The sequence below is a fragment of the Petromyzon marinus genome, unplaced genomic scaffold (assembly GCF_048934315.1).
Source record: "Petromyzon marinus isolate PM22_M1 ecotype Great Lakes invasive population unplaced genomic scaffold, UKy_Petmar_22M1.pri1.0 PM_G_Scaffold_86, whole genome shotgun sequence".
Classification (NCBI taxonomy): domain Eukaryota; kingdom Metazoa; phylum Chordata; class Hyperoartia; order Petromyzontiformes; family Petromyzontidae; genus Petromyzon; species Petromyzon marinus.
Window position 1 is genome coordinate 338,994 of NW_027423042.1, and position 72,089 is coordinate 411,082.

General features: G+C 37.3%; 2 protein-coding genes across 2 annotated transcripts in view; both read right to left on the bottom strand.

The window, feature by feature from the left end:
- Nucleotides 1-347: 347 nt before the first annotated feature.
- On the bottom strand, nucleotides 348-39,436 carry LOC142921711 (putative ATP-dependent DNA helicase HFM1). The gene is made up of 35 exons (XM_076063021.1): nucleotides 39,242-39,436; nucleotides 37,421-37,548; nucleotides 36,825-36,875; nucleotides 35,465-35,535; nucleotides 34,490-34,622; nucleotides 34,212-34,363; nucleotides 33,517-33,594; nucleotides 31,991-32,167; nucleotides 31,115-31,315; nucleotides 29,566-29,654; nucleotides 28,711-28,754; nucleotides 28,509-28,610; nucleotides 27,186-27,334; nucleotides 25,499-25,593; nucleotides 23,602-23,735; nucleotides 22,006-22,056; nucleotides 20,650-20,727; nucleotides 19,951-20,042; nucleotides 18,694-18,797; nucleotides 17,920-17,967; nucleotides 16,854-16,951; nucleotides 16,610-16,747; nucleotides 16,408-16,493; nucleotides 15,859-15,942; nucleotides 14,388-14,545; nucleotides 13,370-13,473; nucleotides 11,752-11,913; nucleotides 10,757-10,837; nucleotides 9,780-9,910; nucleotides 6,716-6,801; nucleotides 6,187-6,230; nucleotides 4,699-4,837; nucleotides 3,747-3,897; nucleotides 2,787-2,854; nucleotides 348-694 (listed from the first exon to the last, which is right to left on the bottom strand). The coding sequence occupies exons 1-35, from the start codon at nucleotides 39,271-39,273 to the stop codon at nucleotides 625-627; spliced, it is 3,609 nt and encodes a 1,202-aa protein (XP_075919136.1). The 5' UTR covers nucleotides 39,274-39,436; the 3' UTR covers nucleotides 348-624.
- A 21,696-nt stretch (nucleotides 39,437-61,132) lies between these two features.
- The window catches only part of LOC142921712 (adhesion G protein-coupled receptor L3-like), a 38,770-nt gene continuing 27,813 nt past the window's right edge, over nucleotides 61,133-72,089 (bottom strand). The window contains exons 8-14 of the mRNA XM_076063022.1: nucleotides 71,546-71,755; nucleotides 70,954-71,174; nucleotides 70,550-70,616; nucleotides 69,234-69,310; nucleotides 67,186-67,354; nucleotides 66,323-66,439; nucleotides 61,133-64,026 (exon numbers count right to left, since the gene is read on the bottom strand). Coding sequence (XP_075919137.1) covers nucleotides 63,931-64,026; nucleotides 66,323-66,439; nucleotides 67,186-67,354; nucleotides 69,234-69,310; nucleotides 70,550-70,616; nucleotides 70,954-71,174; nucleotides 71,546-71,755 — 957 coding nt within the window. The 3' untranslated portion in view covers nucleotides 61,133-63,930. The remainder of the gene's footprint in view (nucleotides 64,027-66,322; nucleotides 66,440-67,185; nucleotides 67,355-69,233; nucleotides 69,311-70,549; nucleotides 70,617-70,953; nucleotides 71,175-71,545; nucleotides 71,756-72,089) is intronic.

The following is a 72,089-nucleotide window of genomic DNA, read 5'->3' on the forward strand; positions in this document are numbered from 1 at the left end:
GCATCTGCCAGTCATCTCGGTGAGTCAACTAATGTCACCTGCTGGGTTTGTCCCGTGACCTCCTGCACCTAGCCTGGCACAGGTTCCAACGCGTTCTACCCTCCCGTCAATCCCCGCAGCTGCTACCGCTGCTGCTGCACAACAGCGACCTCTCTCAGATCTGCGTCACAGTCTCCCACCATGTGGCCTCGTCTCCTCTTCCCCTAGGTCGCTGGAGAAACTCTCCATCCCATACAGGAGCTGTGTCCACAGTCCCCCCTCCCCGCCGCCTCCGCTATCACAGAAGGATTTTCTTTGTCCTTCCGCTGGCTAAAAACCTTTCAGAGGCGTCGTTCGGCGCTCAAAAGTATTTTGAAACTTTGACTTTATTTTCACAACTGTGGAACATTACATCTCTTGACCATTTACTGAAACTGGTAATACGATCAGAGGATTAGATATGCAACACCAACCGTGAAATGTTTTTATTAGATAAACTACATTATAAAAAAAAAACATTAACTTATACAAGTTGTGTTGCAGGCAAGGAAATTGCTGTTATGATGAAGACCATCCGTAAAGAATATAAGTGACGCAATTTTGCTAGAACACCTCGGTCAGACGTTTCAAAATCAATTTACCAACTCAGAAAATCCCTCTAAATATTTTCAGAAAGTTCTTCATAGCATCCTCAGCGTCCTCCGTTTGTTGTACGCTAAAATGTCGAACAACAACGACCAGCATTACAATTAGTGCGTCAATTTTAACAAACCCTCACAGTAGTCCATATTATTCACCATATAGACTATAGTCACTATACTTATTAACCCAGGAAAACATCGGTCAAAAAATACATCACTCCAATAGGGGGCGCCAATTGCTATGAATACAGTAGAAAGGTTTTTGTTTGGGTTAGATCGCATAAATGTGTCGTTATCCCACCACCACCCAACACAGCCAATTAGTAAGGTTTGTCACGTAAACAAGACGTGCCAATTAGTTCATACTTAAGCCCACCGGTGTGTTGCAGAGTAAATGCACAGATCTGGCCGTCCGCCTGATGATGCTGGTTGTAATCACTGGCGAAACGTCGTGCTCAGATTAAAAATGTTGTGGATTTGCTCTCCGTTACATCAACGTGCTGTACTAGTAAGGTTTTTTTGGAGGGGGGGTTATATCGCGCAAATATAAATGTGTGGTTAAACCCGCCACCACCCGACATAGCTGTGGCTCTAGGGTTTGGTGTTACATGTTATTTATGTATTTTATTGTTAAAAATTCGGTCACAGTTCCTATGATCACTGTTACATTGCATTTATGGCTTTATTTTGGTGATTTCTAAAAGTTTTTGGGTTTGGTAATGTTTTTGTTTATTGTCGTACGGAGTTAGACTGATGCCCTAATCTAAGTTTTCTTGTTTTTGTTTGACTTGCATCCCACTGGGATTTTTGCACACAGCGTTGGTGTGCAGTGCTATTTCAGGAATATTTTTATGTTTTTTCCTGGATTTTCTGTTTGCACATGCACAAAATCACTTCAAGATGTTTTCTTGTTCATGTTTTTTGTTTGTTGCGGTTGCACCCGATTCAAGAGCCGAATGGCTCACAGGGCTATACCAAATAATGAAATTATGAAACTATGAAAACTATGACATCTGAACAGAACATGCCAACTCGTTACCTGCACAGCACACCGGGTGTGTTGTGGAGTAAACCCACAACATTTACAAACTGAGTACAACGTTTCGCCAGTAATTACAAACAGCATCATCAGGCGATAGCCAGATTTGTGGAGACAGGAGGACAGAACAAATCTGGCTGTCGCCTGATGATGCTGGTCGCGAACACTGGCGAAACGTCGTACTCAGATTGTTAATGTTGTGGATTTGCTCTGCAACACAACGGCGTGCTGTACTAGTAACGAATTGGCACGTTCTGTTTACATGACAAACCTTACTAGTTGGCTGTGTCGGGTGGTGGCGGGTTTAACGACACATTTACATTTTTGCGATCTAACCCAAGAAACCCATACCATTGATAAATGCACAACATTTACAAATTGCGTACTGTGACGCTTCGCTGGTAATTACACCCAGCTTCATGACTGGACTTGTGAGGGTTGCTCATGTTTAATATGGGAGGGTGGGTTGTTCTGATTCATTTTCTCTCACGTGCAATTCCCTCAATATTTTTTTTATAGGGCACCAACGCGGACGGATTCTTTAAACATGCTTCACGACGACAGACAGAAGGACGGTAACCCGATCTAGAATACAATAAATCCTAACATTTGGAATGTATAAACTATGCCTTGATTCCCTTCCTCACTATTGACACATTGCACAAGGTCACGAACCGACTGTGGCGGATGGCAATTTCTTGACAACCGAGTACAATCACTGTCTGAAGATTCAATGAACTCCCTGTTACACACTCGTAACAACAGCACCGTCACTAAGCGTTTCACTTCTTACCCCCACGGGAAATTCAACCTTTCAATATACGGCGTACAATAGTGCAGGACTGTCATTTGCAAATTTGACTCCGGCACGCAATGGCCAACTCATCTTAAAACAATGCCACGGGCTCTTCTAGCATCCTCTTCGAAGCAGACGGCGTGTCGTACTTAGCAGTTCATTGCCTGGCAGTAATATCCAGGACAGTCTGCTAGATTCTAACCCCGGGACCTTTACAACAAGCGGGGGAAAAAACCCACTACCGCTGGGGCAGGCACTGTATAAGAACGTTAAATACGATAATACTGCACCGGTGTTTGGGCCCGTTGTTTAAAGCACTGGTTTGTCTCACCTAGTGGAACTTGGAGAAAAAAACATGCGACTTTTGGAATCACCGTAGGATTTCACACCGCATGCCACCTGAGATGTCAAAAAAGAGTAAGCACTTAAACATCGCCCTCCAATCACAATCGTGTCAAAACACAAGATGTCATCGTGGCGACAGCCGTTGATACCACGAGACTTCTACAAGCGAGGGAAGAAGAAAGAAGCAAAGAGGGAGTTGTTGTGGTTAGCGCATGCAGAGCGTGGATGAGATGAAACAGTCCGGTAAACCGAGCGCTCAACATGTGTGTAGAGCATCTACATCCTTAGACCTCCTTTGCCAGTACCAAAATATAATAATAGGGTTTTTCCTCTTTTTTCTGGCAACAAAACTGAAACCTTTTTACGAGGATTCATGTCTGCATTAACCACAATACCTGCAGTCAAAATGCAAACAAAACACATACTATGATAATATATGCATTGTCCTTGAAACTGATTGGTCCACACCAAGGGACGGCTTTCTTTTGAGCCTTTTGATGTCATCTGGTCGAGCACCAATTGGGTAGAGGCTCAAAAGAAAGCCGTCCCCTGGTGTGGACCAATCAGTTTCAAGGACAATGCATCATATTATCATAGTATGTGTTTTGTTTGCATTTTGACTGCAAGTATTGTGGTTAATGCAGTAGACATGAATCCTTGTAAAAAGGTTTCAGTTTTGTTGCCAGAAAAAAGGGGGAAAACCCTATTATTATTATATGTGTAGAGTTCAATGGGTGAGGTTCAAGCGAAGAGTAGTCACAGCAGATACAGAACAGTGATAAGGAGGTAACTGTTGTTAAATTCTATGAATAATCATAATTGCATTGCTTTCTTTGGAACTAAACCTTAAACCGCGCGTGCGATCGTGGTTTATCATATTCTTACCAAACGTGCATATTAAATGTAGTATTTACATTTTCACGTTAAGTCTGTGATGCAATTTTACCTGCTCAGGATGTGCTGGCAAGGGTTGGTTGGCTTGTGTGACACACGGGGGAACAGCTGGATCACGCTGCTCCTGGTGACTCCACTGCCCATCCAGTCCTGAGCATCTGTCATAAGGTCTCTTCCTATGGTTGCCATGCCTCTTGTCGACTCTGCACAACCAGAATGTGGCCTATTTAGCAGTATTGGCAATCTACCTTTGTACTATTAACTATCACCAATTAATTTGTTTATATAACACGAATGATGTTATATAAATATCCAAATGGCCCTTGGCAGATAAAAAGGTTCCCCACCCCTGCCGTAGACCATGAAACCAGCTGGCCAGTAATGCCATTGAAATGTACTCCATAGGCATCGGCATCGCTGTGATCGTCAAGGAGGCTAAAATTCAACATTTCATTTGCGATTCCACCAGGCCGGCCACACCCAATGGGCCCTCCCATCTTGCCTGAATGCCACACTGTAATCAGGATGAAGTCAGGCTAATTATGTGAACTGTTTAAATAGGTATTCTAGTCCATACCTGTCATCTGGTATCGACTTGATACTAGTAAACCAGTATCAACCAGAATATTCTGATTGGCTGTTGCTTATTTCGACCCATAACTTGCATTACTCTCTTAAAGATCAAGCTATTTAATTTTCCAGGAAAACCTCACTGACTACTAAGACTGTGCTTCCAGAAGATCTTGGTTTGGGATGTTTGGCCATTTCCATTCATGAGAAAGTTAGCATGTTGTAGAAAACTGGAAAACTCGGAGACAACCCAGATCATAGTCCAAGCTATCAACATCTGGCATGTCCCGATGACCACCCATTGAATGCTTAATCAGACTTAAACCTGATTAGCTTTGGACTGGTAAGACCTGGTGGTGCATTTTGGATGATTTCGCTGAATAACGTTTGCATGTTGAATGTGTGTTGTGTGAAAGGTGATCTGGGAGACAGACCCACTGTCGTCTTGATTTCGAAATGCTGGAGCTGGAACATCAGTGACGCTCACGGGAGATCGGAGTTTGGCCACTCCACTTGGTAACTCTGTTGACCCCGACGTGCGATGATCCACAATCTTGTCACCAGCAAACACAGCTGCACACACCACGTTTCATAGAGAGCGGTATTACAAAGCTTCTTGATGTATATTGTTGCATGTTAAATGTTTGTCCCTATCCAGAGTGCATAAATATACAGTAGCAGCCCAAAAGTAAGGGCACAAAGAGTTATTATACTTATTTTTTACAAACCACATCGGGTTATTTGATTTATTTTAACAAACGTTCAAACTGACTCCCATTGACATTAATGGATGCTTGAATTCTCTTTTGAAATTCATTAAGGACTCTTTTGACTGCAGGTGTAATCTTTGAACATTCATCAATTATTTTGTCTCAATTCAATTCGGGTTCTTTGTCGAGGTGACCCCAGGGGCAGAAGAAAATAGGTATTAATAATAATAGATAAAATATTACCTTAAAGAATAAACACATTTTTTTAATGCCAGTGTTACATTAAATGAAATTACTCTAACTTTTGGGATACCCTGTATGTCGGAAACAGCTTTATATGCTTGGCCTTGTACTTTTGACATTTTTTAATCTGGAAAAGAAATCAAGGAATTACATTTTAATTGATTTTATCATCTATTATAATACATTCCCAAGCGAATTATGTTGAGCTCTTTTTAGAGTCTATGGCCGCATTTTAAAGCTATCCGACGTTGTGGCTCAGCACGAGATCGAATGCTTGCAAATTGGAAGATTACAAATTTAAATCCTCATTTGGGATTGACTCTGCCCATCAACCCTGCGTGGTCTGTAAGTACCAGTGTGTGTGAGAACAATTAATCTGTGGTTGTCCTATGCATAGGGTCTGCCCCTGCCGTCGGAAAGGTGAAATCCCACCGCTGGATCAGGGCTATAAACAGCAGTGTGCAACAATGCTCATTTGAGCAAGACAATTATTCTGACTTTTTTGACGACGGTATTTTAAGCCTCCATCTTTTCTTATCTCCTTTAATTTGCTTCCAGGTTTGCACAATTAAAATGTAGGGTTATAAACATATAAATACAACAGTGCCTTATTATTGTTCTGTATCGCAAGGTGAAAAAAGATGCATGATTACAAGAAAATCAGGGTGGCCTTTGATACTCCAAGATTTTACACTTTGGAAGCGGAAGGGACAGAGAGATAGATAAGACATGAAGGGCATGATGAAGCATGTCTCGTGGGACAGACACTCGACCAAAGGGCCCAGAGAGAGATAGGCAAAGAGACACATAGTCTCTCCTGCATCGCTTATTTTAAAATCAAACGTTGCAGTTAATTGTAGTCATTGCATTAGGAGGTTAAGAGCTCAGACGACACAGAGTTATCAAAATGACAAGTGTAGCATTTTAAGTTGAGCATATAGCTATTATCTACAGACATAACCACATTACCCAACTGGCCTTGTGGGGACAGGAGCTCAGAAGGGCCACTGCATCTGCAATAAGACAAACACGTTTAAAATATCAAGCTTTGCCATGGCTATACAAGTACAACACACCTTAACACGGTATGACTCAGCATAATTAATGTATTAATCACCATATTCTTGGTTCTTTCGGTAAAGTCACCACGTAGAAGGGGAACAATTAAAAAATAAAAATATAAAACAATAACATTCTCACGACGTTTTGACTGCAACACAAGCAATCATCATCAGGTGTGAAAACCACAAATCTGTGGTTTTCACACCTGATGATGATTGCTGTGGTTTTCACACCTGATGATGATTGCTTGTGTTGCAGTCGAAACGTCGTGAAACAATAGGAGAGCAATAAAATAATAAAAATATTAAACAATCAAATGACTTTACCTAAATAACCAAAAATATGAATCCCTGCAGTCACGAAAGCTTTAAATCAAAAGTATTCATCACTGTTGCATTTTTAATTTTCAGCACACTTAATTTACCGTCAAACGTACCTATCATCATGCAGTCCACACTGAGGCTTAGGGACGTGAGCAAACTTGGATAAATTCACTGCGATTCCCCCCTTTACAGAGCAAACCTATGATGAATGTACTCAACACAAGACACGACAGGATGCTCACAACATGCTTAAGGTATATCAAGGGTTGACAATTATCGTGCTGAACGCAAATACAATCTGAAATGTTTTGTTTCGTATAACATGACAATTATTATAACAATGGCCTGTTACTAATGAAATCAAGTCAATAATGCCACATTTAATCCTGATGCACTTTTAAATCTAAATTGAAAACTAATTATTTTTTTTACTGATTTTCGTGTTTAGATTGTTGTCCTTCCCCCGCACCTCCGATATGGCACGGTTGGCTACGTACAGTGAGGGGAAAAAGTATTTGATCCCCTGCTGATTTTGTACGTTTGCCCACTAACAAAGAAATGATCAGTCGATAATTTTAATGGTAGGTTTGCTTGAACAGTGAGAGAAAGAATAACAAGAAAATCCAGAAAAACGCATGTCAAAAATGTTATAAATTGATTTGCATTTTAATGAGGGAAATAAGTATTTGACCCCCTCTCAGTCAGAAAGATTTCTGGCTCCCAGGTGTCTTTAATACAGGTAACGAGCTGAGATTAGGAGCACACTCTTAAAGGGAGTGCTCCTAATCTCAGCTTGTTACCTGTATAAAAGACACCTGTCCACAGAAGCAATCAATCAATCAGATTCCAAACTCTCCACCATGGCCAAGACCAAAGAGCTCTCCAAGGATGTCAGGGACAAGATTGTAGACCTACACAAGGCTGGAATGGGCTACAAGACCATTGCCAAGCAGTTTGGTGAGAAGGTGACAACAGTTGGTGCGATTATTCGCAAATGGAAGAAACACAAAAGAACTGTCAATCTCCCTCGGCCTGGGGCTCCATGCAAGATCTCACCTCGTGGAGTTGCAATGATCATGAGAACGGGAGGGGTCAGCCCAGAACTACACGGGAGGATCTTGTCAATGATCTCAAGGCAGCTGGGACCATAGTCACCAAAAAAACACTTGGTAACACACTACGCCGTGAAGGACTGAAATCCTGCAGCGCCCGCAAGGTCCCCCTGCTCAAGAAAGCACATATACATGCCCGTCTGAAGTTTGCCAATGAACATCTGAATGATTCAGAGGACAACTGGGTGAAAGTGTTGTGGTCAGATGAGACCAAAATGGAGCTCTTTGGCATCAACTCAACTCGCCGTGTTTGGAGGTGGAATGCTGCCTATGACCCCAAGAACACCATCCCCACCGTCAAACATGGAGGTGGAAACATTATTCTTTGGGGGTGTTTTTCTGATAAGGGGACCGGACAACTTCACCGCATCAAAGGGACGATGGACGGGGCCATGTACCGTCAAATCTTGGGTGAGAACCTCCTTCCCTCAGCCAGGGCATTGAAAATGGGTCGTTGATGGGTATTCCAGCATGACAATGACCCAAAACACACGGCCAAGGCAACAAAGGAGTGGCTCAAGAAGAAGCACATTAAGGTCCTGGAGTGGCCTAGCCAGTCTCCAGACCTTAATCCCATAGAAAATCTGTGGAGGGAGCTGAAGGTTCGAGTTGACAAACGTCAGCCTCGAAACCTTAATGACTTGGAGAAGATCTGCCAAGAGGAGTGGGACAAAATCCCTCCTGAGATGTGGCAAACCTGGTGGCCAACTACAAGAAACGTCTGACCTCTGTGATTGCCAACAAGGGTTTTGCCACCAAGTACTAAGTCGTGTTTTGCAGAGGGGTCAAATACTTATTTCCCTCATTAAAATGCAAATCAATTTATAAAAATTTTGACATGCGTTTTTCTGGATTTTGTTGTTGTTATTCTATCTCTCACTGTTCAAATAAACCTACCATTAAAATTATAGACTGATCATTTCTTTGTCAGTGGGCAAACGTACAAAATCAGCAGGGGATCAAATACTTTTTTTTCCCTCGCTGTACGGTGTGAAAGAACCTCAACATACATACATACAAATGCATCTCAGAATATTTCACAAAGCATGGGTGCTTATTGATACATGGGTGCTTATATTTTTAAAATGTAGCAAAGGCTACAAAGAAACGCATTCAGACAAGGGCTGTGGTAATCCGTCACCATCCCTAGAGAGAAAACCGCAATGGGCACACTTCAGTTTCAGTTTCATTTATTAGGATTGACCCTGTGAGCCAATCGGCTATTGGTTTGGGTGCAACCGCCGCAACAAACAATAAAATTACAAGCTACACCTAAAATTTATTGTACACATATCTAAACATCACCACGTACATAATCAATAAAATCCTACAGAAAAAGCACCGCCCCGTTCATGCTGCGTACAAAAAGTGCAAAAAAAATCCGTTTCGATGTTTGATCCCAATAACAATCATAATACAATACAGATAAAACAAATTTAAGTATAAATCGATACTAAATAAAAAAAATCGGGCCAAACCAAGCCCCTCTAAAACTTACTGAAACAATGCTACCTAAACAACGTAACAGTTCTCCCAACAAATGTGATTAAAAGGTTACAATAGCGACACACACACACACAACACGCATCACTAAACCTAGCGTCCTTCGCTAGCTGCATAAGTCATAACAGCCGGATGAACAATAGCAGTAGCAGCGCACTATAATCAACATACAAAATAAGTTCATACGTCGGTCATCTAAAGCTAAATTTTTAAATTCAGGCCACAGGGGAGCAGTGGCAGCTTTGGTTGTGCGACTCCCCTAGAGCACTCTCGCTCCCAGAGCCACTTCAACATGAGACAATGCACAACTCTTACAGCATCTCGAGTGCAGTCCACATAGTGGAGCGGTGTGCACCACTGCATTGTGTATTCATTTGTACGTTGACAGGGTGCGGTACTCATTGTACAACACTCTGTCCGTTCTAAATGTTTGCATGCGTGTTTGCTACGCGCGTGCCAATTTACACAAAACAAAACGAGGTACAGTATGAACACAGGTGCGGTGACAGATATGAGGGCTGTCAAAATGTGCGATGTTTAACCGTGACATTTTCACTCATACCTTGAGCCTTTTGTGACTCGGAAAGCCTGTTACACTTACGGTCTTGCTTTTTAGTTCACTCAGGAAGCTACGCACGTCAGCGCTCGGGGTGCTGGGTGTTAGCGGCATTGACCTGGCCATATTCCCTTTGCCTACAAGTTAAAACAACAACGCAGGCGCTTAGACCTGCATTCATCAGGTGCTTTCGCCTTGCGGGTTCAGATCCTAGTGGGGGGGTTGGCTCAGCCTACATTCTCCAGGGTCAGTAAAATTTGTATCTTATTGTGGGGAAGACAACAGAATCAAACTCCTGTGATTCACTCACCCCACCACAGGAATGCAGAATTAGCACCACTGGACTATGGCTGTCATCAGGAAATGAGTATCGCCAAATGCTCATTTGAGCGGCAAAACAAAGACTATACGAGTTATTTATTTAGCAGGCCTATGATGCGTGCAACCAATTGTGCATGAGAATGATCGATGACTGATGAAAATTATATGCAAATGTATCATTTTGGCTAACGTTCAAAATGAGACCGCACAAGACAGAATCTACGAGGCAGACCATACGAATGAGACAGAAGAAGCTTGATAACAAAAAATAATGCAGTCTTGAATGGAATCGTGTCAAATCACATTATTTTACACATTCCATTACCAGCCTGCAAACAAAATAAATACGCGCACAGCACGCATTCCACGTCTGTCCCTCCACATGAACATTAAAGTAATTGTATACATCCCATCTGTCAAACCTCCATTCTGGGAGTGCATAATTGCAGCAAAATGTGTTTAATACAATAAAACGCTGCACCAGTTTTGGAATTCAGTGTCTCATCAGCAATGTCAGATTTGCTTGGATCAACGCTGGTGAATGGCCAGAAGTGTATCGGTCTTCGTTTGATGAAATACAATATGATACCCAACCCAAAATAATCACAATTGCTCGTAGTAATAACTTTGTAAATACGTTGAATCACGATGAAGGTACTCACAGCACTCGTGTCCACACATTTGTTTATTTTTACAGTTGTGAAGACAGCTTCTCTTGGAATCTTCCAAGCCAGCAGAGTAACCTTCAGAAACAAACGAGAGCTCTGTGGAGAAGTCTTTTTCACTGTAAACGTGTTTTATAATGACACATTACACATCACGTGACAAATACAATCAAACGCTGAATGTTTATGAACATTACTTTCAGCATATTGTAGGTCGAGCGAAGAGTCGAGATGTGTAAGCCACTCTAGTGTGCAGAAGCATGTCTTAAAACGTTCCAAGGAGGGTGGGGGAGACAGTCCTGAAGATTTAATTAGATCCCTAAAGTCGTGATTTAAAGATTTCGTGACTGCAGTGATTCGTATTCTTGGTTCTTTCGGTAAAGTCACGTTGAAGGGAAACAATAAAATAATAAAAAATATATAAAACAATACAATTCTTATGACGTTTCGACTGCAACACAAGCAGCCATCATCAGGTGTGATGACTGCTTTGTGTTGCAGTCGAAACGTCGTGAGAATTTTATTGTTTTATATATATTTTTTATTTTATTGTTTCCCTTCAACGTGACTTTACCGAAAGAACCAAGAATATATATCCCTAAAGTCGTATAAAATATATACAGTTCATGTATTTTCTCTGAGAATAAAATATTAATTTTCGGGGTCTCAAGGAAGAGGGGAGGGAGGGGTCCATCACCGCTGTGTCAGTTTGGAACTCTTGAGCACAAGAGAGATGATCTTTGCAGTAAAGTTGTATATGTACAGGTCAACTTCACAACAAAATATAATGCACCACACCTAACGTCCCCTATGTATATTGCCACATACTTGTCACAGCATGAGTTGGTGGGAACAATTGCACAATTTAAGGATTATATGAGTGTTGTAGATATGAAGATGCTGCATTCTAAATTGCTTCCATGGGATCAAATGCATAGAGTCTAAATAAACCAATTGATATAAAATGCATGTAGAAATGAGGCGACACAAACCATTGCCGGCTGCTTGTGCCGCTGCTGAGGCAAACGCCTTTGGTTTCTCACAGGTAGTAGCATGCAGGGATTGGGCCTGCTGATGTCTCCCATTCCCGTAGAGCCCAGAGGTGCGAGGGCTAGAGTAGAATGGTATGAAGTTCTTATGGATGTCCATACCAACTGGGAAATGCATTAGAACCACATTTTTACCACGATAGCTTTAATCATCTTCACCACATTTTTTGTTCTGCCACATACACAGAGAGTGTGAGAAACCTTTCAGTTGTAATTGATCCTGAGCACGAGTTATCTCTCTACTGTCAACTCTGGAGAACCTCATACCTCCACCTGCACATTTTCCACGTCCACCATTTCCTTACCCCAGCTGCCATCCACACTTTCACATCTCCTCACATCCTCAAACTCCAGATGATGCAAGATGCCCCTGACATGCTTCTCGTCCACATCCGTAAACAAAACATCACCATAATACTGAGATCCCTCCACTGGCTCTCAATGTAATCCCAGATCAATTTAAAAATAGCACTCACCGTCCTAAAGATACTCCATTGACTCGCCCATGCCTAAATCTCTCCTCTCATCTCACTCTACTCCCCTCCACATATTCTTCACTCCAGCAACCAAGGTTTTCTGTCAAATTCCCCCTGTAAACCTCGGTTCACTGGGAAGTTGCTAACTCTCATTTGCTGCCCCCATAATCTGGACCTCCCTCCTCCCAGTCATAAGTTCTGTCGACGCCTTTCTCCTTGTATAAATGCAGCATCAAGAGCTTCCTTTTTCCTCTGCCTATGGCCGACTGCCTCTCTAAAAATAATTTTTTGAAAATATGCCTTCTGATTTAAAGCTTTCGTGACTGCAGGGATTCATATTCTTGGTTCTATTCGGTAAAGTCACGTAGAAGGGAAACAATAAATTAATAAAAATATAAAACAATAAAATTCTCACGACGTTTCGACTGCAACACAAGCAATCATCATCTTGCTGTGGTTTTCACACCTGATGATGATTGCTTGTGTTGCAGTCGAAACGTCGTGATAATTTTATAGTTTTATATTTTTATTATTTTATTGTTTCCCTTCTACGTGACTTTACCGAAAGAACCAAGAATATAATATGCCTTCTGTTTGTGTACGGTGTCTTGAGATGCTGTCGCATTTAGATGTCATACGAATCCACATTGTATTGCAACCTTTGATAAATAACAAGTAAAATTGGACGAGAGGCTACATGAATGAAATAAAGTTTGTGTGTAACGTGTGCAAGATTGGCACTTGTTCGGGAATTGACATCTGTGCTCGGGTACCAGTAATTTATTTTTTACCTAGACCTGGTACCAGTATTGAGTTGAAATTTATTCCAGGACACTGCACAGTTTCGTTAGACCTTGCCCAGGGGTTGGCAACCAAAATAACAATAAGAGCCTTTTTTTCGAATTCGGTACAAAACTTGATATTTCAACAGCTGCCATACTTGTGAATACTGTACGTACATACATTACGTCATGAAGCAGTCTGTATGAAGCTGAACGCGGCTCCGAAGCTGACTCCTGACCAAGGCTGACTGAGAAATATGTCCTGATGTAGTCTGTGGACAAGGTGGCAACCCTGAGACTTACCATATGTAGAGCTGAGGAGGTAAACGTTGAGCTCGTCACTCTTTTCCGGCCGAACAACTTCAATCTTCTTCATGAAACTCCCTGTTTTCAGCAGCATGTAATCTCTGTGAAGGTCATATCGGTTGTATATGTAGTTTCCGCAACTTACTATTACTGCAGGTGTCTTAATAATTAAATATGTGCGCTATGTTGCACTGACGTTAAAGATTTTTGACATTCAAAACGAGTAGACCAGTTCGACTCGTTGACAAATACGAATACAGAAATACGTAAAAAATTACTAAATTGGAATTACACACAGCAACCATCGCCCCCTACTGGCAACCTTATGCCCAATTGCAGGCCAGGTGCTAAATCTCCTTGTGTCCACAGGGACAGTTGTCACTGGGGGTGCCCATTTAAATGTTTCTGAGACGTGGTGTAAGTCGCTTATTGCGCGTCAAGCGCTCATAGACACCCCAGAGTAAAAGGCCCTATCAAAAACAGGTGATTATTATAAAAAAAAATTCCAGTAACAAGTGCATTTAAAATGTTGTTACATTTGTTTTTAGGAACAATGTTGTTTACATATAGGAAGGAGGCGTAATGCCTGCCTATTTATTTTGTTACATTTACTTCTATATGATGCTAATTATCATGCTCTATTCCTTTATATTGCTGTATGTTCAGGGGCTGAATGCCAATGTCGAGATCTGATAAACCACGAGAGCTTCAGGAGCGAGTTTGTGTCGTTTTTATACTGCTCGGTTGAAGGAGAGCAGAGACCACAGTGGTTTACTGTCTGGTCCATAGTTTGGGTTGCATGGCCACTGATCGCACTGCAGGAGACGTGCGCGTTGGCCTGTTTGATGTTGTGATGTGGTCGATGGTTCACCGGTGTCTTTGAGGTATGTCAAAGCAAGGAGGTGCGATGTCTGGGTCTCTAATTATCAGGCAAAACGATTATTTTGTTCGATTCAACATAGAAAAAAAACACGTGGCCTTGTCACAATTGCTGCGATGTGTAATTTAAGCGCACGTGATGATTTGCCGATGGACGAGGTTGTTGTCGGCGTTGCCCAGTAGTAGCGTGCAGCAGTGGTTGTTTGGAGCTGTGCGGTGAGACTGTAGGTCCGCACAGTTCTTTAGTATCACTGTAATTATCACCTCAGCCACACCTTTGTAGTACCGGTTACCCTGGAAAAAAAGCAACCAGTGTCATTCTGAATTGATGATATGCAAAGCTTACCAAGCCATTAATTTAAATTGAATATTACTAAGGTGAAGATAAACGTTAAATAGTCGATTCCTTCATTTAAAACCTAGTGAAAAAACATTTAACAAATGACAGCAACGGCCACTTGCCCCACTGTTGTCATCACGTCTATACCAAGATACTGGGTGGCATTACAAGTACTCTTTCTTTCTCAAATGAGCATTGAGGTGGTGACCATCTCTCATTTACAACCCCTGAGACAGTGGTGGAAACAATGCGTCTCTATATAACCCATCAAACAATCGCTGTTGACTTCCCCACAAATCGGTGCCTATTTTATCTACCACGGAGGGATGATGGAGTGAGTCAACTCCCAGCTACGACTTGAACTCGCAAACATTCCGATGGCGGGTCGCTCACTCCACTGCTGAGCCACATGGATAGTTTCACAGGTGCAGTATTATCAAAACACTAATTAATGTTTGTCTTCAGACTCATGCTGTTTCGAGTTCCGTATTTTCCCGCATATAACCCGCGGGTTATACCACTTTTTACAAAACAAAACAAGACCCCGTGGGGTATATGCAGATGCGGGCTGTCCCTAAAATATTTTACACGTGTGACATGTCATAACTCGTTTAATTTTTTCACTGCGCAACACTTCCAGTACCTTTGACTAAAGCACTGCTGAATAAACCACTCGCACTAAAATTGCACGCGTTAACATGTTTGAAATGATTCGAATTGCTTGCACAATGAAACGACAATGTTTCAAGTGGGCGCACTTTGTTTAACCGGGGTACATGCGTCTGCGGGTTATATGCGTATGCGGGCTATAGGCGGGGAAATTGAGCCACATAGATGGATGGTTTCACAGGTATTTGGCAAAGTCCTGATTGACGTTTGCCTTTGAAAGCCTGCTGCTTTGAGTACGTTGAAAGTAGCAACGCACTTAAAGGGAAATTGATTTTCACCCGAGCCATGTGACTGTGCATTAGTTTCTAGATTTGAAGCTTTCGTGACTGCAAGGATCCATACTTTTTGGTTCTATTCGGTGAAGTCACGTAGGTAAAAAAATAAAACAGCAAAAATCACAACGTTTCAACCACAACACAAGCGGCCTTCATCAGGTGAAGAAAAAAAAGGCCGCTTGTATTGTTGCCGAAACGTCGTGATTTTTGTTGTTTTATTTTTTACCTTCGTGACTTTACCGAATAGAACCAAAAAGTATGTGCATTAGTTGTTTTTAGCAATGTGAAATCTTTGATTGGAGTCGGGGTTCCGTCTCATGCACCTGCTCCACTCTGACTTGGTACTTGGGCAGATGCTGCACGGCTTCTTTGATCTGGTTCCCAAACGGAGGGTGTCTGTTCACTATCTGCACAACGGAGGAATGCACCGCCAGCAAAACGTCATTCGGTTTTGTTGCAATGTTGTTTACAAACAAGAAATACGCTCATCATTGGCGGGTGTTCCTATTATTAAGGAAGGGTGACGATTGTAATGTGTTTCCCAATTGAGCAATTTGCAAGTTACTTTTTACATTTTGCTAATTTGGACAATCACGCCGGTACACAACGGTCTTCTTGGCATGCCATCATGGGGGTCTGTGACGTCCATTTTGAAGAAGATGGCGTCGAGCATTTTACGGTGAATAAATCCGCAGTATAATTAACCAGAGCGGTCTGCCAGATTCGAACTGCGAGCTTCTGGAACAAGCGCTGCCACTGGGCCAATGTCATTTACGGTGTAGCTACCGTATAATTGTACTGGGAAGTGCGCTAAACACCGGCACAAACATAGGTACATGTTGTGGAGATTAACACTACACCCATTATCTCACCAACTCAATTTCCCGTCCATGAGTGTTTGCAATTTTCTCAAAAGATGTCAATCCAGCGTTGACCAGTGCGCTGGACATTGAGAAGCCTACAGCAGAAACACTGAGGTTAAGTAATGTTTAATTGAAGGGTCTTCTGAAAAGAATGCGTGGTTGTAAATAATTTGTATGTGTTGCTCTTATACCTGAAAGAGATTATAATTACCGATTTTTTCAAGTTGTTTCAAAACGGAAGGTGAATTTTCCCAAAGCTTTGCATGAAAACATTTAGCGAGGTGGACAGCATTCAGCACGGCCTGGAAATTATTCTGCTTATCCTTTTGCTGCAAAAATTCGGCAAGACCTACAACCACAAAACGGAGATATAACGGATGTAAATACTGTCATGCATTTAAACGTTAACTTCAGAAACAATGTACATTCGTTTAAATAGTGCAGTTTAAACTTACATTTTGTAAGACGGATTCCAGTCCTGAAGATTTTGGCAGTGTCCTGCATCAATGCAAAATCTTGCACCAGTACACATCCCAGCTGAGCTTGAATGAGACTACAAACAACGCGTCATTTCAATTATATTCTTAGCTCTTTTGGTAAAGTCACGTTGAAGGGAAACAATAAAATAATAATAATATATATAAATCAATGTTTTATATTCTTAGCTCTTTCGGTAAAGTCACGTTGAAGGGGAACAATAAAATAATAATATATATAAAACAATGTTTTATATTCTTAGCTCTTTCGGTAAAGTCACGTTGAAGGGGAACAATAAAATAATAATATATATAAAACAATGTTTTATAATCTTAGCTCTTTCGGTAAAGTCACGTTGAAGGGGAACAATTAAATAATAATAATAATAATAATATATAAAGCATTGTTTTATATTCTTAGCTCTTTCGGTAAAGTCACGTTGAAGGGGAACAATAAAATAATATATATAAAACAATGTTTTATATTCTTAGCTCTTTCGGTAAAGTCACGTTGAAGGGAAACAATAAAACAATAAAATACATATAAAACAATAAACATTCTCACGACGTTTCGACCATAACACAAACGGTCGTCATTAGGTGTGTCGGTTTGTAAATGAGTGTCAATACAAACCTACACACCTGATGACGACCGTTTGTGTTATGGTCGAAACGTCGTGAGAATTTGTATTGTTTATATATATTTTATATTTTATTGTTTCCCTTCAACGTGACTTTACCGAAAGAGCTAAAAATATGAATTACTGCAGTCACGAAAGCTTTAAATCAAAATCATTTCAATTGTGTAGCAAAAGCTTAATTATCCACTTGAACAAACTGTTTTTGCAATATAGATGCAGTTTCGAGTGTTAAAATGAGTGTCATCTGTATGGTGATATCAAATGGATAATAATCTGCAAATGTGTAGAATATTAAAACCCTAAACACGAAGTTGCGTTGCTAACTATAAAGAAAGTTCATAACCAACTCCAAATGTACATATGTGTCATCTTAACAGGAGCATTGAAATCATAGCTGTACTTACCAGTTTATTTTCATTTCACTGGTTTTTATTTTACCGGATATTGGAAATCTGAAATGACAGAAGCATTCAGATTCACTCATAATGGTTTGTCCAAATAACTAATACACACTGAATATACAATATACACTTAAAATGTGCTAATACAGACTTAAACCCCATTCGTTTATCCATACAATATTTTTAAATACGTAATACATTCACAACTACTATTGTCTCAAATATGTAAATGTTTTCACACTTGATGTTTCACTATCCGAGAAACCTTTTAAATTAGATAATTAGAATCAAAATTTTAGACCGATAAAAAATTTGATATGAAACTTTCAAGATTATTCCAGTGTAGGTTCTGGATTTTTATTCCAAAAAATGTAATGACATTAACACAGGATCTTAAAAAAAATACCTAACATTCTTCAAACTGGCCAAATATACCATGTAAAATTGCAATTAATTGTAATGTAACTTTACCAATACACAGTATGCATAATTGTATATTTACATATGGCAATTCACCTACATTGGTTTAAACAAAAGTGACTGCTGATGAGACACGGAATGTCAAAACCAGTCCAGAGTTTGGTTGTGTGATACCAAGTCTGCTGAAATGATGCACTCCCATAATTCCACGTGGTTGATAGGATGTGTAAAATATATAGATTATTTTATGTGGATGGACAGATATGTGAAGGAGGCATATTGTACGCTTATTTTTTTTTTCTTCCATTCTTTACGACGATGCTAATGGTTATTTGGTGACGTGTCACTGATTGTTACCGTATCGTGTGCTTTTTGGCCAAGTTCAATGTGTTCAGGGTTTTCTTCTCATTAACGCGGAGCGTGATGTCTTTATACTCTCGACAGCTTGAGATAAGAGTCACCTGTAAAAAAGGTCAAAGATCAAGATGTCATCATCATGGCCAAAATCATTGATGCTACTACTACACAGAATTAAAAAGAATTCCACCCTCCGTCAGAATCCCGCAGCTGCTGCACAATAGACACACGGTGAGCTCCCAAATCTGCCCTGACACTAAACCCACATCCATTACGGAAACAAATCGGTATTTAACGGCAATTACAAACCTCCAAAACGTTTACAATACAAGGTGTCCTAAACCGAAAATGTGTTCAAAGAGATCAGGAGCAAAATGTATCAATTCAGCTAATTGCTAATCGCAAAAATACTCTCTTGTAAAATACACGCGGGAGTTATAACCTGGTGGCTCAACTAGTGTAAGTGAGTGGCTCACAGACGGCAGGCTCCAAGTTCAAATACTGCTGGTGAGTTGACTCAACCCACCTTCCCTCCGAGTTTGATAACATGAGCAGCACTCTGTTAGTAAGTCAACGGTGGTTGCGCTGCAGAGAGACCCCTGTCATAGGATTGTGGATTCTCCACGATAGTCTCAGGGCTGTCAACGGTAGATGGATAACCTCAGTGCTTATTTGGGCAGGAAATCACTTTGACTTGGTTCTGAATGCCGCTGTACAATGCATTGATTATGTCTTAAAACGTAGGTGTTAGTTGAACCTTGTGCCAGATGCACACCGATTGATAGAATTGTCAGCAACGATGTATGCAGTAATAAACTAAAAGTCTGTCTTTGTAAGTAAAACTAAAATGAGACGGTATCCTTACTCCAATAAGGTGCACTGTATAGATACAAACGATGATGATCGCCAAACATGGCTAAAAACTGCTCAATTATCTGCACAATTGTAAGTCCGCTTATTAATTTGTTTCTTACAAAATAATTCACGGCCTATTGTCAAACATCCAAAATGATAATTTACAGCCGCTTGTCAAATCCGCTGCTGTGAGTCGTTGTGGTTGTTTGCTATGTGTCACATAAACACACATATCCTTGTCTGTTAACATCATTACAGTCACCACCTGTAATGCGTTGTCACGAACCCTTTCAGGGGTCTCGACCGTCTGCTAAGTAAGGGGACATTGCCGCAGCAAGCCTTGTTAACGTAAGTTGATGGTGATGTGGAACAATGAGAAACCAACCCTGTGACCTCACTTACCAGGTCTTGCACGGCTTCCGAGCCCTGTATTGTGCCAAACAGCTTGATGGTATCAAATGCCACGTAGTAGTAAGCCATCAATCTACCAACATCTGGACAATATCAAACCATTTTTTGTTAAAATAGCAAAACACATGAAAGCAAAGGCAAAGGAGGTCCCATGATATGTTAAAATAAACTGTAATTAAATGCCAGGGTGCTGGTGGCGGCTATACATCGTGCCTGTAATGCAGGGTTGTTGGATCAAACACAAATTGGTAAAACTCCCTTCCCAAGGTTGCCAAGATCGCCATATTCTCGGCTTGCCAGGGGTATGGCGGGAGAGCAAATTCATTATATCCGTACGCACGGATATTGAGTTACCACCCCTTGCACAGGTGGGGGTTTTTCCATGCACAGACACTCATCAATTAATGGAGTTGGCGACACATCCCAAAATAAGCAGCTCCAAGGCTCGGGCAATAGTTGGCGAAGGTTCTCACTGCCCCCCATTCTTGTCTGGGGGTCCCCCCCCCACCGTGCCTCCGTTAGGAACCTGCGCACGTGACAAATTCTACAGCACGTTCTGAAATGCCGATTTGCATTGACGACTGGACGCTATACACAACATGAAAATGCGAAATGACATTATGTTTTTTCGTCACAAATACAGCGAACAAACACGTCATGATATGCTGTTTCAGCAGAAGGATTATTTACCTGTTGGCTTAATATCCCCATTCTGCATACAAATTAGCTTGTAAGCTGCCAGCGAGTTCAAACTCTCTAAGCATAGTTCTGAAATAAATAATGCAAAAGAAACATGAACGTCGTTGTGGACAAGACAACAAATTAACTAAGCAGGTATTATGCCTTCCCATATTTGTCTCTCCACTAAAATCTAAAATCTGCTTGAAACATTCATAGCTAACAGAGTAGATCATTGCCTATTCATGTCTGGCAGGTCACGAGTATTGCTTCAAACAAGCCTGACTGCTTATACATTGAATGTCGAAACCGGTCCAGATTGTTTGTTGCTGCTGAAAATATTCACTCCCAGAAGGCCGTGTGGCTGATTGGATATGTTAAAAAACAATGATTCTACTTTTTATGCGGAGAGACAGCTATGGGAAGAAGGCATATTGTCAGCTTAATTATTTTGACATAACGATCGTTAAATCAATACAATTAAAGAAAAATCAATGCGTCTCATACTCATTGGTTCTTTCGGTGAAGTCACGTAGGCAGAAAAATTTAATTAAACTGACAAATAATAAATCACGAAGTTTCGATCGCAACACAACAAGCGGTCGCCCTCAGGTGGAAAAAAATCCTCCATCAGTGAAACAGCTGAACCAGCGAGAGAGCTGCGAGAGAGCTCATCTGATTGGTTCTTTCGGCAAAGTCACCACGTAGAATGGAAATACAATAACAAAAATAAAACATAATACAATAAAATTCTTGCGACGTTTCGGCCACAACACAAGTAGCCTTCCTGAGTCACGAAAGCTCTCTCGCTGGTTCAGCTGTTCACACTGCTGAATTATTATTTTTTACGCCCGAGGACGACCGCTTGTTGTGTTGCGATCGAAACGTCGTGATATTTATGATGTTTTGTTTTATTTTATTTTGTCTACTGAGTCTGGATTCCTGCAGTCACGAAAGCTTCAAATCAACGTTTAATTTGTCTCAATTTTAAATCATTGAAAATCATGCTGCTTGTAGTGGAAACACAAGGAACAACTTGAATTGACCAACTGGCTCTTTCAGAGGCTGCGTATATGGGTTTTATTCTCAGTGTTTCATCTTCTAACAAGTAGACAGGTTTCTTGAATTGAGCAAGGTTGTAAGAGCTTGAGAAGTGAGACCGTGGGAGGGAATTCACAAGGACTGGAAAGCATCAGTACCAGGGGGAAGAATCAAAGACAGAAGTGTGTTGACCTGTCGCGTGGTGGCTGAAGACAGTAACGTACGAAAAACACAAGCAAACAGTTGTATTTCTCTCAGTTTCAAATTGTCTACTATTATTCCAGTAAAATTACAGTTTGATGTTAGATTATGTTAATATCACTATACCTTGCAGAAGTTGCTTCTCAATGTCCTCTTTGTTCAGACCAGCGGCAAATTCTGTATCAGTGATTCGTACAGAGTACATTTATTTTTCAGTATGCTGCCTTTTTATGCATCGCTTGAGATGTACTTAAAATGGCTTTAACAGTTGAATATCTTGTCATAGTCAAAGTCAAAACTACGTAAACACTTGATGTCAATGAACAAACTCTAAATTGTCAGAATGTTTAATATTCACTCCTTACAAATATACCGTAATTGTGTCCTTTGTACTTAAGAACATTCAAACGTGTTATTTCCTCCAGTCAGCTCATAATATTTTTGAAAGCCCCAAACGTGAAATGTAATTACAGCTAAAATTACTGTTTTATATTACAATAGCTGATCTATGCAAAGGCATAATGGCTCAAAATACCCAAAGATGGTTTCACACAATGTTTTAGTGCATTGGTTCAACACAAGCAAAACTGTGGACCGGTTTTGCAATTCAGTGTCAAGTCAGGATTGTGTGAGCCAATGCAGGTGAACTGCCAGATCCATAATATAGTTTTTTTGGGTGAGATCGCGTAAATATAGAAATGTTGTGTCGTTAAAACCCGCCACCACCCGACACAGTCAACTAGTAAGGGTTGCCACGTAAACAGAACGTGCCAATTCATCACTAGTACAGCACTAGTGTGTAGTGTATAGTGTAGTGTATAGTAGTGTATAGTGTAGTGTATAGTGTAGTGTATAGTAGTATATAGTGTAGTGTATAGTGTAGTGTATAGTGTAGTGTGTAGTGTGTAGTGTAGTGTATAGTGTAGTGTATAGTGTAGTGTATAGTAGTATATACTGTAGTGTATAGTGTAGTGTATAGTAGTGTAGTGTATAGTAGTGTATAGTAGTGCAGTGTATAGTGTAGTGTATAGTGTAGTGTATAATGTAGTATATAGTGTAGTGTATAGTGTAGTGTATAGTGTAGTGTATAGTAGTGTAGTGTATAGTAGTGTATAGTGTAGTGTATAGTAGTGTATAGTGTAGTGCATAGTGTAGTATATAATGTAGTGTATAGTGTAGTATACTAGTACAGCACACCGATGTGTTGCAGAGCCACAACATTTACAAACTGAGTACGACTTTTCGCCAGTAATTACAACTAGCTTCATCAGGGTGGTGGTGGGTTTATCAACACATTTATATACAATATTAAAACAACTATTATGGATGATATTGGTCCCGAAAGCCTACGTGTTAAACGAACTGCCAGGTGTTTACAGGCAAGGGCCCTCTCTGTCTGATATGGGTCTTCGCTCAACACAAACCTACATAATGTACATCACGTTATTTTGTGTTTCATTCGAAAATTAATAGGACACGCATGTATATACATCCTTCCAAAATACCTACACGACTCAAGAACACATGTATGTTCTTGATAATTTTCTGAAATAAATGCTCGAATAGGTAACTCAACCTTTTCCAATACACCTACTCATGTTTATTGTTATTCCTTTTATATGCATCATTGTAACCTAGTGATTATACTATCGCACACATTGCGATAGTATAATCACGCGAATATTGTACGTTTTAATTTTGAATTGTAAATGCATTTCTTACTGTAATACTTTGGGTTTTTGAGTGCCCAAATGTACAGGAATGTGGATCGGATCCAATCCAATGCCACGTTGACATCTGTGATCGTGTGCAGTACAATCTCCGCATTGAGGTGCTCTGTTAAATTCATGTGCAAACTGCAGGAGACCGAAGGTGTTCACAAATTCACGGTAGCTACTTTATAGCAATGGGAACATGAAAGTTGCAGAGGGGAAGCTGATTGATGGAAATTCACAAAATGTAGGAAAAAAAACACATCATTCTGAACGTATCTTTAAATAAATTGAGAAAGTTTTCATTACAGCGTGAAATTGTGAAGATCATGAACAAGATAGTATAATACAAAATAAATGTTTATTTTGATGTGGTACTTCTCCTCAAAAGAACCAACGTGCTGTTACATGTGACAATGTCAACATTTAATACTTTGCACTAAGTAATTGGTCTAGTGTTCCAAAGAAATAGTATGGGCGTCAGTTTTCAATCGTGACTTAATAACATCGACAATGCCCAAAATCACGAATATGGCTGGGGAGGGCATTCCACAGATGGGGAACCACACAGCAGAAGGCCCAATCGCCCTTGGAGTGCTGTCTCATCTTTGGGATGCAGAGAGGACTGGAATCCATGAAATGTAGATTGTGAGATAGAATACTGGGATTCAAAAAGTCCCAAAGGTAGGTGGGTGCTTTATAGGCCAGTAACACAATCTCAGAGTCGACTCTGAGATTCACCAAGAGCCAAAGTAGAGATTCCAGAACATGTGTGATATATTCGGATGGAGCGGTTATAGGCAGAAGTCAGGCAAGCTGCGTTGTGAAAACATTTCAGCCTATTATACTCTTTGGTTCTATTCGGTAAAGTCACGTAGGTAAAAAATCAAACAACAAAAAATCACGACGTTTCGGCCACAACACAAGCATCCTTCATCAGGTGAAGGGATCAGGCTGTCTCGAGGACAGCGCTGAAGTGAAACACAGCCACGCTCAGACCGCGACCTTTAAGCGTGGCTGTGTTCCACTTCAGCGCTGTCCTCGAGACAGCCTGATCCCTTCACCTGATGAAGGCTGCTTGTGTTGTGGCCGAAACGTCGTGATTTTTGTTGTTTTATTTTTTACCTACGTGACTTTACCGAATAGAACCGAAGAGTATGGATCCTTGCAGTCACGAAAGCTTCAAATCTAGAATTTCAGCCTATTGAGAACTCTTGCAGGAGGCATGCCGAACAAGATGGCATGGCAATAATCGACAAGAGAGAAGAGACGCATTATCCAAATTATCTGCATAATAGTTTGACAAGCATGATGTCGTGCTGACAATACTTTGAAGGTGAAAAAAATCACTTCTGAATTTCACATTTCACTTTTCACTTTTCAAATAGGCCTCAAACTTCGGAGCAGGGTCACAGAAGCCACCAACGTTGTGTCTGTTACTGTGGGTGATGAGCTGAAGTTGAGTGCACGGAGCCGAGAAGCATAACCTCTGTGTTGTCACAGCATTTTTATGCATCAAAGACTTAAGGCGGAGGAGTCACTGGGGCCAAGATATCGGGGTAATGAGAGGGGAGGGAAGAGAGGGAGAAAGCATGAACAAGAAGAAGCAGCGTCTGTTTTTGATGACGTTAGAGGCATCAAAGCTATGAAGAAAAATAAGTAAGCTTGGGCAGGACATGTCACGAGTAGGAATGATGACCAGTGCTCAAAACTAACGATGGAGTGGTAGCCAAGGTAATGGAACACGTGGATTGTTGTATCACTGGACTGTGAAGGATGTTTACGGCTAAGAAGGCCTTCAGCGGGCAGTGTATGCCGATGCTGACTTTATACATAACGTTCACAAATATGTACATGTTCATGCCCAATATATACATATAATAACAAAACTGCCGTTAGTGTCCTACCTGCTTTCTAGTTTCTGGGTCCCACTTAGCATTTGTTCATATTTTTCTTTCAATTCATTTCTTGTCAATATCACCGCAGTGGCTGAAACATCAAACTGTAAACGATATCACGTATATTCTTAGTTTTTTCGGTAAAGTCACGTTGAAGAGAAACAACAGAATAACAAAATATATATAAAACAATAAAAATTCTCACGACGTTTCGACCATAACTCAAACGGTCATCATCAGGTGTGTGATGATGACCGTTTGAGTTATGGTCGAAACGTCGTGAGACTTTTTATTGTTTTATATATATTTTGTTATTCTGTTGTTTCTCTTCAACGTGACTTTACCGAAAAAACTAAGAATATGAATTACTGCAGTCACGAAAGCTTTAAATCAAGATATCACGTATGTTACTTCACATAAAAATAGATAAATAGCCATACTAATAATGAGCTAAATGCAGGAAAATCTTTAATGAGTCTCAGGAAATGCAGATGGATCCTTCATTGAAATATTTGCCTGATTTATTTGGATATGTTTTGTGTTTGGGAGGAAACGAAACTTCCTGGGGGAAACACAGGTTCACACATATGGGTTCATAACCAACTTTCTGTACTGCCATCTCTAGTGGGTATGACACACAAATATGCACAATCCACAAACCTTTCGGTAAAGTCAAACAAACAATATATATTGTTTCCCTTCAACGTGACTTTACCAAAAGAGCTAAGAATATGAATTACTGCAGTCACGAAAGCTTTAAATTAAAAAAAAATCCACAAACCCTTGCTACCACAGGTATATACTACTACAAAATACAAAGATCCCCCGTAGAGCCTTAACTGGCTGTTGGGGCGAGTGCCGTTAGCGAACACCTATGAAGGCAAGCACGGCACACGAGGGGGTGGGTGGCCAGCACCAGGTCCGGTTAAGATAATCGTCACTCGGGCTTTATAACGCAGCGCGCTCACCGCTACACTACCGCTCCCCACTTCCAGCATGGCGACACGCGTCTATGATCTATTACTTGTGCTTGTTAGCCTATTGGAATTGACGCTTTGCTATTTTGCTAAATAAAAGCACATGTATATGTTTTAACAAATGGTGAACATGCTATGACACATTCATAATTGAGCAAGAATAGTGCAACAGTTCACTTCATCCTGCAGCAGCAGCAGCCAGGTGGCTCAGAGGTAGAGCGGCCATCTTGCAATGGGAAGGTTGTGAGCGGCCATCTTGCAATCGGAAGGCCGCTCTACCTCTGCAGCAACAGCAGCAGCCAGGTGGCTCAGAGGTAGAGCGGCCATCTTGCAATGGGAAGGTTGTGAGTTCAACTCACGGTTAGAGGTCGACTTGGCCCATCATCCCTCTTTTGGTCGATAAAATAAATATCACTTTGTGAAAAAGTCAACATTGGTTGTCCTTTGGAAAGACTCTCCCATTCCATTGGAATTAAGGAGGTCCACCCCTGGCTTAGGGCTGTATATAGTAGATGGGCACCAACATCAATGCACAAATAAGCAAGAAATCTTTACCTCTTCAAAATAGATGCTATATTGTCCACATGATGGGTTTCAAGAGATGGGATCCAATAAACTAGAATACATTTGTGCACAATGCATTTAAGTTTTGAAAACGGATATTTAGTTCCGAAAAGTAAGGATGTATGAACCAATATAGTCAGAATATGTGCATCTACCTGTGGTCTTCCTGCCCTGCCAATCATCTGTAGAATATCTGTTTCCCCATATTCCTGCACCATGCCTCCCCCAGTGTAGTGCATGGTAGATTTGACAATGACCAGGTGTGCAGGAAGGTTTACACCCATAGCCAGTGTACTTGTAGAGACTGCAGACAAATCAAATAAAAACATTCGGTATTTGCACCATTCTTTTATCACAAGGCAATCACGAAAAAAAGCGCTGTGTGTGCACATATTCTGCAGAAGTTTCGCAGTAGGGGCAATGTTGCTATATGCTCCATAATATACGTTTTTGGGTTAGATATATATAAATGTGTCGTTAAAACCCACCACCACCCACCACAGCCAACTCGTAAGGGTTGTCACGTAAACAGAACGTGACCAATTCGTCACTAGTACAGCACTAGTGTAACGTGTAGTGTAGTGTGTAGTGTAGTGTATAGTAGTGTATAATGTAGTGTAGTGTATAGTAGTGTAGTGTATAATGTAGTGTATAGTGTAGTGTATAGTAGTGTAGTGTATAATGTAGTGTATAGTGTAGTGTACTAGTACAGCACACCGGTTGTGTGTTGGAGAGCCAAGCCACAGCATTTACAAACTGAGTACGACGTTTCACCAGTAATTACAACTAGCTTCATCAGGCGACAGCCATATTGCTATATGCTTCCTGATTGGATATTTTGTGGGAACATTTTCAAATCTGGACCTCGACACCAGCACACAACAGCCTACTCTCTTCAAATCATGCCACGGGATAATTAATGTCCACTCTTAAGCAGATGGCACAAAGTATGCTATGATTCATACGCTTGCAGTATTAACCATAACGGATTGCCACATTCCAAATGCGAACCTGTGTAACCTCTGTAACGATCGTCAAGCGCGCTGCCGCCCCAATGCGCAAAACATAGCGTAAGTAACTCGGTGAAGTTAATAAGTCATCATAAAAATATTGAACTCTACAAATTACTGTCATCATGTATCTGGCAGCAAATGTATCACATGCGGTTGGTCACAAGGCAGCTGTTAGTAACCACAATTTCAGCGGCATTGGTGCAACACACAAGCAGAACTTTGGATCAGTTTCAACGTTCAGTGTCTCAGCACCAGTCAGGTTTGCTTGAACCATTGATGGTGAACTGCCAGATGCTTACAGGCAAGGATACTCTGTTAGATATCAGTATGGGTTTGTAATCTTGAAATATGCACACATAACAGCCCCTACTAATTTCACAAAGCCACATGCAAACCTGATGCATGGACACATATATCAATTTACAATCTCTCCATGAACAAATAATATGCTCATATTTTACGTACACAGTACTGGCAGTTCTCCTTGCAAGAAAGCATCTTCAATGTTTCTTCTATCAGACGTTTCCATCCCTGCATGATGGTATGCAATTCCTTTCATCAGCAAATCTACAACAATAATAAAACAAATTACGCGAATGTGAATTTGATATTTTGATGCAATTATTTTAAATCATCGTTAAAAACAGTGAGGGCTTTACAAGCTTACCTCTCAACTTGATATCCTTTAGGCAAGAAGCATGCTTCTGCAGTCTGAAATTACAATAAATGACCAGTATATATGGTATAGTGGTGAGCACGCTAGACTTGTAATCAATTCCACCTTCGAGCGCGATCTTTTAAACCCCCCCCCCCCCCCACACTGCCCCTGTCCACCGAGCAGTGTATAAATACATAAATTGGTAGGTCGCACGTAGTGGGGTAAAGTGTGGGTACGCCTGCCTCTTCCAACACGTCTGGTCAATGTGAAAGAGTAGACCAATATCCCTCTAGAGTAGTGCTTCTCAGCATTTTTATTCCACGGCACAAACTTTTGAGCTTACTCCATCTTCACAGCACACTGAACAAAAAATATCAGTTGGCTTTTCATCCAGCAGTGGATTGATCATGGCTGATGATGATGTATCTGCACGCTCATCTCTCTCTCAAGTGATATATTACTACGGACGGACTTGGTGCCATAGTGTAAGTATGGAATTTTCACAATCACATGTGTCAATCTCCCCTTGATCACCTTGTTCCCTGGGCCTTAGATGCATTATGATCAGGCCCAGATTAAACTTATGAGGGGCCTAAGGCAAATAAGAGCGAAGGGCCTCGGTACGTATTTCATATTGCAAAATAAATTATGAAGTCAGTTTAACACGTAGGCTTTCGCGACCAACATCATCGTGGATATTGGAGTCATTCAACATATTTTTTCTCTCAAGCGGAGGTTAACACCAGCAGTGGCTCGAACAAGGAACTTGAGGACGGCACCTTGACCGTTACTTTTACACCAATATCTTAATCACAGAACATTTGCGAAACACGAATATGTCTAGAGCCCAATTCCCACGCCTACCTCTGCCTGTGCTGGAAATCAATCATGAATTTAGCATCTTTAGCCAGTGTGGCTGCAGCCAGCTGAACACTTCTTCTCGTCGCACAGAACTGTAAAAGAATAACCACAAGGTGCCTTCAATGCACGCTATTAAAAAGTATGCCTGCTTCCAAAGGAATACACGTGAAATATCTAAGGCCTAAACCATTTTAATATTTATATATGTGCGCTTGACTAGGTGTGATATTCATTGTATAAATGCATACTTTTATAACGTTTTGTGTGCGCAAACGTATATGTGTATGGCCTCTACAGGTGCTCGCTAAATGTTTCTTGCCCAGACAGCGCGAGGCCGTCACCGCCACGGACGTGGTCTACGCCCTCAAGCGCCAGGGCCGCACTCTCTACGGCTTCATCTCTCGCGCACTCAACCAACCCAAAGGCTCTCTTCAGAGCCACCCACCTCTTCTAAACGGCTTGCGCGCCAGCGTTACCAAACCGTCCACGAAAGAAACACTTTCTAAATGGAGCACACAATTCTGGCTTAGCAATCATTGGAAGGATTTGATAAACCATTTCAGGTCTTAATTGATTGTTCACGCTTACGGTGGCTTTCAGACAGCATACATTAATTTTTCGTCTCCCCCCTCCTCTTTTCAGAACATAGATGGACTCGTCCTTCTAAATAAACTGCCAAATCGCTGCACGTGGCGCTGACGTTTTTTTTATAAATAAAAACACCGTTCAAAAATAAATTAATTAATGCAAACCGACACTTCTTTCAAATGTTTCTTGCCGTTGCTTTTCACACCTGATGACGACCGTTTGTGTTATGGTCGTGAGAATTTTTATTGTTATATATATTTTATTATTTTATTGTTTCCCTTCAACGTGACTTTACCGAAAGAGCTAAGAATAATCATGTTTTTCTTGTTCATGTTTTTGTTTGTTGCAGTTGCACCCGATTCAAGAGCCGGATGGCTCACAGGGCTCTACACCAAATAAATGAAACTGAGAAAACTGAAAGTGAGTCTTGTAAAGACTAAACAGGGGATATTGCCGTTGTGTGATTGTATATGCATGGTTATAGATATTCAAGTGGGGAGTGGTGGTTAGTGAACCGTGCTACAAACCCTGTTACCCGAGTTTGATTCCCGCTCATGATCAAAAGCGACGGTGAATATTTCAACCAATTCTGGGGCTTCCTTAGGTCTACTCAGCCTCAAATGAGTACCTGCTGTGATACTGAAACATCAGCATTGGGGAAACAAAGGCGGTCCGGCGTGGTGCTGCCCACCTACCCCCTCGTGTGCTCATGGTGGTCTTCATAAGTGCTCGCTTACCAGCACTTCCACCAGCACTTCCCCCAAAAGTCTGTTAAGGCTACACATGAGATTTTTGTCCACATGGCATTTCCTGTTTGCTATGTATGTGTCAATGGAGGCCATATACACCTTAACATATTCCATATTTAAGGGCTATGCATGCAAAATATTTAAATTTAAAAAAATATGCAATTAAACTAATCATGCCATTTTGACTTGGAACAACAAATAAGACATGTACTCACAATGAGCGTTGGCTTTTGCTCAGAATATGTTTGTATAATTTTTGCGAGCTTGTAGTTGAGTATCAAGTCAAATTTAAAGGCAGTCTGTAGACGATAGAAAGGAAATCCCAACACGATTTTGCGGAGTTTCACAGGCCGATGCTTTTCATCCAATTTTACAAAGATTGCCGTTCCATCCCTATCAGACAACCACTCGGCAACCTAGAAAGAGAAAGGTGGATGCCTCAGCAATATTTGTAGAGGATATACAAATATTAATTTAAATGCATTGAGAGGTATTCATACCTCTCCATATTTTATATATATAAGTCAAAAAGAATGTCTGGGCATTTGCCCACGTGCAACTTGATTAAGATGACACAAATTCCTTTTAACAGTGGATGTTACAAATTAAATGCAACTAGTTTATAGTAGACGTGAAGGTTATTTTTTTTACTCAAATGAGCATTGAGGCGGTGCTCATATCCTGTTTACAGCCCTGAGCCAGCGGTGGACATTCTACATTCTTATAACGGGGGAGAGTCTATCCGTAGAACCAATATTGACTCCCCCACAAAGTGATACTGATTTTAATGACCCCCGAAGGACCATGGAACGAGTTAGCACCCCCAACGAGGACTTTAACTCGCAGCCTTCTGATTGCGAGCCACTCGCTCTACCACTGAGCCACCTGGCTATTAATCAATGTTATAGCAATATATACTCTTTGGTTCTTTCGCTCAAGTCACATAGGTATAAAATAAATACAAATTATATATACGTGACTTCACCGAAATAACCCAAGTGTATGGATTTCTGCAGTCACGAAAGCTTCAAATCAAGATTGTAGCGATACAGTATATGTTTCAACAATGTATAATAAGTATGCCAACTCACATCTTCTATATTGGGAATGGTGGCTGACAGGGCGATGATCCGTACTCCCGCACAGGTATGCAGCGGTTGAAGCGCATCCTTTGTGGAGGTTGGAGGGACAAGGTTATAAAGTGTCTTCATTCTGCTGACCACAGCCTCCAAGGTGGCACCACGTGACTCATCCCCTACTGTGTGTACCTGCACCATGACCCACAGCATAACACGACGCAACTTCCATGATTTTTTTTTATCGAAGTATCCCACGATCTTGTCTCAGGTTCTTTTCCTTGAGTTGTCCAAACTCGTGGAGACCATTACAATGCCTGTATCGGCAATTGGCCCTTCCCCATCCTGCAAGCATGAACCACCCTGAAGTACTGAGCTGTCGTGTACTCTTCCAGACTTCTGCATTGCTTAGAGTATTCTGTCTTGCCACGAAATTCCCAACATCTCAGACACCTGGGCACAAATGCCAGCAACTTCTTTATAAGTTGTTTGAATGGGTCCAACTTTATGATCGAAAAATTAACACATGGTACTCCCACTTCAATTCGATGACCATATATTCAAATTAGGTACTGTAACCGTATGCATGCAATCCTCGGTTTACCTGCTTTTGTGGTACGTCATTTTGGAATAACGCGCGCGTTGTATTTAGACTTTATATTGACATACGCTAGGCAATTTTCGGAATATCGTCATTCGCAACACGAGATGCGCCACCCTAGCCTGGCACCGCGACCCAACGGCGTTGCCAGCAACCAGTGCGGTACGATAACTCGTGCGCTATACTTGTACGGCATTCACTAACTCTAAGTCTGTCTCCCTCCTCGCCTCCATCCATCCCCTCCGCAACGCAACTCCGGCGTCTTAACAAGCAATACCGGATTTCTTTATTTTATAGGAAGTAAATTAGAGTTTACGTGATTTTCTTTTTAATGTAAAGTATTATATTGTGGGTACATGTATTGTATTGATATAGGCTGGGATAATAAAAGCGATTACGTCAGCGAGTGCGAGTGAAATCCCCGAACCACCTCCTGTACCATTATTTCTTCTGGGAAAATTGCTATTGAACATACGCGATTTTGAGATACGCGCACCTTTCCAGGCACATGTCTATCTCATAAGTCAAGGAGTCCCTGTATAACTATGTCACTTTATTGGATTGCAAATCCAGCGCGCTAACCATCACACCACTGTGGCCGCTTCCTATAAATTCAATACTGTGCACAGGAATAACCCGGTTTACGTCGGGGATGCGTTCCTGAAAGGTGCGACAACGAATATCCAAACAACATCAATCGAAGCAATTTACAGGGTAGGTGGAGGCGAAGGCTGAGGTGACGGACCCGAGAAAGGACGGATGCTGTCATCGACGTATGTGTGGGTGGAGGCGACGCAAAACAGGTCGCGGTATCCATGAAGTGACGACGTATTTGTGATATGTGAGGTGGCGGGGGGGGGGGGGGGAGTAAATGGGGGTATCGCTGTATTTACAAAAGTATGCCGAGGAAAACCAAGAACAATACAGTCATGTACTCTACCTCATCAATCAGAAACAGCCTCACGACCTGCACGAGAGACCTGTCGTGCCACTGTCTTGTTGTGCTATCCCATTTTTCCTGCAAACAAATGAAGTCAGTGAGCCCAGTAGAGATATAACATTACAATGTACAAACAAAAGCCCCGTGACCCCAGGTTCACACTCTGGGAGCGTGCCACACCCGAGTATGGAATTATCGGTGGATATGAGAGATCCCGGTGGAGTGTACGGCTGAATCAACTTTGCGGAGTGTACGGTTGAATCGTTTCCTGGATGTGAGGTGCAGCAAGCCCATTGAAGGCCTTGAACACGAGTAGGAGAATGTTAAACTCAACGCGGGTGTGAACTGGGAGCCAATGAGAAACCTGAGCACAGGTGAGATATTACGTTGTGTTCCGTATTATGTAGGTCAGCATCAAACTAGGACCCATGTCTAACAGAGTGGGTCCTCACCTATACACATCGAGCAATTCAGACAAATAGGCTTAAGAAAGCCTGACTCTGCTGATGAGACAGTGATAAGCAAAACCGGTCCAGAGTATTGCTTGTGTTGAACCAATACTGCTGAAATTATTATGATCCCAGAAGGTCGTGTGGTGGCTGATGGGATGTCTAAAAAATATACCCTTAATTTTAATGTGGAAGGACAGCTACGTGAAGGAGTATTGTCAGCATATTTATTTTTTCAACACTTACCGGTGTTGTCAATATTATTTGGGCATCTTGTGTCTCAAAATAGTCATCGACGTCCGTGTCTCCGGTAAGCTCTTTGCACTGAATGCCGAGTGCTCCAAACTTGTTCTGCCAGTCTTCGAATTTCTCCCGACACAGTGCCTTGATGGGGGCCACTAGGGGGTGCGTGTCACATTCATGCTCACACAGGTCTACATCAAGCGTGATTTCTGTTGTACGAATACAATACCGTGTGGGCAATTGCAACAATGTATAATGCAACAATTAAGAGACGTACTTACTATAAATAACTTTTGCATTGTAGGAGGGCCCTTGGCATTCCATTAAGAGTCGAATTATGGCCAGCTCAAAAATAACAGTCTTCCCAGAACCAGTTGGAGCACAAACCACTACAGGTCTGTTTGTGTACAGAATCTTAATTTAAAAAAAAATGTAAGACAAAGTTTGTTAAACATCGTGTAAAGTCATCTCCAGCATTCATATGAGGTACTGTCATTGCCTCTTGGAAGTTGTGCAAGTGTTATCAATTCGGCAGAGTTAGTCACAATTAAGCATTGAGGCGGTGTTAAGTTGGGGATGAGTCTGTCTCTCCATTGGGTAATCACTGCAGACTCATCCACAAAGTGGTACCAATTATATCAAAACTGGTAGGATGATGGGGTGAGTTAACCCCCAACCTAGATTTGAAATCACAAATTTCAGAATGTGAGCCGCTCACTCTGCTGTTCAGTCACCTCATCATAGCATGCATATGCTTGCATGATATGCATGTATTCATAATAAAGGTTTTTGGGTTAGATCGCGTTATTTATAAATGTGTCGTAACCCTCCACCACCCGACACGGCCAATCAGCAAAAAAGTGTCACGTTGACAAAAGACAAATAGTTCACTACTATAGCCCACCAGTGTATTGAAGAGTGAATCCACAACATTTACAGTTTGAGTACGACGTTTCGCTGGTAATTACATCCAGCATCATCGGGCAATTCGCCAGAATGGTGAATAATATTGGTCGCGAAAGCCTACGTGTTAAATATGCCTGTATGATTACCTCTAGAAATCTTAAACGTTGTAACCTTATGATTGTTTCACTTAGAAATGACCATTAATATCAACCCTCTTGGTACATTCCACAGACATAGTTACCATCAGTAATGAAGATGTATAGTACCGAGCAAAACAAAACTGGTATCACTACATAGAAATCAAACCGTAAGTTACACGTTTGTTTAAGTGTAAAATGCCATATACTTACGTCATCCATGACGCGAGACTGAACCGAGTTAAAAAAAGGAAACTCCTTGAAAATATGTCTGTAAGGCAACGCTGAAGGTAAGTTTAGGATAACATATGTTTAGGATTATGAATTCCCATGGAGAATAACTGAAAAAGGAGACTTTTGTTACTTTATTCAAAGACAAACATGTGCTAACATTTATTATGAGGAAATTGTACATTCGCATTGTTTGGGGTTATTGTCGTTGTTACGCTTATTTATCAATGAGAGTCTCACTGAGTCTCAACACCTTTTTCAGAAAGCATAACTACATTTTTGCTCATAAAAACACACAATGTCACACAATCCAGCAAGTATTTTAATTATTGTGGTTTCATTGACGTTATTGTTTGTTATTTATATTCTGAAGGGTGCTCCAGATGTTTTGTGACCTCCAATTAATTGACTCGTAACATTTTCCCCCTTTGTGTATTCATTTCTGTTTTGAAGAAACTTTATTTTAAAAATATGAAGGTTTTGTGAATTAAATGGGGGGGGGGGGTCACAAAACATCTGGACCACTCTGAATATATAGATGACACAATGATAGAGCACCAGACTAAGACAGAAGAAGGTTACTTGTGTTGTGGCCGAAACGTCGTGAGAATTTTATATTATTGTTTTATTTTATTATTTTATTATTTCCCTTTAACGTGGGTGACTTTACCGAAAGAACCCAGAAGACAGACTAAGACACTTCTAAGGTAAACAAGGTAAACAAAAAAGTCGGTGATTTCCTGCTCAAATGAGCACTGAGGCGGTGCTAAACTCCTGTTTACAGCCCTGAACCAGTGGTGGAAATTCCACATTCTTATAGGACAACCAGTTGACTTCCCCAACAAAGTGGTAATAATTTTATATTAACCCCAGAGGGAAAATGGGCTGAGTCAACCTCCAATCAGGATTTGAATTTCACAACCTTGAGATTGTGAGCTGATCCCTCTACCGCTGAAGCCTACCTGGTTGGTTCTTACTTCGTTTCAAAAGCAACACAGCTGAAGGAAGTCCACTCATTAATTTCATATACATTTTGTTGAATGTTCACAAATGAACATAGTAAAAATAGCACAAAAACATCAAGCATGCAATACTCCTCTGTCACATACCTGTCCCTGCACATAATATAAAAAAATAAGGCGATGTATTACACATCCGAGCGGCCACACGTCTTTCTCGGAGTGAATAATTTCAGCAGCGTTGATGCAACAACAAAAAAGCAAAGTCTAGTCCGGTTGAAGCTCAATTCTGGTGAGTGAAATACCAATCTTACAGGCAAGGGCCCTCACTTGATATGATCGATTATTTTTTTGTTTTAAAGAGGCTATCTCAAAAAGGATACGAATTTCAGAAACTGATCGCATTTCACTGATACTAAAGTCTTCCGAGTTTTCTGGGGAAAAAAAGAGATATGTTTTCAGTTTCAAGGACAATGCATATATTATCATAGTATGTTTTTTGTTTGCATTTTGACTGCAATTATTGTGGTTTATGCAGTAACGTGAATCCTTGTTAAAAAGGTTTCAGTTTTGTTGCCAGAAAAAAGGGGAAAACCCCTATTATTACATAATTATACAATTAAAGAGAAATCTGAAAAGTCCCTTCGGAATATTAGGAAGAAGGTTGCAATGTACAGTTAACACAAACGTATAATGAGCACGATTGTGGAGAATACTATAGGTAACTACATAAATAAGCAGCTATGACCCCTTCCCATATATGCGCCTCCACGTAAAAAAATATAAAAGTATGATTTGCACATCCCATCAGCAGCATTGGTACAACACAGGAAAGCTCTGTATTGGTTTCGACATTGAGTATCTTCAAGCTTGCTTGCACCAATGCTGGTGAAGCGACTGATGCTTTACGCAACAATAAAACGAAACCATTTGAGACTACCCATCACATGTACTCATACACCAAGTCTCATTATCTCACCTCCAACGTTCTCTTTGGCTTCTCTACTTTCTGAGGAATCGCCGCATTTGAGATTTCCTTGAAAGTCATTGGTATACGCACCAGAATACTGGCCAAAGCCATCCATCGACTCCACGCCTTTGTGAACACTGTAACGACAACAACAAACATCACATTATTCTCGCATTATTCTTGCAAAACAAGAATTCCGTTTCTGTGTTAGGGAACTCATACATATAGCAACGCGCATGTTGGAAACTCTTCTTATCCACACCGATATGCGGGGTATTGTTGGTGGATCCAAATATCAATGCTTATCTCCGTCCACTTATCCTCGTGTAGAAGTGTGGACACACACGTACGCGTGTTCTGCCCCGTACGTAGCCAACCGTGCTAATCGGAGGTGCGGGTATTACGGTGTGTTTGATACTGGCAACATTTTATATCGAATGTGGAGATGTGGCTCCACGTGAATATGATGTTTAACTTCAAATAGAGCATCGTGTGAAAGGGTCTGGGCCACCTCATCATGCAACACACCAGCGATTCGTTTTCTGCGTATAGATGAGGGCACTACAGTGGATCGTCATCAGCCATGGTCGATCCACTGCTGGATAAAGGCCTCCGCAATAAGCCGCCGCTTTCTCTCACGGCCCTGCAAGCTAGCAGACCATCATTGCTACCACAATACGTATGTTGCAACAAATGTTTGTTGTCATGGCAATGGGAAATACGATAAAAAATGTACTCTAGTCAACCTTCATGAAGTACATTATTGTAGTAGCCATCATTACTACTGCTATGTATTTTGTACATATTCATATTACGCAACTGTGTTTTTCATTAATAATTAAATGTAAAACGTAGATTAATAATATAGAGTAAACATGCCCACCGCGTTGTTTGAGATGAGGTGCTATAAATAAGCCACATTAATCCAAATGCATTGCATAGAGCACCCAACTCCACAACTATGGGACAATGACGTTCAAGGGCTACAATCCATCTTCAAATCGGGTGCTAAAATGTAAAAAACATGTTTTGACCCATCAAAGGGCAAATGTTGTCCTCGAAATGTAGTACACTTAAGGCGTGCCATGCAAATATAAAAATGCTAACACTGTACGCAGTCATTTGCACATAGCGACGCGTGATTTCACTTTGTTTTTTTGTCGTATTTAGATGTTTTTAGACAGTGAAATACATGATACAAACATTAGTTGAAGGCATATGTCGATAGTTGTGAAAGATTATAAATGTATTCATATTGCACACACACTGTAACAAATGATCTGAGCGTCAGCTTCATTTTAGCCTAAGGGACCCCCTCATGACAGCTTGTCCTTGTGGAGCACAAGGCAAACACAACCCTGAGCCAAATGGAAATTCCACGTGCCTATGACATCCATAGAACAACCTAAACAGGTATTTGCCGGCAGGGGGTGATGTTGCCTTTGGTTATAGGACCCATATCTGATAGGGTCCTTGCCTGTGTTCTATGGTTCTTTCAGTAAAATCTAGATTTGAAGCTTTCGTGACTGCAGGAATCCATACTCTATATAAAATGTATACCTACGTGACTTTACCGAAAGAACCAAAGAGTATCTTTTAATTAAGCTACGTAGATCGAAAAAAAAGTTATTAAAAACATCACGACGTTTCGATACGCAAACACAAAGCGGTCCGTCATACGCTTGTGTTGCAACCGAAAGGTCGTGATATTTTTAATCGCTTTATTTGGATTATTATTTTTTTCTATGTACGTTAACTTTGTTTTACCGAAAGAACCGTTAGAATACGGACCGCTGCAGTCACGAAAGTTTAAATAAAAATGTCCTTCACCTGTAATGATCCATCTTGCAGTTCACCAGCATTGGTTGAAGCGAGCCAGACTGGTGAATGTTGAACGTGTGCGGAATGTTGCTTTGTGTTAAACCATTGCTGTTTATTTACTTTGAAATAACTGTTAGTAAGTTATCCCTGACTAGGTGAATCTCTAACGAGGTGAATCTCTAACGAGGTTAATCTCTAAGTTAATCTCTTATTAAGTTAATCTCTTACTAAGTTAATATCTTAATAAGTTAATATCTAAGTCAATATCTTACTAAGTTAATATCTAAGTTAATATCTTACTAAGTTAATATCTTACTAAGTTAATATCTTACTAAGTTAATCTCTAACTAGGTTAATCTCTAACTGAGTTAAAATAAAACTAAGTTAATCTCTAACTAAGTTAATATATAACTAAGTTAATCTCTAACTAAGTTAATATCTAACTAAGTTAATATCTTACTAAGTTAATATCTTACTAAGTTAATCTCTAACTAAGTTAATCTCTAACTAAGTTAATCTATTACTAAGTTAATCTCTAACTAAGTTAATATCTTACTAAGTTAATCTCTTACTAAGTCAATATCGTACTAAGTTAATCTCTTACTAAGTTAATCTATTATTAAGTTAATATCTTACTAAGTTAATATTTACTAAGTTAATCTCTTACTAAGTTAATCTCTTACTAAGTAAATCTCTTACTAAGTTAATCTCTAACTAAGTTAATATCTTACTAAGTTAATATCTTACTAAGTTAATCTCTAAGTTAATATCTTACTAAGTTAATCTCTTACTAAGTTAATCTCTTACTAAGTTAATATCTTACTAAGTTAATATCTTACTAAGTTAATCTCTTACTAAGTTAATATCTAACTAAGTTAATATATAACTAAGTTAATATCTTACTAAGTTAATCTATAACTAAGTTAATCTCTAAGTTAATCTCTTACTAAGTTAATATATTACTAAGTTAATATCTAACTAAGTTAATCTCTTACTAAGTTAATCTCTTACTAAGTTAATCTATTATTAAGTTAATATCTTACTAAGTTAATATCTTACTGAATTAATCTCTAACTAAGTTAATATCTTACTATGTTAATATCTATCTAAGTTAATATCTAACTAAGTTAATATCTAACTAAGTTAATATCTAACTAAGTTAATATCTTACTAAGTTAATCTCTTACTAAGTTAATATCTTACTAAGTTAATATCTAACTAAGTTAATCTCTTACTAAGTTAATCTCTTACTAAGTTAATATCTAAGTGAATATCTTACTAAGTTAATATCTTACTAAGTTAATCTCTAACTAAGTTAATATCTTACTAAGTTAATCTCTTACTAAGTTAATCTCTTACTAAGTTAATATCTTACTAAGTTAATATCTTACTAAGTTAATATCTAACTAAGTTAATCTCTTGCTAAGTTAATATCTTACTAAGTTAATCTCTAACTAAGTTAATATCTTACTAAGTTAATCTCTTACTAAGTTAATATCTTACTAAGTTAATCTCTAAGTTAATCTATTACTAAGTTAATATCTTACTAAGATAATCTCTTACTAAGTTAATCTCTTACTAAGTTAATATCTTACTAAGTTAATCTCTAAGTTAATATATTACTAAGTTAATATCTCACTAAGTTAATCTCTTACTAAGTTAATCTCTTACTAAGTTAATATCTAACTAAGTTAATATCTAACTAAGTTAATCTCTTACTAAGTTAATCTCTTACTAAGTTAATCTCTAACTAAGTTAATCTCTAACTAAGCTAATATCTTACTAAGTTAATCTCTAACTAAGTTAATATCTTACTAAGTTAATCTCTTACTAAGTTGATATCTAAATAAGTTAATATCTATAACTAAGTTAATCTCTAACTAAGTTAATCTCTAACTAAGTTAATATCTTACTAAGTTAATCTCTTATTAAGTTAATATCTTACTAAGTTAATATCTTACTAAGTTAATCTATAACTAAGTTAATCTCTTACTAAGATAATCTCTTACTAAGTTAATATCTAACTAAGTTAATCTCTAAGTTAATCTATTACTAAGTTAATATCTTACTAAGTTAATCTCTTACTAAGTTAATATCTAACTAAGTTAATCTCTAAGTTAATCTATTACTAAGTTAATATCTTACTAAGTTAATCTCTTACTAAGTTAATATCTTACTAAGTTAATCTCTTAATAAGTTAATATCTTACTAAGTTAATCTCTAACTAAGTTAATATCTTACTAAGTTAATCTCTAACTAAGTTAATCTCTAACTAAGTTAATATCTTACTAAGTTAATATCTTACTAAGTTAATATCTTACTAAGTTAATCTCTTACTAAGTTAATATCTTACTAAGTTAATCTCTTAATAAGTTAATATCTTACTAAGTTAATCTCTAACTAAGTTAATATCTTACTAAGTTAATCTCTAACTAAGTTAATCTCTAACTAAGTTAATATCTTACTAAGTTAATATCTTACTAAGTTAATATCTTACTAAGTTAATCTCTTACTAAGTTAATATCTTACTAAGTTAATATCTTACTAAGTTAATCTCTTACTAAGTTAATATCTAACTAAGTTAATCTCTAAGTTAATCTATTACTAAGTTAATATCTTACTAAGTTAATCTCTAACTAAGTTAATCTCTAACTAAGTTAATCTCTTACTAAGTTAATCTCTAAGTTAATCTCTTACTAAGTTAATCTCTAATTAAGTTAATATCTTACTAAGTTAATAACTAAGTTAATCTCTTACTAAGTTAATCTCTTACTAAGTTAATCTTTAAGTTAATCTCTTACTAAGTTAATCTCTAACTAAGTTAATATCTTACTAAGTTAATCTCTTACTAAGTTAATCTCTTACTAAGTTAATCTCTAAGTTAATCTCTAACTAAGTTAATATATTACTAAGTTAATATCCAACTAAGTTAATATCTAACTAAGTTACTCTCTTACTAAGTGAATATCTTACTAAGTTAATATATTACTAAGTTAATATCTTACTAGGTTAATATTTACTATGTTAATATCTAACTAAGTTAATATTTACTAAGTTAATCTCTTACTAAGTTAATATCTTACTAAGTTAATATCTTACTAAGTTAATCTCTTACTAAGTTAATATCTTACTAAGTTAATATTTACTAAGTTAATCTCTTACTAAGTTAATATCTTACTAAGTTAATCTCTTACTAAGTTAATATCTAACTAAGTTAATATGCAACTAAGTTAATCTCTAACTAGGTTAATCTCTTACTAAGTTAATCTCTTACTCAGTTAATCTCTAACTAAGTTAATATCTAACTAAGTTAATATCTTACTAAGTTAATATCTAACTAAGTTAATATTTACTAAGTTAATCTCTAAGTTAATCTCTAACTAAGTTACTCTCTTACTAAGTTAATCTCTAACTAAGTTAATATCTTACTAAGTTAATCTCTTACTAAGTTAATCTCTAACTAAGTTAATCTCTAACTAAGTTAATCTCTTACTAAGTTAATATCTTACTAAGTTAATATATAACTAAGTTAATCTCTAACTAAGTTAATATCTAACTAAGTTAAATCTCTTACTAAGTTAATCTCTAACTAGGTTAATATCTTACTAAGTTAATCTCTTACTAAGTTAATATCTTACTAAGTTAATCTCTTACTAAGTTAATCTCTTACTAAGTTAATATCTTACTAAGTTAATCTCTTACTAAGTTAATATCTAACTAAGTTAATATATTACTAAGTTAACATCTTACTAAGTTAATCTCTTACTAAGTTAATATCTTACTAAGTTAATATCTTACTAAGTTAATATCTTACTAAGTTAATATCTAACTAAGTTAATCTCTTGCTAAGTTAATATCTTACTAAGTTAATCTCTAACTAAGTTAATATCTTACTAAGTTAATCTCTTACTAAGTTAATATCTTACTAAGTTAATCTCTAAGTTAATCTATTACTAAGTTAATATCTTACTAAGATAATCTCTTACTAAGTTAATCTCTTACTAAGTTAATATCTTACTAAGTTAATCTCTTACTAAGATAATCTCTTACTAAGTTAATATCTAACTAAGTTAATCTCTAAGTTAATCTATTACTAAGTTAATATCTTACTAAGTTAATCTCTTACTAAGTTAATATCTAACTAAGTTAATCTCTAAGTTAATCTATTACTAAGTTAATATCTTACTAAGTTAATCTCTTACTAAGTTAATATCTTACTAAGTTAATCTCTTAATAAGTTAATATCTTACTAAGTTAATCTCTAACTAAGTTAATATCTTACTAAGTTAATCTTTAACTAAGTTAATCTCTAACTAAGTTAATATCTTACTAAGTTAATATCTTACTAAGTTAATATCTTACTAAGTTAATCTCTTACTAAGTTAATATCTTACTAAGTTAATCTCTTAATAAGTTAATATCTTACTAAGTTAATCTCTAACTAAGTTAATATCTTACTAAGTTAATCTCTAACTAAGTTAATCTCTAACTAAGTTAATATCTTACTAAGTTAATATCTTACTAAGTTAATATCTTACTAAGTTAATCTCTTACTAAGTTAATATCTTACTAAGTTAATATCTTACTAAGTTAATCTCTTACTAAGTTAATATCTAACTAAGTTAATCTCTAAGTTAATCTATTACTAAGTTAATATCTTACTAAGTTAATCTCTTAATAAGTTAATATCTTACTAAGTTAATCTCTAACTTAGTTAATATCTTACTAAGTTAATCTCTAACTAAGTTAATCTCTAACTAAGTTAATCTCTTACTAAGTTAATCTCTAACTAAGTTAATCTCTAACTAAGTTAATCTCTTACTAAGTTAATCTCTAAGTTAATCTCTTACTAAGTTAATCTCTAATTAAGTTAATATCTTACTAAGTTAATAACTAAGTTAATCTCTTACTAAGTTAATCTCTTACTAAGTTAATCTTTAAGTTAATCTCTTACTAAGTTAATCTCTAACTAAGTTAATATCTTACTAAGTTAATCTCTTACTAAGTTAATCTCTTACTAAGTTAATCTCTAAGTTAATCTCTAACTAAGTTAATATATTACTAAGTTAATATCCAACTAAGTTAATATCTAACTAAGTTAATCTCTTACTAAGTGAATATCTTACTAAGTTAATATATTACTAAGTTAATATCTTACTAGGTTAATATTTACTAAGTTAATATCTAACTAAGTTAATATTTACTAAGTTAATCTCTTACTAAGTTAATATCTTACTAAGTTAATATCTTACTAAGTTAATCTCTTACTAAGTTAATATCTTACTAAGTTAATATTTACTAAGTTAATCTCTTACTAAGTTAATATCTTACTAAGTTAATCTCTTACTAAGTTAATATCTAACTAAGTTAATATGCAACTAAGTTAATCTCTAACTAGGTTAATCTCTTACTAAGTTAATCTCTTACTCAGTTAATCTCTAACTAAGTTAATATCTAACTAAGTTAATATCTTACTAAGTTAATATCTAACTAAGTTAATATTTACTAAGTTAATCTCTAAGTTAATCTCTAACTAAGTTACTCTCTTACTAAGTTAATATCTTACTAAGTTAATCTCTTACTAAGTTAATCTCTAACTAAGTTAATCTCTAACTAAGTTAATCTCTTACTAAGTTAATATCTTACTAAGTTAATATATAACTAAGTTAATCTCTAACTAAGTTAATATCTAACTAAGTTAAATCTCTTACTAAGTTAATCTCTAACTAGGTTAATATCTTACTAAGTTAATCTCTTACTAAGTTAATATCTTACTAAGTTAATCTCTTACTAAGTTAATCTCTTACTAAGTTAATATCTTACTAAGTTAATCTCTTACTAAGTTAATATCTTACTAAGTTAATATCTTACTAAGTTAATCTCTTACTAAGTTAATATCTTACTAAGTTAATATCTTAATAAGTTAATATCTTACTAAGTTAATCTCTAACTAAGTTAATATCTTACTAAGTTAATCTCTAACTAAGTTAATATCTTACTAAGTTAATATCTTACTAAGTTAATATCTTACTAAGTTAATATCTTACTAAGTTAATATCTTACTAAGTTAATCTCTAACTAAGTTAATATCTTACTAAGTTAATATCTAACTAAGTTAATATTTACTAAGTTAATCTCTAAGTTAATCTCTAACTAAGTTACTCTCTTACTAAGTTAATCTCTAACTAAGTAAATATCTTACAAAGTTAATCTCTTACTAAGTTAATCTCTAACTAAGTTAATCTCTAACTAAGTTAATCTCTTACTAAGTTAATATCTTACTAAGTTAATATATAACTAAGTTAATCTCTAACTAAGTTAATATCTAACTAAGTTAAATCTCTTACTAAGTTAATCTCTTACTAGGTTAATATCTTACTAAGTTAATCTCTTACTAAGTTAATATCTTACTAAGTTAATCTCTTACTAAGTTAATCTCTTACTAAGTTAATATCTTACTAAGTTAATCTCTTACTAAGTTAATATCTAACTAAGTTAATCTATTACTAAGTTAACATCTTACTAAGTTAATCTCTTACTAAGTTAATATCTTACTAAGTTAATATCTTAATAAGTTAATATCTTACTAAGTTAATCTCTAACTAAGTTAATATCTTACTAAGTTAATCTCTAACTAAGTTAATCTCTAACTAAGTTAATATCTTACTAAGTTAATATCTTACTAAGTTAATATCTAAATAAGTTAATATCTAAATAAGTTAATATCTAACTAAGTTAATCTCTAACTCAGTTAATCTCTAACTAAGTTAATCTCTTACTAAGTTAATATCTTACTAAGTTAATATCTTACTAAGTTAATCTATAACTAAGTTAATCTCTAACTAAGTTAATCTCTAAGTTAATCTATTACTAAGTTAATATCTTACTAAGTTAATCTCTTACTAAGTTAATATCTAACTAAGTTAATCTCTAAGGTAATCTATTACTAAGTTAATATCTTACTAAGTTAATCTCTTAATAAGTTAATATCTTACTAAGTTAATCTCTAACTAAGTTAATATCTTACTAAGTTAATCTCTAACTAAGTTAATCTCTAACTAAGTTAATCTCTTACTAAGTTAATCTCTAAGTTAATCTCTTACTAAGTTAATCTCTAACTAAGTTAATATCTTACTAAGTTAATAACTAAGTTAATCTCTCACTAAGTTAATCTCTTACTAAGTTAATCTTTAAGTTAATCTCTTACTAAGTTAATCTCTAACTAAGTTAATATCTTACTAAGTTAATCTCTTACTAAGTTAATCTCTTACTAAGTTAATCTCTTACTAAGTTAATATCTTACTAAGTTAATCTCTTACTAAGTTAATCTCTAACTAGGTTAATCTCTAACTGAGTTAAAATAAAACTAAGTTAATCTCTAACTAAGTTAATATCTTACTAAGTTAATCTCTAACTAAGTTAATATATTACTAAGTTAATATCTAACTAAGTTAATATCTAACTAAGTTAATCTCTTACTAAGTGAATATCTTACTAAGTTAATATCTTACTAAGTTAATATCTTACTAAGTTAATATATTACTAAGTTAATTTCTTACTAAGTTAATATTTACTAAGTTAATATCTTACTAAGTTAATCTCTTACTAAGTTAATCTCTTACTAAGTTAATATCTAACTAAGTTAATATGCAACTAAGTTAATCTCTAACTAAGTTAATCTCTAACTAAGTTAATCTCTTACTCAGTTAATCTCTAACTAAGTTAATATCTAACAAAGTTAATATCTTACTAAGTTAATATCTAACTAAGTTAATATTTACTAAGTTAATCTCTAAGTTAATTTCTTACTAAGTTAATATTTACTAAGTTAATATCTAACTAAGTTAATATTTACTAAGTTAATCTCTTACTAAGTTAATATCTTACTAAGTTAATATCTTACTAAGTTAATCTCTTACTAAGTTAATATCTTACTAAGTTAATCTCTAACTAAGTTAATATCTAACTAAGTTAATATCTTACTAAGTTAATCTCTTACTAAGTTAATATCTTACTAAGTTAATAACTAACTAAGTTAATCTCTAACTAAGTTAATATCTAACTAAGTTAACATATAACTAAGTTAATCTCTAACTAAGTTAATATCTAACTAAGTTAATCTCTTACTAAGTTAATATCTTACTAAGTTAATCTCTTACTAAGTTAATCTCTTACTAAGTTAATATCTTACTAAGTTAATCTCTAACTAAGTTAATATTTACTAAGTTAATCTCTTACTAAGTTAATCTCTAACTAAGTTAATATTTACTAAGTTAATCTCTTACTAAGTTAATCTCTAACTAAGTTAATATCTAACTAAGTTAATATCTTACTAAGTTAATATCTAACTAAGTTAATATTTACTAAGTTAATCTCTAAGTTAATCTCTAACTAAGTTAATATCTTACTAAGTTAATCTCTAACTAAGTTAATATCTTACTAAGTTAATCTCTAACTAAGTTAATCTCTAACTAAGTTAATCTCTAACTAAGTTAATCTCTTACTAAGTTAATATCTTACTAAGTTAATAACTAACTAAGTTAATCTCTAACTAAGTTAATATCTAACTAAGTTAACATATAACTAAGTTAATCTCTAACTAAGTTAATATCTAACTAAGTTAATCTCTTACTAAGTTAATATCTTACTAAGTTAATCTCTTACTAAGTTAATCTCTTACTAAGTTAATATCTTACTAAGTTAATCTCTAACTAAGTTAATATTTACTAAGTTAATCTCTTACTAAGTTAATCTCTAACTAAGTTAATATTTACTAAGTTAATCTCTTACTAAGTTAATCTCTTACTAAGTTAATATCTAACTAAGTTAATCTCTTACTAAGTTAATATCTAACTAAGTTAATCTCTTACTCTTACTAAGTTAATATGTAACTAAGTTAATCTCTTACTAAGTTAATATTTACTAAGTTAATCTCTTACTAAGTTAATCTCTAACTAAGTTAATATTTACTAAGTTAATCTCTTACTAAGTTAATCTCTAACTAAGTTAATATTTACTAAGTTAATCTCTTACTAAGTTAATCTCTTACTAAGTTAATATCTAACTAAGTTAATATCTAACTAAGTTAATCTCTTACTAAGTTAATATCTTACTAAGTTAATCTCTTACTAAGTTAATCTCTTACTAAGTTAATATCTTACTAAGTTAATCTCTAACTAAGTTAATATTTACTAAGTTAATCTCTTACTAAGTTAATCTCTAACTAAGTTAATATTTACTAAGTTAATCTCTTACTAAGTTAATCTCTTACTAAGTTAATATCTAACTAAGTTAATCTCTTACTAAGTTAATATCTAACTAAGTTAATCTCTTACTCTTACTAAGTTAATATGTATCTAAGTTAATCTCTTACTAAGTTAATATTTACTAAGTTAATCTCTTACTAAGTTAATCTCTAACTAAGTTAATATTTACTAAGTTAATCTCTTACTAAGTTAATCTCTAACTAAGTTAATATTTACTAAGTTAATCTCTTACTAAGTTAATCTCTTACTAAGTTAATATCTAACTAAGTTAATCTCTTACTAAGTTAATCTCTTACTAAGTTAATCTCTTACTAAGTTAATCTCTAACTAAGTTAATATTTACTAAGTTAATCTCTTACTAAGTTAATCTCTAACTAAGTTAATATTTACTAAGTTAATCTCTTACTAAGTTAATCTCTTACTAAGTTAATATCTAACTAAGTTAATCTCTTACTAAGTTAATATCTAACTAAGTTAATCTCTTACTCTTACTAAGTTAATATGTAACTAAGTTAATCTCTTACTAAGTTAATCTCTAACTAAGTTAATCTCTAACTAAGTTAATCTCTAACTAAGTTAATATTTACTAAGTTAATCTCTTACTAAGTTAATCTCTTACTAAGTTAATATCTAACTAAGTTAATCTCTTACTAAGTTAATCTCTTACTAAGTTAATCTCTTACTAAGTTAATCTCTAACTAAGTTAATATTTACTAAGTTAATCTCTTACTAAGTTAATCTCTAACTAAGTTAATATCTTACTAAGTTAATATCTTACTAAGTTAATCTCTTACTAAGTTAATATCTTACTAAGTTAATATCTTACTAAGTTAATCTCTTACTAAGTTAATATCTAACTAAGTTAATCTCTAAGTTAATCTATTACTAAGTTAATATCTTACAAAGTTAATCTCTAACTAAGTTAATCTCTAACTAAGTTAATCTCTTACTAAGTTAATCTCTAAGTTAATCTCTTACTAAGTTAATCTCTAATTAAGTTAATATCTTACTAAGTTAATAACTAAGTTAATCTCTTACTAAGTTAATCTCTTACTAAGTTAATCTTTAAGTTAATCTCTTACTAAGTTAATCTCTAACTAAGTTAATATCTTACTAAGTTAATCTCTTACTAAGTTAATCTCTTACTAAGTTAATCTCTAAGTTAATCTCTAACTAAGTTAATATATTACTAAGTTAATATCCAACTAAGTTAATATCTTACTAAGTTAATCTCTAACTAAGTTAATATCTTACTAAGTTAATCTCTTACTAAGTTAATCTCTTACTAAGTTAATATCTTACTAAGTTAATATCTTACTAAGTTAATATCTAACTAAGTTAATCTCTTGCTAAGTTAATATCTTACTAAGTTAATCTCTAACTAAGTTAATATCTTACTAAGTTAATCTCTTACTAAGTTAATATCTTACTAAGTTAATCTCTAAGTTAATCTATTACTAAGTTAATATCTTACTAAGATAATCTCTTACTAAGTTAATCTCTTACTAAGTTAATATCTTACTAAGTTAATCTCTAAGTTAATATATTACTAAGTTAATATCTCACTAAGTTAATCTCTTACTAAGTTAATCTCTTACTAAGTTAATATCTAACTAAGTTAATATCTAACTAAGTTAATCTCTTACTAAGTTAATCTCTTACTAAGTTAATCTCTAACTAAGTTAATCTCTAACTAAGCTAATATCTTACTAAGTTAATCTCTAACTAAGTTAATATCTTACTAAGTTAATCTCTTACTAAGTTGATATCTAAATAAGTTAATATCTATAACTAAGTTAATCTCTAACTAAGTTAATCTCTTACTAAGTAGATCTCTTACTAAGTTAATCTCTTACTAAGTTAATATTTACTAAGTTAATATTTACTAAGTTAATCTCTTACTAAGTTAATATCTAACTAAGTTAATCTCTTACTAAGTTAATCTCTTACTAAGTTAATATCTAAGTTAATATCTTACTAAGTTAATATCTTACTAAGTTAATCTCTAACTAAGTTAATATCTTACTAAGTTAATCTCTTACTAAGTTAATCTCTTACTAAGTTAATATCTTACTAAGTTAATATCTTACTAAGTTAATATCTAACTAAGTTAATATCTTGCTAAGTTAATATCTTACTAAGTTAATCTCTAACTAAGTTAATATCTTACTAAGTTAATCTCTTACTAAGTTAATATCTTACTAAGTTAATCTCTAAGTTAATCTATTACTAAGTTAATATCTTACTAAGATAATCTCTTACTAAGTTAATCTCTTACTAAGTTAATATCTTACTAAGTTAATCTCTAAGTTAATATATTACTAAGTTAATATCTCACTAAGTTAATCTCTTACTAAGTTAATCTCTTACTAAGTTAATATCTAACTAAGTTAATATCTAACTAAGTTAATCTCTTACTAAGTTAATCTCTTACTAAGTTAATCTCTAACTAAGTTAATCTCTAACTAAGCTAATATCTTACTAAGTTAATCTCTAACTAAGTTAATATCTTACTAAGTTAATCTCTTACTAAGTTGATATCTAAATAAGTTAATATCTATAACTAAGTTAATCTCTAACTAAGTTAATCTCTAACTAAGTTAATATCTTACTAAGTTAATCTCTTATTAAGTTAATATCTTACTAAGTTAATCTATAACTAAGTTAATCTCTTACTAAGATAATCTCTTACTAAGTTAATATCTAACTAAGTTAATCTCTAAGTTAATCTATTACTAAGTTAATATCTTACTAAGTTAATCTCTTACTAAGTTAATATCTAACTAAGTTAATCTCTAAGTTAATCTATTACTAAGTTAATATCTTACTAAGTTAATCTCTTACTAAGTTAATATCTTACTAAGTTAATCTCTTAATAAGTTAATATCTTACTAAGTTAATCTCTAACTAAGTTAATATCTTACTAAGTTAATCTCTAACTAAGTTAATCTCTAACTAAGTTAATATCTTACTAAGTTAATATCTTACTAAGTTAATATCTTACTAAGTTAATCTCTTACTAAGTTAATATCTTACTAAGTTAATCTCTTAATAAGTTAATATCTTACTAAGTTAATCTCTAACTAAGTTAATATCTTACTAAGTTAATCTCTAACTAAGTTAATCTCTAACTAAGTTAATATCTTACTAAGTTAATATCTTACTAAGTTAATATCTTACTAAGTTAATCTCTTACTAAGTTAATATCTTACTAAGTTAATATCTTACTAAGTTAATCTCTTACTAAGTTAATATCTAACTAAGTTAATCTCTAAGTTAATCTATTACTAAGTTAATATCTTACTAAGTTAATCTCTAACTAAGTTAATCTCTAACTAAGTTAATCTCTTACTAAGTTAATCTCTAAGTTAATCTCTTACTAAGTTAATCTCTAATTAAGTTAATATCTTACTAAGTTAATAACTAAGTTAATCTCTTACTAAGTTAATCTCTTACTAAGTTAATCTTTAAGTTAATCTCTTACTAAGTTAATCTCTAACTAAGTTAATATCTTACTAAGTTAATCTCTTACTAAGTTAATCTCTTACTAAGTTAATCTCTAAGTTAATCTCTAACTAAGTTAATATATTACTAAGTTAATATCCAACTAAGTTAATATCTAACTAAGTTAATCTCTTACTAAGTGAATATCTTACTAAGTTAATATATTACTAAGTTAATATCTTACTAGGTTAATATTTACTAAGTTAATATCTAACTAAGTTAATATTTACTAAGTTAATCTCTTACTAAGTTAATATCTTACTAAGTTAATATCTTACTAAGTTAAACTCTTACTAAGTTAATATCTTACTAAGTTAATATTTACTAAGTTAATCTCTTACTAAGTTAATATCTTACTAAGTTAATCTCTTACTAAGTTAATATCTAACTAAGTTAATATGCAACTAAGTTAATCTCTAACTAGGTTAATCTCTTACTAAGTTAATCTCTTACTCAGTTAATCTCTAACTAAGTTAATATCTAACTAAGTTAATATCTTACTAAGTTAATATCTAACTAAGTTAATATTTACTAAGTTAATCTCTAAGTTAATCTCTAACTAAGTTACTCTCTTACTAAGTTAATCTCTAACTAAGTTAATATCTTACTAAGTTAATCTCTTACTAAGTTAATCTCTAACTAAGTTAATCTCTAACTAAGTTAATCTCTTACTAAGTTAATATCTTACTAAGTTAATATATAACTAAGTTAATCTCTAACTAAGTTAATATCTAACTAAGTTAAATCTCTTACTAAGTTAATCTCTAACTAGGTTAATATCTTACTAAGTTAATCTCTTACTAAGTTAATATCTTACTAAGTTAATCTCTTACTAAGTTAATCTCTTACTAAGTTAATATCTTACTAAGTTAATCTCTTACTAAGTTAATATCTAACTAAGTTAATATATTACTAAGTTAACATCTTACTAAGTTAATCTCTTACTAAGTTAATATCTTACTAAGTTAATCTCTAAGTTAATCTATTACTAAGTTAATATCTTACTAAGATAATCTCTTACTAAGTTAATCTCTTACTAAGTTAATATCTTACTAAGTTAATCTCTAAGTTAATATATTACTAAGTTAATATCTCACTAAGTTAATCTCTTACTAAGTTAATCTCTTACTAAGTTAATATCTAACTAAGTTAATATCTAACTAAGTTAATCTCTTACTAAGTTAATCTCTTACTAAGTTAATCTCTAACTAAGTTAATCTCTAACTAAGCTAATATCTTACTAAGTTAATCTCTAACTAAGTTAATATCTTACTAAGTTAATCTCTTACTAAGTTGATATCTAAATAAGTTAATATCTATAACTAAGTTAATCTCTAACTAAGTTAATCTCTAACTAAGTTAATATCTTACTAAGTTAATCTCTTATTAAGTTAATATCTTACTAAGTTAATATCTTACTAAGTTAATCTATAACTAAGTTAATCTCTTACTAAGATAATCTCTTACTAAGTTAATATCTAACTAAGTTAATCTCTAAGTTAATCTATTACTAAGTTAATATCTTACTAAGTTAATCTCTTACTAAGTTAATATCTAACTAAGTTAATCTCTAAGTTAATCTATTACTAAGTTAATATCTTACTAAGTTAATCTCTTACTAAGTTAATATCTTACTAAGTTAATCTCTTAATAAGTTAATATCTTACTAAGTTAATCTCTAACTAAGTTAATATCTTACTAAGTTAATCTCTAACTAAGTTAATCTCTAACTAAGTTAATATCTTACTAAGTTAATATCTTACTAAGTTAATATCTTACTAAGTTAATCTCTTACTAAGTTAATATCTTACTAAGTTAATCTCTTAATAAGTTAATATCTTACTAAGTTAATCTCTAACTAAGTTAATATCTTACTAAGTTAATCTCTAACTAAGTTAATCTCTAACTAAGTTAATATCTTACTAAGTTAATATCTTACTAAGTTAATATCTTACTAAGTTAATCTCTTACTAAGTTAATATCTTACTAAGTTAATATCTTACTAAGTTAATCTCTTACTAAGTTAATATCTAACTAAGTTAATCTCTAAGTTAATCTATTACTAAGTTAATATCTTACTAAGTTAATCTCTTAATAAGTTAATATCTTACTAAGTTAATCTCTAACTTAGTTAATATCTTACTAAGTTAATCTCTAACTAAGTTAATCTCTAACTAAGTTAATCTCTTACTAAGTTAATCTCTAAGTTAATCTCTTACTAAGTTAATCTCTAATTAAGTTAATATCTTACTAAGTTAATAACTAAGTTAATCTCTTACTAAGTTAATCTCTTACTAAGTTAATCTTTAAGTTAATCTCTTACTAAGTTAATCTCTAACTAAGTTAATATCTTACTAAGTTAATCTCTTACTAAGTTAATCTCTTACTAAGTTAATCTCTAAGTTAATCTCTAACTAAGTTAATATATTACTAAGTTAATATCCAACTAAGTTAATATCTAACTAAGTTAATCTCTTACTAAGTGAATATCTTACTAAGTTAATATATTACTAAGTTAATATCTTACTAGGTTAATATTTACTAAGTTAATATCTAACTAAGTTAATATTTACTAAGTTAATCTCTTACTAAGTTAATATCTTACTAAGTTAATATCTTACTAAGTTAATCTCTTACTAAGTTAATATCTTACTAAGTTAATATTTACTAAGTTAATCTCTTACTAAGTTAATATCTTACTAAGTTAATCTCTTACTAAGTTAATATCTAACTAAGTTAATATGCAACTAAGTTAATCTCTAACTAGGTTAATCTCTTACTAAGTTAATCTCTTACTCAGTTAATCTCTAACTAAGTTAATATCTAACTAAGTTAATATCTTACTAAGTTAATATCTAACTAAGTTAATATTTACTAAGTTAATCTCTAAGTTAATCTCTAACTAAGTTACTCTCTTACTAAGTTAATCTCTAACTAAGTTAATATCTTACTAAGTTAATCTCTTACTAAGTTAATCTCTAACTAAGTTAATCTCTAACTAAGTTAATCTCTTACTAAGTTAATATCTTACTAAGTTAATATATAACTAAGTTAATCTCTAACTAAGTTAATATCTAACTAAGTTAAATCTCTTACTAAGTTAATCTCTAACTAGGTTAATATCTTACTAAGTTAATCTCTTACTAAGTTAATATCTTACTAAGTTAATCTCTTACTAAGTTAATCTCTTACTAAGTTAATATCTTACTAAGTTAATCTCTTACTAAGTTAATATCTTACTAAGTTAATATCTTACTAAGTTAATCTCTTACTAAGTTAATATCTTACTAAGTTAATATCTTAATAAGTTAATATCTTACTAAGTTAATCTCTAACTAAGTTAATATCTTACTAAGTTAATCTCTAACTAAGTTAATATCTTACTAAGTTAATATCTTACTAAGTTAATATCTTACTAAGTTAATATCTTACTAAGTTAATATCTTACTAAGTTAATCTCTAACTAAGTTAATATCTTACTAAGTTAATATCTAACTAAGTTAATATTTACTAAGTTAATCTCTAAGTTAATCTCTAACTAAGTTACTCTCTTACTAAGTTAATCTCTAACTAAGTAAATATCTTACAAAGTTAATCTCTTACTAAGTTAATCTCTAACTAAGTTAATCTCTAACTAAGTTAATCTCTTACTAAGTTAATATCTTACTAAGTTAATATATAACTAAGTTAATCTCTAACTAAGTTAATATCTAACTAAGTTAAATCTCTTACTAAGTTAATCTCTTACTAGGTTAATATCTTACTAAGTTAATCTCTTACTAAGTTAATATCTTACTAAGTTAATCTCTTACTAAGTTAATCTCTTACTAAGTTAATATCTTACTAAGTTAATCTCTTACTAAGTTAATATCTAACTAAGTTAATCTATTACTAAGTTAACATCTTACTAAGTTAATCTCTTACTAAGTTAATATCTTACTAAGTTAATATCTTAATAAGTTAATATCTTACTAAGTTAATCTCTAACTAAGTTAATATCTTACTAAGTTAATCTCTAACTAAGTTAATCTCTAACTAAGTTAATATCTTACTAAGTTAATATCTTACTAAGTTAATATCTTACTAAGTTAATATCTAAATAAGTTAATATCTAAATAAGTTAATATCTAACTAAGTTAATCTCTAACTCAGTTAATCTCTAACTAAGTTAATCTCTTACTAAGTTAATATCTTACTAAGTTAATATCTTACTAAGTTAATCTATAACTAAGTTAATCTCTAACTAAGTTAATCTCTAAGTTAATCTATTACTAAGTTAATATCTTACTAAGTTAATCTCTTACTAAGTTAATATCTAACTAAGTTAATCTCTAAGGTAATCTATTACTAAGTTAATATCTTACTAAGTTAATCTCTTAATAAGTTAATATCTTACTAAGTTAATCTCTAACTAAGTTAATATCTTACTAAGTTAATCTCTAACTAAGTTAATCTCTAACTAAGTTAATCTCTTACTAAGTTAATCTCTAAGTTAATCTCTTACTAAGTTAATCTCTAACTAAGTTAATATCTTACTAAGTTAATAACTAAGTTAATCTCTCACTAAGTTAATCTCTTACTAAGTTAATCTTTAAGTTAATCTCTTACTAAGTTAATCTCTAACTAAGTTAATATCTTACTAAGTTAATCTCTTACTAAGTTAATCTCTTACTAAGTTAATCTCTTACTAAGTTAATATCTTACTAAGTTAATCTCTTACTAAGTTAATCTCTAACTAGGTTAATCTCTAACTGAGTTAAAATAAAACTAAGTTAATCTCTAACTAAGTTAATATCTTACTAAGTTAATCTCTAACTAAGTTAATATATTACTAAGTTAATATCTAACTAAGTTAATATCTAACTAAGTTAATCTCTTACTAAGTGAATATCTTACTAAGTTAATATCTTACTAAGTTAATATCTTACTAAGTTAATATATTACTAAGTTAATTTCTTACTAAGTTAATATTTACTAAGTTAATATCTTACTAAGTTAATCTCTTACTAAGTTAATCTCTTACTAAGTTAATATCTAACTAAGTTAATATGCAACTAAGTTAATCTCTAACTAAGTTAATCTCTAACTAAGTTAATCTCTTACTCAGTTAATCTCTAACTAAGTTAATATCTAACTAAGTTAATATCTTACTAAGTTAATATCTAACTAAGTTAATATTTACTAAGTTAATCTCTAAGTTAATTTCTTACTAAGTTAATATTTACTAAGTTAATATCTAACTAAGTTAATATTTACTAAGTTAATCTCTTACTAAGTTAATATCTTACTAAGTTAATATCTTACTAAGTTAATCTCTTACTAAGTTAATATCTTACTAAGTTAATCTCTAACTAAGTGAATATCTAACTAAGTTAATATCTTACTAAGTTAATCTCTTACTAAGTTAATATCTTACTAAGTTAATAACTAACTAAGTTAATCTCTAACTAAGTTAATATCTAACTAAGTTAACATATAACTAAGTTAATCTCTAACTAAGTTAATATCTAACTAAGTTAATCTCTTACTAAGTTAATATCTTACTAAGGTAATCTCTTACTAAGTTAATCTCTTACTAAGTTAATATCTTACTAAGTTAATCTCTAACTAAGTTAATATTTACTAAGTTAATCTCTTACTAAGTTAATCTCTAACTAAGTTAATATTTACTAAGTTAATCTCTTACTAAGTTAATCTCTAACTAAGTTAATATCTAACTAAGTTAATATCTTACTAAGTTAATATCTAACTAAGTTAATATTTACTAAGTTAATCTCTAAGTTAATCTCTAACTAAGTTAATATCTTACTAAGTTAATCTCTAACTAAGTTAATATCTTACTAAGTTAATCTCTAACTAAGTTAATCTCTAACTAAGTTAATCTCTAACTAAGTTAATCTCTTACTAAGTTAATATCTTACTAATTTAATAACTAACTAAGTTAATCTCTAACTAAGTTAATATCTAACTAAGTTAACATATAACTAAGTTAATCTCTAACTAAGTTAATATCTAACTAAGTTAATCTCTTACTAAGTTAATATCTTACTAAGTTAATCTCTTACTAAGTTAATCTCTTACTAAGTTAATATCTTACTAAGTTAATCTCTAACTAAGTTAATATTTACTAAGTTAATCTCTTACTAAGTTAATCTCTAACTAAGTTAATATTTACTAAGTTAATCTCTTACTAAGTTAATCTCTTACTAAGTTAATATCTAACTAAGTTAATCTCTTACTAAGTTAATATCTAACTAAGTTAATCTCTTACTCTTACTAAGTTAATATGTAACTAAGTTAATCTCTTACTAAGTTAATATTTACTAAGTTAATCTCTTACTAAGTTAATCTCTAACTAAGTTAATATTTACTAAGTTAATCTCTTACTAAGTTAATCTCTAACTAAGTTAATATTTACTAAGTTAATCTCTTACTAAGTTAATCTCTTACTAAGTTAATATCTAACTAAGTTAATATCTAACTAAGTTAATCTCTTACTAAGTTAATATCTTACTAAGTTAATCTCTTACTAAGTTAATCTCTTACTAAGTTAATATCTTACTAAGTTAATCTCTAACTAAGTTAATATTTACTAAGTTAATCTCTTACTAAGTTAATCTCTAACTAAGTTAATATTTACTAAGTTAATCTCTTACTAAGTTAATCTCTTACTAAGTTAATATCTAACTAAGTTAATCTCTTACTAAGTTAATATCTAACTAAGTTAATCTCTTACTCTTACTAAGTTAATATGTAACTAAGTTAATCTCTTACTAAGTTAATATTTACTAAGTTAATCTCTTACTAAGTTAATCTCTAACTAAGTTAATATTTACTAAGTTAATCTCTTACTAAGTTAATCTCTAACTAAGTTAATATTTACTAAGTTAATCTCTTACTAATTTAATCTCTTACTAAGTTAATATCTAACTAAGTTAATCTCTTACTAAGTTAATCTCTTACTAAGTTAATCTCTTACTAAGTTAATCTCTAACTAAGTTAATATTTACTAAGTTAATCTCTTACTAAGTTAATCTCTAACTAAGTTAATATTTACTAAGTTAATCTCTTACTAAGTTAATCTCTTACTAAGTTAATATCTAACTAAGTTAATCTCTTACTAAGTTAATATCTAACTAAGTTAATCTCTTACTCTTACTAAGTTAATATGTAACTAAGTTAATCTCTTACTAAGTTAATATTTACTAAGTTAATCTCTTACTAAGTTAATCTCTAACTAAGTTAATATTTACTAAGTTAATCTCTTACTAAGTTAATCTCTTACTAAGTTAATATCTAACTAAGTTAATCTCTTACTAAGTTAATCTCTTACTAAGTTAATCTCTTACTAAGTTAATCTCTAACTAAGTTAATATTTACTAAGTTAATCTCTTACTAAGTTAATCTCTAACTAAGTTAATATTTACTAAGTTAATCTCTTACTAAGTTAATCTCTTACTAAGTTAATATCTAACTAAGTTAATCTCTTACTAAGTTAATCTCTTACTAAGTTAATCTATAACGAGTCTCACTGAGGCGCCGATGACTCCATGACGACTGCCGACTGGGGGCGTTGCCCTGGCAACGGCGTCTCCCGCCAACGGCCACCGACCGTCACGTGACGCCCCCTTCCCCCCCTCCCCGCTCGCGCTGCAGTTTCCCGCCAAAAGCGCACGCGGCGCTCGTTATGTTAATGAGGATGACGTCGTGACCTGCCGCGCCAATCAGTGCCCACAGCGCCCGTAGAACACCACGTGCCTGGACTGTGAGGGTGACCCACGAATGATGTGTGCAGGGCAAGGCCGTACTAATTATAATATATTGCTATAAACAATATTTTTTAAAATATATATAATTGCTATGCCGTGTAAATAAAAACTACAACTTGCTAAACCTTGGCCACGATATCTGGACTTGTCTTCATGTAACAATGCATAGATTTCAGTTCACGTGATTGTGGTTATGGTTGTACTGTTTAAATCCCTAATCTCTGCCATTACATACGATGAAACAAGCAAAGGGCATAAATAAATAAATAAAAACGGAGCGATGTAATAATACAACACCACTATTAGACATTATTGTAATAAACAAATAAAAACGTCCGTCCCATGTGTTCGTGAATTTTTTTTTTATATTTAAGGCAGGAAATTAGTTTTCAAATTTAGATTTATTTTTTCTGGGGGGTGGGAGACCTCTTAAGATTTGGTGCCCCCCCCAAATGTTGACTCCGTGGCCACGGCCATGGCGCTGGGTCAGCTAGTTCCTACCTCGCGGCACTTGTAAAGCATCTTCTTTGGTTCTTTCGGTAAAGTCACCACGTAGAATGAGAATAAAATAATAAATTAATGAAATAACACAATTAAAATCTCACGACGTTTCGGCCACAACACAAGTGGCCTTCTTCAGGTGAAAGGAACAAACCTGTCGGGACGACAGAGCTTCAATGAACGCTGTTAAGATTCGTAGCGTCTTTTTAAGCTGGTTTAGAGAAGTGAGGCACCTTGACAAAGGGGTTTACATATCAAACAGGAGAATTTATCATTGAAATAGCTGAGTGATTAGCTTGTGACTGGTCATAGAAATAGCTATGTTAAAGTCAAAGCCTACACATCCACAGAGGCACCTAGTACAAATCAAACAGGATAATTTAGCATTGAAATAACTGAGTGATTAGCTTGAGACTGGTCATAGAAATAGCTATGTTAAAGTCAAAGCTTACACATCCACAGAGGCACCTAGTACAAATCAAACAGGATAATTTAGCATTGAAATAGCTGAGTGATTAGCTTGTGACTGGTCACAGTCGTTCTGTGCTGTCAAGAAGGGACATCCTCGACTTCATGCGGGATATTTTCCTTTGAAGGGCGCACAGCGGTTAGTGACGCGTGTTGAGTGTTTTTATTTGTGTGAAGCAATCATCGTGATTCATGATTCTCCACTGTTGCTCCTGGCACTCGCTTACCGATGGTCAACCTCCTCATCGCCCTCCTATCGCTACTTACCGTGGTTACTTGTTATCGTGAACTTCACTCCTTGATTCTTTCACCCAAAAGTATATGATCCTCTGCTGATTTTGTACGTTTGCCCACTGACAAAGAAATGATCAGTTTATCATTTTAATGGTAGGTTTATTTGAACGGTGAGAGACAGAATAACAAGAAAATCCAGAAAAACGCATTTCAAAAATTGTATACGTTGATTTGCATTTTAATGAGGTAATGTATCACAGCCAAATAAAGTACCCTAAACGCACGTTGATTTCCAATGTGGAAGGAAAAAACGGAAGACCTGGAGAAAAATCCACTGCGACTACGGGGAGGGAGACATGTACACTCCAAATATACAGCAGCAGCAGGCGTCAGGGTCTAACTCACGACCTCCTGTATACCAGGTGAGGTAGTCAACATCTCCTAGCCACCGTGATGATGATGATGATGATGAAAGAGAGACATGTACACTCTAAAAATAGTGCAGCAGCAGGCGTCAGGGTCTAACTCACAACCTCCTGTATACCAGGCGAGGTAATTCACATCTCCTAGCCACCGTGATGATGAGAGAGAGACATGTACACTCCAAATATACAGCAGCAGGCGTCAGGGTCTAACTCACGACCTCCTGTATACCTGGTGAGGTAGTCAGCATCTCCTAGCCACCATGATGATGATGAGAGAGAGACACGCAGACTCTAAATATACAGCAGCAGCAGGCGTCAGGGTCTAACCCACAACCTCCTGTATACCAGGCGAGGTAATTCACATCTCCTAGCCACCGTGGTGATGATGATGATGAGAGAGAGACGCAGACTCCAAATATACAGCAGCAGCAGCAGGCGTCAGGTCAACATCTCCTAGCCACCGTGATGATGATGAGAGACATGTACACTCCAAATATACAGCAGCAGCAGGCGTCAGGGTCTAACTCACGACCTCCTGTATACCAGATGAGGTAGTCAACATCTCCTAGCCACCGTGGCACCGGCGGTATTCGGTTTCTGAACCTGACTGGGACCTCTCCTAGGTCGACTCAGTCTTAAATGAGTCGCCGAGGCAGTGCGTCAATATAAAGAATGGCATCCTCTGTGCAACCAACTTGAGTGCTTTGCTGGCCTCTATGCCCAACGAACGTTGCTTTTGTGACCAGGACTTGATGTAAAGGAATGACACAAATGCACACCACGTTTTCCCATTGAAAGTAGATACATTTCAAAATATCACCGTCCTGTTCACAAAAGCAAAGTTTGTGTGGAATAATAGCAATTTTCTGTACTTTTGAGGTATAAGCAACTAGGAAATAACACTTATTACCCAGGAACAAGAACATAATAAATTTGTTAAACAGTGTTATTAATGGGAGTGGATTATTAACTTTGCTTTTGTGTCCTGGTCACAAAAGCAAAGCTTGTGGGGAATAATAATAATAATAGCCATTTTATATACTTTTGAGGCGTAAGCAATTGTAAAATAACACATCACCCAGGAACCAAAAAAATATATTTTTTCGTTACACAGTGAATTATTGTTTCACGTTTTTAGCAAAACATTTTGTAAAAATATAAAATTTACCCTCATGCACCGTCCAACCATTCTGGTTGATATGGTTAAACATTTGTTGTGCTGTTGCGGGGGAACTCTGGGTCATAAATCGTGACAAAACATCGTCTGGTTGTTTTGTGCTGACAGGGCCTCATCATTTTATTTGAGGGAGCGCATCACGACAATGCGAACCACAAAGCCAGCAGCGCGTGTTGAGCGAGCGTGACGCTTCTGATCAGCCCCAGAAGGGCCGAGACCTTAAAAACAAACACACTGCTGGTTGATGAAAGTTTCGGAATGGCCGATAGCCTGCCCAGACTAAAATTACACTGTATTCATATTTCCCCATGAGTGACATTGCAGGTCGGTGAAGGTGGGAGCCCAGGGCCAGTTCAGATATCCCTCGCCACCGATGTTAGCCGTGACCTGGACTCGAACTCAGGCCACGAGGTTCGTAGTGAAGTGCCGCAAACGGACCGTTCCCCGGTCGTGATTTATTGCAAGGCGTAGTAGTTGTGCATCATCTGATCAGCGTGCAATATGTTGGACAATGCAATCAGTTTAAACTTATTTCTGATATTGATGAAACCATATACAATGAGTGTCTATTCAAGAATTTGAAAGTGAATCAATATCAATCAAATATTTGCAAACTGTCATTTGGTACTTTATTGAATTTGTAAACGTGAATTATTTAACGTAATTACGCATTATTTGCAATAGTTACCACCCCTTGCTTGGTTAATGCAAAATGTGCATTTGTACGCAATTACCAATATTAACTGCGCAATGCAGGACACACGACATAATGCAGTGAGGTAGTGCACATTATATACATAAACGATTATATATAAATAGAAGACATTATTCCCAACGTTCTGAATATTCTTCACGTACAATCACGTACAACGTGTCCCGTAACGACGCACACACGTCTGCATTAGTAAATGCGTCGTTTGCGTAACGTCACCGGTGAATCATCAGCGCGAGACATTTACGCGTCCCCTGCCGCCGCCCTCCGCCTAGCGTAGAGCTCGGCCGCCTGGCGCGGTGCGAGCAGGGGAAAGTAGGAGGAGGAGGAGGGAGGACGTCCTCCCTGGCGACGATCGCCGAGGGCGGAGGCGGGGGCGGAGGGGAAGCCCGCGCCAGCGAGCGCGTCCGTCTGTCACGGCGGCGGCGGCGGCGGAGCGCCCGAGCCGGGGCAGAGGGATCCGGATCGGGCTGCCAACACGGCCGCCGCCACGGCCGCCGATGTCGACGTCGACCCTCGTCGGCTCGCTTGCTTTCACCCCCTCGGCTTTGGCATACCTTCCTCCTCCGACGCCTCCTCCTCGTCGTCCTCCTCCTTCTCGGCTTGGCGTCGCCGCCTGAGCGGCCGCGAAGTCGCGGCCGCTCAGGCGGAAGTGGCCGCCGCCGCCGCCGCGGGCGACGCCGTTGTGCGGCGCGATCGCCAGGGCGCCGGCGTCTCTCGGGCCCGTCGCCAGACGATCTGGGGGGGAGATAAAAAAAATAAAAGTAACGGGGTATTTGGCTGCCGCTATAAACGTCCACGTGATAGGCGATAAGCAGCTTAGTTGAACCATCGTTTGTGATGGACAGGCTTCTTCTGCGAAAGAGCTGAAACGGCTCAGTGGGCCTTGCCTGGTAAAATAAAATAAATTACGTTCTTGGTTCTTTCAGTAAAATCACGTTGAAGGGAAACAACAAAATAATAAAATATATATAAAACAATAAAATTCTCATGACGTTTCGACTGTAACACAAACAGTCATCATCAGTCACCTGATGATGACTGTTTGTATTTTATTATTTTGTTGTTTCCCTTCAACGTGACTTTACCGAAAGAACCAAGAATATGAATCACTGCAGTCACGAAAGCTTTAAATCAAAATTTAAAATAATTTAGTTTAGTTTCTAACATTAACCCTAAACCTAACTCCAGTCGGATACTAACTCTAACCCCAACACGAACCGTTACTTTAACCATAACCAACTACAACTCGAACCCTAACCCTAAACGCCAACCATAACACCACAACCCTAAACTCTAGCCCTGACTTGAACTCTGACCCTGTCTCTGACCCTTTTGTTAGACTTAGCAATACACCCGGACATCCGCAACAACCAACAAAATCGCTGCCACGTCACTGTATAATACGCTCGCATATGCTGTTGGGAATGTAATCCACATTTATAATGTGTGTGCCTCACTCTCCGTTGTACACGCGTTATCCACAATTACGGAGTTAATATCAAAGGAAAGCTCTTGATCTTTCTCCGTCGCTCCCTTGACCGCACGTGGGAATTCACGACGACAGCGCGCTTAATTTTATCTTTTTGTTTATAGGAAATACAGGTTTAAACAAGAATCACAATTTCACAGTAATATCAACAACGGCGGGAGGGGGAAAGTGTGCGAGCGCAATCTTGAGTAGGCGCACGGGATCGGTGTGGGATGCGTCAAGCCGGAACCACTCAGTCCACGGTATATCATCATAGTAATGCTCACAATAATAACAACAACAACAATCACACCTCCGTTGATAACAAGTTTCGACAAAAAACAGTGGGCAGAATATCATCGCAAAGCCGCCGTGATTGATTTTTCAAGGGGGTCGGATCGCCGCACGTGTAACGCGTTGCGCCACGCACCCTCCCTCCACTCGGAACGACAGGCAATTTAACAAAACCTCTCTCTTGTAGTGAACAAACGCCGCCAATTTATCGCTGCCTCGGCAGCACCGCCGGTGATCTCGTCGCCGTTGGCGAGCGATCCACGCAAGACGCCGAATAAAAACGGGCAGCGGACGTGCCGCGGGTAGCTGCGCGCAACCGGCGCTGTCGGGCAGTTGCTAACAGTGAATCGGCTTCACAACAACAACGACGGTGGGTTGCCACAAGTTGTGAACTATTTATCATGTTAGCGAGCACCTATGAAGGCCGGCATGGGGGTGGGGTGGCCCGCATCACGCCCGGTGCCTTCGTCTCCCCAGTGGCGATGTTTAGACGACACCGCGACAAATACTCGCCTGAGGCCGAGTCGAGCTAAAAGGAGGCCCAGATGTCACTCGCTACTGATGTTGGCCGAGACCAGGAATCAAACTCAGGTCACTGGGTTCGTAGGCCGGTGTGCATAGAGGGATCGAGGAATTGAGGGTTAGGGAGATCGATACACGAACCGACATCCAACTGACACACAGACGGACACGTTGTGTTAGTTTGTTGTCCTTCCCCCGCACCTCCGATTAGTACGGTTGGATACATACGGTGCGAAAAAACTTCAACGCACTGTACATACAACACATGAACCAAAACAAACAGGGCCAAAACAACAACAACCACTATTCGCAGTTAGAGGCAGTCGCCCTCCAACAACAACGAAGGGGGGAGGAGCGACGCTCACAACAACGAGCGGAGCGCCGGGCGGCTAAAGCACAGCAAATGGCACAGTAGGGGGGTACAGCTGGTGGTGCATCAGCCACTCATCTCAGTCAGTCGACCTGTGGCACCTGGGTCTACCCCGTGACCTCCTGCCGGCGGGCGTTTGACACTTCACGTGGCCTCAAGGTGCACAAAGCCTGGCACAAAGCGCCGTGGTGACGTCACCGCCACCTAGTGGCGAACGGCGGTTGTTGTTGTTGCTGCAGTGTGCGTAGTGTGTGTATGGTGTGTAGTGCGTGTAGCGTGCGTGCGTACCTGCGCGTTGGGAGAGCAGCGGTTGTTGTTGTTGTTGCAGTGTGCGTAGTGTGTGTATGGTGTGTAGTGCATGCAGCGTGCGTGCGTACCTGCGCGTTGGAAGAGCAGCGTTTGCTGCTGGAGAGCCACGAGTCGTAAGAGAAGTGGTCGCCCCAGGTTCGGCAGCACTCGGCGTGCCCCAAGCACTTTCTGTACTCCTTGCACACCTTGCACGGGTAAGAGGCGAGGGGTTGGGGGTCAGAGTTCAAGCCAGGCCTAGAGTTAGGGTTATACGGTGTTGAAGCTTGCGTTTTAGAGTCAGGGGTTACGGTCAGGGTTCGATCCAGACCTTGCCAACGCTTCTGCTGCTGCTGCTGTATATTTGGAGTCTGCATCTCTCTCTCATCATCATCACGGTGGCTATGAGATGTTAACTACCTCGCCTGGTCCGCAGGAGGTCGTGGGTTCGATCCAGACCCTGACGATGCCTGCTGCTGCTGTATATTTGGAGTTTTTTGTGTCTCTCTCATCATCATCACGGTGGCTATGAGATGTTAACTACCTCGCCTGGTATACAGGAGGTCGTGAGTTCTATCCAGACCTTGACGACGCTTGCTGCTGTATATTTGGAGTTTTTTGTGTCTCTCTCATCATTATCACAATGGCTATGAGATGTTAACTACCTCGCCTGGTCTACAGGAGGTCGTGAGTTCGATCTCGACCTTGACGACGCCTGCTGCTGCTGCTGCATATTTGGAGTTTGCGTTGTCATGCTCTGACCCCGTGCCATGACTGGACATCTGCGAGAAAGAGCTTTGTGGCTCTTTGGATTCCGCCTCCAGTTTAAAATTGTTTAAGATTTTGAAAAAGAGCCACAGAGCTCAGTGGGCCTCACGAGTTGTCAAGATTTCTGGGCGCACTTCCACGTCGAAGCAAAAAAAAAACGGCGTGACGGGAAGAGGGGGTTGGGCACCTTCATCTGCAGAGCGCAGTGGAAGATGAAGATGAACATGCCCTGGAAGGAGTTGAAGATGATGAAGAGGTAGGCCATGACCAGAGTGGCCTTGTCGATGAAGAGGAACCCGAACACCCAGGTGAGGCCGAGGAGGCACAGCAGCGCCACGCCCCCCAGCGCGCAGGACCTGTGGGCAAGGAAGAACAAAAACGAACGATAACAACGGCCGGCAAAAAAGCGAGCGCCGTGGTAAATATTTGCCATCGCGTAGCGTTGTCGTCATCGTCGTTATTATCGTCGTCGTTGTGAACTTACCGACCCACGCGACACGTTACGTGCGTATCGACGTACAGTAAAACCTTGGGATTGCGAGCACAATTCGTTCCGGAAACGTGTTTGTAATCCAAAGCACTCGTACGTCAGTTGTGATCACGTGACGCTCGGCAGTACGAAGCGTCTACACGTGCTGCCGCTCGTATTGCTAAGACCCTCGCTCGTTCATCAAGTTAATATTTATATTTAAACAATGTGTTGCTCGTCTTGCAAAACACTCGCAGACCAAGTTACTCGCAATCCAAGGTTTCGCTCTGAACGTTGAACTTCGTTCCCGCCGTACGTAGCCAACAGTGCTCATCGGAGGTGCGGGGGAAGGACTAACTAACTAACTAAAAACACAAAAATGCAGTTCTGAAGAAGTGAGATTAGAATCAAAATTTAAAAGTCCATGAGTAAGACAAGCCAATTGGTAAGGTTTGTCACATGAGCAAAACGTAGACATTTATAGCGGCCAAACGCTCTAAGCACACGCTTCTTAATGTGAAGGGAAAAGACACGGAGGACCCCGAGAAAAAAATTCACGCAACCACGGGGAGAACATTCAAGCTCCAAATATACAGCAGCAGCAGCAGCAGGCAATGTCAGGGTCGGGTTCGAACCCATGACCTCCTGTATACCAGCCGAGGGAGTTAACATCTCCTAGCCACCGTGCTGATGATGATGATGATGAGACAGAGGGAGAACATTCAAGCTCCAAATATACAGCAGCAGCAACAGGCAATGTCAGGGTCGGGTTCGAACCCATGACCTCCTGTATACCAGCCGAGGGAGTTAACATCTCCTAGCCACCACGATGGATGGACAGACAGATTGACGTTTTGGGAGGTGGATCAGACTGACAGTTAAATGGACGGATCGCCGGATGAACGAGCAGACAAACGGACAGATGCATGGCTGGAGAGACGAACGCATACGGAGCGATTAAACCATCTGCCCCACAGACACGGGAGTCACACCGCCAGTGGGAATGCCAGCGCTGTCAGTCGGTGTCACCGAACGCGAGCATTTTTGAGAGGGCATCATCTATGGGCACCGAGGGCCCACTCCGACATCGCCACTGCGTGGAGTTCTGTTGCTGTGCAGGAAAGCTCATTTGCTACATGGGACGGGTTGGATGATGAGTCAGACGGATTGGATGGACAAAGGGATGGATGGTGGGAGCAACGGTCTCGATAAAGTTATTTTATTTTAGTTTTTCTTTCGGTTTCGTTTTGACGACACACACGTAGGTCATGGGAACGGAATCGGAAGAAAAACCGGATGACGTTACACCTACGTACATCACCGGAACGGGAAAGGTTTAAACTAATGCAAGCAGGCGCGTGATTTATAAATCCCTTGCAAAGGGCGATCGTTACACGGTGGGTCAAAGCGAACCGATGGTCCCCCGAGAGCTGGACGGAGCTCGTTAAAAGCGAAACCCGAATTTTAAACGACAATTACATTTTTGCGCAGGGGTCATTGGCAACCGCGGCTGAGAACCACCAACATTCGCTCGCGACACCGGAACACTCCAGGTGCAATCACGGGTGGCTGGGGCCCAGTTGGTCAAACGAAAAGGCAAGGGAGGGCCCTAATGTGAAAAGTGGGCTGGCGCGGGAACAGCCAGCTTCACCCACCGTGTGTCCCGGCTGAACCTCACAGAAAATGCGGTCGCTTTAAGTGATGAACCCCCCCCTCGCCCCTCTCCCCCCTAACCCCCCCCCCCCACACCCGGCCACCTCACTCACTTAATGCTCTCGGGCTTGAGTGGCGCCGAATGCTGCACCATCTTGTACAGAGTCATCAGCAGGAACACGAAGTTCACCTGTGACACCACACACGCACCGCGCATACGAGTCAACAAGTCCATAAGACGTTGTTTTTTGTTGGGTTAGATTACGTGTCGTTAAGCCCGTCACCACCCCCACCCGACCACGGACAATCAGTAAGCTTTGTCGCGTAAACAGAACCTGACAATTCGTCGCTAGTTCAGCGCACCGGTGTGTTCGAGAGTAAACCCACAGCAACATTTACAATTCGAGCAGGGTGACGTTTCGCCAGTAATTACAACAACAACAGCCACCATCGTCAGGCGATAGCCAGAATTGCGGAGGATTCCTCCTGCTGTTTTGGTCTTAAACGGAGGCGTAGAGGTGATGTCGTCACTGAGCATATCAGGTGCGAATATCAGAGGGGGGTGAATTTAATGATGTAAATATCAGTGGATGCCTCTACCTACAATAATCATGTCTGCCGGTAACGCTCGTGACGTCACTCCACGTTGACCAGCCCCCCCTCATTAATAATCATGAACAGTCACGTAGAAGGGTAACAATAAAATAATAAAAATACAAAACAATAAAATTCTCACGACGTTTCGACCGCAACACAAGCAATCATCGTCAAGTGCGGAAACCACGGCAGGAAAATTTGCTGTGGTTTTCACGTTCTGCAGATGTAGAGTGCAAGTGGATTGAATCCACCCGTGTGGCGTTGAGTTTTGTTGTTGTTGCAGCATCATCCCCTCGTCGTATACAAGGTGGGTTTTTCTCCGGGTTCTCTGGTTCCCTACCCGCACGGAGCGACGTTGCATCCTCGAAACACCCCCACAGGCACGAAAGCTGCTGGCACGTCTGCAACTCGTCCCCCAACGATACGCTCACGTCACAATTTTAGAACCGGCAGGGAGGCATCAACATGGGGACAAATGGGACGGGAAACAGACACGCGCACGAAGCAGAGCGCGCGCGCACGTGCGCCGGACTGTTGCAGGCGGGCTAGCGCCTCCGACTAGCACGGTTGGCTACGTACGGTGGGAAAGAAGTTCAACGCACGTACGTACGTACTGGCGTTAGCGTGGCAATCGGAGGTGCCCGCCTGCAATTTGGGCACGAGACGGGATTTTGGCACGAGACGATTTCGGGAATTCACGCTCAAGACGAACGTGGAAATCGCATCAGATTCATCGCGGGACCCGTCACGCTATGCGCATGTCGAGCAGCAGACACGGCGACCCGCCCGCCCATCTCCCACCCCCGGCACGACGCGCACGCACGGAACTCACGAGGATGATGGTGGCCACGGGCGCAAGGAAACTCCAGATGAAATGATTGTCGGTCCGGAGCCAACAGCTGCAGGCGGAACAGAGGACAAACGATCGCCTGGTTAGCCTGACAGGCCGGGATAGCGCGTCCATGCATCCGGTTTCATTTGCCGGCATCTGGTAACATTTGCCACCGTTCAGTTGCACTTGAGCACCCATCTGGTAACATTGGGGGACATTTGTGTCATTTGTTGTATGCGAGGACACCTGGTGAGACCGGGCGCCAGCCGGCAAGGCCGGGCACCGGTTAGTAAGCCCGGGCGCCAGGTGGCAACACCAGGCGTGAACCGGCGACACCGCGCTCCGGTTAGTAAGCCCGGCGCGCCGGCCGGCCCGGCGGCGAAGAGGGACGACAGGGGGCTCACGCTCGCTCGGTGCCGTAGCCCGTGCGGTCGACGGCGAGGCAGACCCCGACGACGGCGAGCGGCAGGCCGTAGCCCAGGAGGTAGAAGTACTTGCGGCGAGAGCGGCGCCCCTCGAACACCTCCACCAGCATGAGGTAGAGCTGCACGCCCTCCAGGAACATCCACGCAAACGCCGCCAGGAAGAGCAGGTGCAGCAGCGCCGCCAGCACGGGGCACGCCACCTGCGGAGCCGGCGCGGTGGCGGGGGGCAGCCGGGCGGGCGGGCGGCGGTGGCGTTACACTGAATCTGAATCTTTATTTGGACGTGGAGGGAGGAATCCGATGAGCCAAGAAGCTCTTTTCTGACAGACGTCCACCGGTTAGGGGGGGTCACAGGTGTCAGCGAGTTTACTTAAAGCAACACAATGCGGTAGGAGTGCAAAGTAGAGGAAAGGTAAACAAATCATGAACAAAAATGAACTATTTTTTTATTTTCCCAGGCAAAGCCCCCCCCCCCCCCCGAGCTGTTAAACAATTTGTTTCAGGAGCGAGTGCAAAATAGAGAAAGTGGTAAGCAAGTGACTAAACGTGAGCGGGGGGCGGGCGGGCGCACCGTGTACTGAGTCTTGTCGATGCCCACAAGGAACAGCAGCTGGGCGAGTAGCAGGTTGAGGCATAAGTTTTTGTGAACGGTGTTGCGGTCACTCTGGAGGCCGCGGAAGAAGCAGAAGGTGAACGTGGCCACGGCGAGGCACACGAGGGACACCAGCACGCCCACCCACGTGATCACCAGCAGCAGCAGCTCGTGGGCGCGGTGCCCGTACTGGCACGCACGGGCAATACGCGGGCACGGGACACACGGAGGGGTGTGAGGGTGCCGTGGGCAGCCGTACGCACTCATCGGGAACTTCTTTGGCCAAGTACCGTAGCCGGCCGTGCTCGTGGGGGGTGCGGGGGAAGGAAACTAAACGGAAAAAAGTGCTTAAAGAAATTAGTTGTCAATTGAGATTTCAAATATAGCCCTTAACAGACTGCAGGGGCAAGTGCTGTTAGCGACTAGCAGCTATGAAGGCCGGAACGGCACACGAGGGGGTGGGTGGCCAGCACCACGCCCGGCCGCCTTTGTCTCCCAAGTGGCGATGTTTACACACCGCAAT

What these genes read in the sequence shown, in the direction of transcription:
- LOC142921711 (XM_076063021.1), bottom strand. Translation starts at nt 39,273, where the DNA reads ATGCTGGTGAACTGCAAGATGGATCATTACAG. An exon ending in AAATAATATTGACAACACCG is followed by an intron (nt 33,595 to 34,211) that starts GTAAGTGTTGAA and finishes ATTTGTTTGCAG; the next exon opens with GAAAAATGGGATAGCACAAC. An exon ending in TGGGGATATTAAGCCAACAG is followed by an intron (nt 20,043 to 20,649) that starts GTAAATAATCCT and finishes GATATTGTCCAG; the next exon opens with ATGTTGGTAGATTGATGGCT.